Here is a 72,089-nt window from a genome sequence, read left to right as displayed (position 1 = left end):
TCTTTGTCCTTCCAGTAGTTTCTACAGGTAAAGTTTCACATACTCTGGCTATCGAGATAGGAATGCTCCAGTGCCACAAACAGTGCAAATTTCTGTATGATGAAGTTATCTATCATCTCTTTACCTGTCTACCATCTATCTATCTATCTATCTATCTATCTATCTATCTATCTATCTATCTATAGGTCTGTCTGTCTATCTGCCTACCTATCATCTATCCACCTATCATCTATCTATCTACCTACCCATCAGCTATCTACCTCACCGTCTGTCTACTTGAGACTTACATATGTCTGCCTTTTAAGTTGATTCAGCTAAACACGTCTTCACATTTTCTGAAACGCTTCGATATTTCATAGTCAAACAGCTTCCAATCAAGACAAGTATAATAAGTCAAAATAACTCTAAACAGGTGAAATCATCGATCCTCTATTGGTTCTCTAATTAACCCAGTGGATAAATCATCTAAGAAGCACATACCTTATCATCCTACCTTCTTCCTGTCAGGGATGTGTTGGGAACCCCCGTCCTTGGGACATGCCATTTTAAAGTCAGAGCAGCTGTGACTATCTGCAGGAGCCCCGCCCCCACCCAGGACTGTGTTCACTACATTTCCTTGTGGGAGACGTGGAGTGATTCCTCTTTGGTGGTGTGACAATGTGTGAGGTGCCCGTGCTCTTTCAGATAGCACCCCACCTGTGCTCCTGTAGGCAACCATGGTTAAACTCATTGGTTTACCACACCAGACTTGGATTAACTCAGACTCGGCTCAGTCACTGACACTCACTCTGGGGATGAGTAAATACCTTCCTGTGTCTTCTCTGAGGAAGTATACAACAGAAGGGGGGCTATATTTCATTTAAATTGTTTTTTAGTTATATAGAGTTATATTAAATATATATTCTAAACTTGGCCCTACGCCTTTCATTTAAAAGTTACCCCAGCATTGAGTTGAGGGTGTAGAAAGTTAAAAGCTCTTATTTTTGCTAAAGCACAGGAGGAGGACTTGCAAGCCCAGATTCTCTTCATCTCTACGCTATTAGGCCACATCTGCCTCTCTGCATTTCTTCTGGGGCAGACAGAAGCTCCCCACAATTTTGGTCACCAACTGTATATCCAGCTAAATAAAAATCCTATTTCCAGTCCCGGGCTGGAAATAGATTTCAACTTCAAAAGACAACCGTAAAGCTGTTTTTAGCATGTCTTGACGACAGACTCCGTAGATGGTAGGACAAGGTGGGCCTTGCCCCCCCCCCCACTTCACAGCTGAGTTATGCTGACACCATCAAGAGCTTGGTGGGATGGCATTCTGGAAGCTTGAAGATGAAAATGTATTTCTATCTTTGAATACTGTAATTTCTCCTTTTCTCCCATACCACACAGTATATTTAACTAGTCTGTCAGAATGTAGGAAGAAGGAACTATGTAAATATTATTCGAATATAGTTAAGCGGACCACAAGCCTACTCTCTGGACATATTTGTCTCTGTGGAATATGATAGCTTGGGTCTAGAATATGTGCATTCAAGGGACATGGAGATCAAAGTACCCTCTTCTCTCCTTTGGATTTCCAGGCAGAAGGTGAACGAATGGTCTTCCACCATGACCACTAGAATATGCAGTTTCGTGGCCACTCTGAAGGCAACCAGGGGAGCAGTCTCCCAATCTGTGAGCCAAGACCATCTCCAGGCCTTCAGCAGACTCTGACCGACACGTGGTGGTGACCAACGTCCATCTTCCCTTGATTCCTCCTAAGCAGCAGGATTTGAGCCTGTTTGAAGCAATGACCAACTCAATGGACTCTTAAGAGAAGGAAGTTCTAGGCGCTTTCCAGAGGAAAAGTTCCCAACCTGAGGTCGCAAGCCACTGCCCCGTCCCCACCCTCTAGGAAAGAGTGAAGTAAAATATAAACAATGTGCATTGCCCATAAGTACCGCGTCACTCAACTTTTCTTTCATATAGCATGCACGTTCATATCACACATGTGTGCACACATATGATATGTTGTGAATGTACTATGTAGTGTGTTACAGAATAATTTTACTATGTGGGACAGGGTAAAATATGGATCAGAAAAACGTGGATCTGGGTGACATTTTATTTTTAATATTCTGGGAGACCCACGTTAGAGGCCTGTCTCTGTGTGCTCTCTCTCGTGATAATCCGAGTTGAAAGCAAATAAATCCTGGCATAACTGGAGTGACAGTTGCCCCACACCCCCTGTCCACCTGCCTATGCAGCTTAGTTCATCTGAATCGTAACTTGAGAGGGGTCTGTCAGCTGATGAGCAGGTGCTGGCACGCTATGATGTCAGTAGGCTCAGCATCAAGTGACAATGGGCTTTTGATCTACTCCGTAGGCCACAAAACATGAAACCCCATCATGTCCTCTCACACCAGTTCTTTGTCACCACAACTCCTGCTGCCTAGACGTTTCATGTTTCCATGGCTCTAATAAGGCAGCGTCCAGTTTCATTTCATAGACAAAGGGGACTCCAAACGTGTATCAAAGAGGAGGATTTGGCCTTAAGGTATAATGTCCCTCATAGACACCGAACTCTTGCATATATGGGAAAGAACTCTCTAATAGTCTTAAAGCAAATAACCAAACTGGCCCTGGACTATTCAGCAGCAATTTGGCCCTAACAGATTATGCAAATACCAATCGGCCAACTGACTCTTCTACTCCACATGCAAAATCTACAAAGCACAGAATGAATGACGCTCTGAGAGCCTCAAAGGCAGAGGTAGGCAGGAATACAGGGTCTGTTGGGAGCATAAAGAGGCTAGGTATCTTGGTCATTTCACCGAGTCATGTCAGAACACACAAGTGCCTGGTCGAGTCCCAGACAGAGGCAGGTTAATGGCAAAGCAGCAAACAGAACTGAATTTTCTGACTGTTCTAAGGCAGCTGGTGACCTGTGGGCAGCACGCCTTTTTCTCAGTAGAACAGAGGCAATGAAACCTTAGCCTGTTTCTTAACTGAAGGCTGACTTTTGCCTACTGAGAGGCAAATAACATTTGCCTCAATTTTTTTTTAACTGTAAGACTGAGTTTTGCTACTGAGAGTACGTTTCATCTGTCAATATGCAAGTAGTACTCTTCAAGAAGAGTGAGCCTTCCTGTTTTTAAGATTGGTTATGACTCAGCACAGCTTCTCTGGCAACAGCCACCTCCAACAGAGAGCTAAACAAAGTACCTGGTATTGAGCGAGTCTTGTACATGAAGACTTCTGGTTGACTTTACAAGTAACTTGCCCACACCCTCCTCCAAGGTCTAGCCTTATAAATGAAGTCCTCATCAAGGAAACCTCTCTTTGCAACAGAAAAGAGACCACTACAAAAAAAAAAAAAAAAAAAAACACAACCAATCAAAATGCAGAGGCTTGGAGCCCCATTCCCGATGGATGCGTTTGCAATCCAGCACCTAATGCTAAGGGAGCATTTCTGAAGAGAGAGCAGCAAGATTATAAGAGACAGAGGGCCAGCGTGTTTGCTGTGAGATTGTATGTCCCAGTAATATCAGAAGATACAGCCATGAAGTCTCACTAGTATGACAGCCCAAACATGAGGTGAACAAGGACAGTATCAGTAGACATACAAAAGTGGAAGGGGAAAAGCCCATGAAGCTGCAACCCTACACAAAGAAACTATAGCACTTGAGGATATCTGGGAGTGAGAGAGATAGTCTTCCCAAGGAAGGGCACACCAAATGACAGTCTAGTGCCAAATGGGCAGCCCTGAAACATACACACAAGTAACATTACATGGGCTGAACAGATTTGTATATACATACATACATACACACACACACACACACACACACACACACACACACACACACACATACAAATTCACATGTGCATGCAACAATTAGCAAAAAAAAAAAAAAAAAAAAGAGGGAGGCCAGAATTTGAAGGAGCGTGGGGGAAGGGTATCCGTCTCAGGGAGGTTTTGGAGAGGGAATGTTGCAATTAAATTATAGTCACAAAAATAAATAAGTGAAAGCAAAACAGTATTTATATCTCAAACCATGAAACTCGCATATGGCTATGTACATCTGATATACAGAGCTATTAAATAATACCTTACAAAATTCACACAATATTTTATAGCCCACAACCTTTGTGAAACACCGTGCATTCTTGGGTCATCTTGTGTCCATTCTTTAAAAAGGACTAGGAAGTAATCTGCTCAGCCTGTCTTCTGGATTGTTCTTCCGAAACTAACTTTAGCAGTGTAGTGGTTTGAATATGTTTGGTCTGTGGGAATTGGAACTATTAGGAGGTGTGGCTTGGTTGGCATAGTTGCCACTTGTAGGCAGATGGAGAGGCCTGCAGGTACTCGAGCTCTTCTCAGTGTGAAAGAGTCCCATCCTGGCTGCCTGAAGATCAAGGCGTAGAACTCTAGGCTCCTCCAGCACCATGTCTGCCTGGACACTGCCATGCTTCCTACCATGATAATAAAGGACCGAAACTCTGAAACTGTATACTAGCCCCAGTTAGATCTTTTCCTTTATAAAATTTGCTTGGTCATGGTGTCTCTTCATAGCAATGAAACTCTAACTCAGACAAGCAGACATAGCACGATGGCTCGGTGTGTAAAGCACTTGGAATGCAAGTGTGAGCACTAGAATTTGCATCCCTAGAAACCACGTAGAGCCAGGTACAATAGCAGGCATGTAATCTCAATGTATCTATGATGAGACAGGCCAGAGACAGGAGAATCTGGGAGGCCAAGGTGTCTTAGGGTTTTACTGCTGTGAACAGATACTATGACCAATGCAACTCTTATAAGAACAACAATTAGCTGGGGCTGGCTTACAGATGCTTAAGTTCGGCCCATTATCACCAAGGCGGGAGCATGGCAGTATCCAGGCAGGCACGGTACAGCTGGAGCTGAGAGATCTACATCTTCATCTGAAGGCTGCTAACAGAATCCTGGCTTCCAGGCAGCTAGGATGAGGGTCTTAAAGCCCACACCCACAGTGATACACCTACTCCAACAAGGTCACACCTCCAAATAGTGCCTCTCCCTGGGCCAAGCATCTACAAACCATCACACAAGGGGATGCCAATTTGTCATATGCCATGCTGGACAACAGAAGACCCTGCTTCAAAGAGGCTAGAAGATGAAGAGCAAGAACCAAGGTGGCCCCTCTGACCTTAACACCTGCTCTAAGGCACATGTGGCTGACACGCATATATGGACATCACACAACAAAGAGCTATACATCCACATACTATAAAGACAAATGATTTTAGCAATGAGTATCTTCAGACAACTCTCACCCATACCATAACCACTGAAATTATAACCCCAATGTCTACCTTCTAAAGCCCGAGAATTTCTTTCTGAAAAAATATTATCAGTAGGTGTCATGGAAACTACTACCAAGAGTCAACATCAGCAGATTCTGTGTGAGTATTGTGTGTTTAGGAGAGGTAATAAACCCTTTCATCAACTTTGAGATTATGTGTTCTTGATCAGTAGGCTCACCATAGAAAACAGAACTGATGCGTGTTTGTAGAAATTGGAAATCAGAAAAGAATTTAGTTCCCTTTATACCTTGGATTTCCAAACACTTATGGCTGTGGGATCTAATTCCTATATTATGGAAGCCCTACCCATCCTGATGAAAAGAATCTGAGAAATCGTTTCAGAATCTTCTGCAGTGCTATACTTCCAAAAAAAAAAAAAATCAAGAGAACAGAATTGGAAAAAGCATTAAATGTTTCATTAGGCAAGATGACTGGATCTCCTGGGATTTATTTTTTAAAGCATTGGTCACTCAAAAAAGTACTTAAAGTAAAACCAAAATTAATAGGTCCCCCTTTCCCAGTTGACTAGAACCCTCAGTTTAATCAAGAAGATCTGACAGTACCCTGTTTTCAGAGAGAGGAAGTTGCTGGGACTTTGAAATCAACTTAAATATTTTATGAAACTGGGTTGGTCATTGTACACAGGCTGTCTCTGGATGCAGAGAAGCTGGAGAGCAGGTCTCAGGCCGATGGTGAATATGGTAGGTATAAATGACCCAGGGGACTGTGTTAGAGGACAGCTCATTTATTGAAATGACAGGGCCAGCTTCATATGGCTTGAGTCAGGGAGGAGGGGAAAAAAACGACAAAGGAGAAAATGCACCTAGTTTGCATATGAGGACCAGATGCAAACGTTAATGTCACACTGAACACCCAAGTGGCTGGAGGAGGGGCAGGGTGGGGCAGGGGAGGGGCAGGAGGAAGCACGGACTTTCAGAGCAAATCAGTTAGATTGGCACACAGCCAATCATAAGATCCCTGAGAAATCAGTTCTCTAGCAGGGGAAACAGAAGCCTAACTGGCTCTATCATGAATTGACTTTGTCTCTACAAGGTTGAGTAGGCCCAAACCTGATTTGGGTAGGGAGTGGCCCTACTCCCGTTGGGCTTTCAGGGAGCTTGTCTAGGGTATGGGCAGTGCTCTACCATCCTTCATCTGGCTTGGGAACCCACAGGAAACTAATCTCTAAGTGTGCTTTCTAGAAGTTGGTACAGATGTTTCATCACCTACTACTACACTCCAGTGGTTGGAAGTTTGGCGTGGTGAACTGCAAGTTGCTATAGTGATTGTGCGATGATTTGGTTGTCTTTTGTTGCAACAAAGTTTGTGTGCAGGAAACTTGGTCTCCAGTGTGGTGGTGTGGAGATCCGGGCAAGCCAGTGGGAGATGATGAGGTCACGTGGGCACAACTCTAAAGGATAATTAGTAACAATCTCTCATCACATTAAAGTAGGCTAAATAAGGATGCTGATGACTGAAACAGTTCTCTCCTGTCCAAACACTTGGGAAGCACTAGATGTGCATGGCCCCTGCATGGAGTAATTTTCCTTTCTAATTCTCTATCTCCCAGAGCCCTGGCCACATGCAGGCACTGTGTCTTTTGAACTTTACACCCATCAACATATGTAATTTCTTACCAATTTCCAGAGTATTTTATTCTTTGTGCCCTCCCCCTCTCCCTCTCTCCCTCCCCCTCTCCCTCCCTCTTCTCTTCCCTCTCTCCCTCTTCGTGTGTGTGTGTGTGTGTGTGTGTGTGTGTGTGTGTGTGTGTGTGTGCGCGCGCGCGCGCGCATGTGCTCATGTTTGGAAGTGTGTAAAGGTACCTTTTATATGTCTGATGTACTTGTCATCTCAGAGGCTCACTGCTAAATAAGCTCACCCTTTCTAGCTCTTTCTGAACTCTGGCTGGCTGGCTCAATTTAGCTGTTGTAGCTCAAACTCCTCTCCAAGCTGACTGACTCAACCTGGCTTCTTTTAGCTTCTCATTTAATTGCTCGGCTTGGCCTCAAATGAACTCTAACAATCTGTTCTAATCTTTCAGCTCCTTCTCATTCTCTGATTCATCTTTGTCTAGTCTGTCCTCTCTGCAACCTGTCTGTAAAACTTCCCCAGTTTTTAAAAAAAACAGACAGACAAACAAAAAACCTGCCTCCCCCCTCTCTGCCTGTTCCCATGTAGACTCTGTTTCCTGTCTGTCCTTGTGAGAGTTGGGCATATCTTGTCTCTGACTCATTCTGTCAAATCTGTCTCTGATTGGTTTCTTTGTGTTCCCCTCAATTAGAAGTCACTTTCCAATATGGCTGCTTCCTTCTACCAACTGACTTTATCTACATTGTCTCCCCAGGAGACCTGGGAGTTGTCATTTAAGCTAGAATTGCTGTCTCCACCTCTTAATCTGGGTGATTTCAAGTGTGTGCCACTGTGCCAGCTTTGTTAACGGGTGCTGAGGCTCAGCCTTTGGCCCTCATGCTCACGTGGTACTCGCTGTACTGACTGAGCCCTCTCCCCAGTCTAACGTTTGCTTTTTTGTTTGTTTGTTTTGTTTTTTAAAATAGCAACATAAAAGTGGCTAATACCAAATGGTGGCCCTGGGTCCATGCAAAGTCCCTTAGTAGGAAAACAATTAAGATGGTTTAGCGAACCGTGTTGTAATGTAGTCCACCACAGCATGCAAAGTCTTTTTTTAGCATAGGGAAGTGCTGGTTTAAACAGTTTTCAGATTAATCAAAATTTGCTTAGAAAAAAAATCAATCAAAGCTTCCCATTACTGAGGGTTTTCCATTAAAAGTTTTTTTTTTCTTCTTCTTCTCTCTTATGGAGCTACAGCAGGCAAAATAAATATTGTCACTCTTACCCATTAATTTTTCTATGAAATCCCAAATTATCTCATCCATGCCATCAGGGCTCGACTCTCAGCATGAGGCTGCCTTTATGTACCCGTCATTAAGTAACCTCAAACTGATGAATCAAAACAGTTCAGTGATGCCTTCTAGAACCAACACTAAGGGGCATGTGTGCATCACTGTTGTTTTTAAAACGAAACCCCAAACTACAGCTTTGCCAACAAAGACTCGGGAGCCAGAGGCTGGGGTGAAAGCCTGTTAGCTCAGAGAGGCAGAGGAAGGTGTCCAGCTGACCTCCCTCCTCCACTGGTGTCTCAAAAGGAGCAATCTCCTTCCCCACACCGTCTTAAATACCCTCAACTCGAAGACCCTCCTTCCTCTCTCCGGGCTTTTCTTCCATTCACTCCCTGTCAAATGGTTGCTTGCTCTGCCTCTTGACCTATCCTTGACTTTATTTAGCTCTTGTTTACAGAAAGCTCTTGGGTTAAAAGTGTGTGCTAGGACTGTGCCACACCACAGCAAGGTTTTTCCAGTTCACAATCTCGGGGTCCACAATCCGATCGAAGATCCTGCAAGAGGTCACCATTAAAAAGAAATACCTACAATGATGAAACAAACATAAACTCTAAATCTGCGTCCTAACTCCACCTTGAAGTGGAACTCAAGGTTTCTTTGGAAAGTCAGCGGCGTCAGACGGCATTTTGCTAAAGCAGGAATGTGGAGGAATGTTTCGCTGAAGCTCACACAGGCAAAAGGATGTTTTGCTAAAGCCAACTCCTGAAAGGACAGGCGAAGGAATGTAAATATGACCGCACAGACAGTGGGAACTCGAGCCTTGGTTTGCTTTGCCGGCATCACTATTCTTCGCTAACAACGCTGATGTCTTGGTTCGCTTTACATCGTGCTGAGCTCCGCTTGTGGTGCATTGATAGCTCTGCAAAGCTTCATTGGTCTCGAGTCTTCGTTGATCTTCACTTCACTGAGAGAGGCACAGCACAGAATTTCTCCAGGCGTCCCTGCTGGTTCTGGGGCCCTTCCTCCTGATTCATGCTGATTCAATTGAGGCCTGGCTGTTTCTACTGGGCTGTACCACCACTGCTGATCTGTGTTCGCTCTCCTGACAGTAACGAACTGTATTGCTGGTATATATCCTGACAAGGCAGATTGGATTTGCTCCAGAGAACTATTTCTAAACAGGTCCACTTCCCCTGTATCCGAATAAACTTTCTTTCCACTACCTCTGGGGGTGAGGGGGGTGGAAGGCTAGAAGGGAGTTTAAAGCATAAGAAACCTTCTTAAAAGTGGGTTTTGAAAAATCTAAACCTACATACTTGATCTCTGGTGGGAGCTATGTCAAACAACACTGTGGGCTAGCCCAGGCGCTCAGAGAGCAGGACTGGTGGGTATTGACTCTTTGTGCAGAATTTCAGGGCCATGGCAAGTTTCTGACAAATGTGTCTGCCCTGATACTTGTGATCCACAGAATGAGAAAAGCCAAACTCTGTCCCTGACCCGCTAGGAAGAGGCAAGAAGAGGGATGGCACTTGATGTCAATTCAGACCAATGTTTTCAGATATTATAATTACTCATACATCCAAATTAGTTCAAATAATTTAGCACATCTGCTCAATATAATAATTTATGTTAAAAAATTGCACATGTATTACACTGAGAAAGTAGTTTATATATATATGAAATAGAATTTTCAAGATGAAAAAACAAAATATCTTGCATTTTTTGCTGAACATTAGTGATTTAGGGATTAGCAGTCCCTGGAGTGTCTTGCCCCCCAGTTTAATTCACTGCTGCTCTAGGTTTGACAGGTACAGTCTGAGCTGGGTTTGTGTCTAAGTTCCCAGGTCCAATGACAGACGGCTGTTTTAGCGTTCCATTAATCTAATGAAACACATAACAGCATAGGCTGTTTATGAACTACGGGGATATTTGTTTAGCTTGTGGCTCTGGGGGTTCCATCCAAGACGGCAGCCTGGGATTCTAGTGTGGGCAGAATCTCATGGCACACGCACAGGCTGGAGCTGGTAGGCGTGTTTCACATCAGAACGACAAGAAAGACTAGGGGAGGGAGGGAGGGAGGGGGAGAAACGGAGAGGGGAGGGAGATAGGGGGAGAGAGAGAGGGAAAAATAAGGAGACAAGAAGAGAGGAAAGGGGGCTGGGGATTTAGCTCAGTGGTAGAGCGCTTACCTAGAAAGCGCAAGGCCCTGGGTTTGGTCCCCAGCTCCGAAAAAAAGAATCAAAAAAAAAAAAAGAAGAGAGGAAAGGAAAAGGGGAGAGAGATTAGAGGTCCTCAGTGTTCCTCAAAAACATATCACCCAAAGACTCATTCTAAAAGGTCCTAGCCCCACTAGGGCCCCTGACATTCAGGGGACCAGGGCCTTTCACAGCTCTCCATTGAGAACACTACTCATCCAAATCAGGCAGCAAGTATCTTGATGTATTTAGTTTTTAGAAACAAGAAACATTTGAGAAAAGATTGCTATGATATCCCAAATCTAGAGACATTGTATTCCGTTGTGAACAAGAATTCCCCAGGTATCCCTAAGCTCCTTGTCAAACTGTGAAATGAAATTAGACCCAGTTTGAAAGAAAGCAATAAAACAGATTTAGGTTCTGCAATATAAATTTGAATATACACTCAGCCAATAGAAAGGTTAAATTGTATTGGATAAAAATGAATCTGCTATGTAGAACTTCTTGATTATTTTAAACATTATCCTTGTTAACTACAAAGGGCAGTGAATAAAAACTGCACAGACTCTGGCCTCTACTCCACCACCACCACATCTTCATGATACATTCACCTTGCTGTTTCCTAAGGCGGAATCAGCAAAGACTCACTTCTGTTAAGCCCTAAAAACAGCAGTTGTGTTAACTGAGTGTTTAAAGCAAATGATACGGGGCAGATGATTCTAAAGTTTAAGTGTTTTATTTATAAATCATGTAGTAGTTCTTTTAAAGATTAATTAATATTTATCCAGAGAATAAATTTCAGTCAAAGCATCTTTCATCTCCCTTGGGGCCTCTCCTCAAGACGCTTTCTCTTTTGGGGGGGTGGGGGGAGATGGAAAGGTCTGAGTTTCTTCCGGTTTCTCCAGTCCCTACCTAAGCTCTGTTTTCACTCGCTCCACACACATTTGAAATCCTTCGTTCGCCTTCACTTCTTCCCCTTTTTTAAAATTTATTTTTACTTATATGAGTACACTGTTGCTGTCTTCAGACACACACATCAGATCCCATTACAGATGGCTGTGAGCCACCATGTAGTTGCTGGGAATTGAACTCAAGACCTCTGGAAGAGCAGTCAGTGCTCTTAACCACTGAGCCATCTCTCCAGCCTCAAAGTGTGTAGGCCAGGCTGGTCTCAAACTCGTGATCCTCCTGCCTCTACCTCCTTCAGCAAATCCTACTGGCGTGCATCACCACAACTGGCCCATTTCTTTATCAAGAGTATTTTTAGGTGCATCCTCAGACGCAGTCACTACCCTCTCACACTGTAGCATTTTATTATCACTCCAAATAATAATAATAATGATAAATAACACATAGCTATATAACATTGAAGTCCACACTCCTCTTCCTTCTCATGAATTATACTGAATAAAGTGGGGTCTCAGAAAACCTGATACAGGTCTTAGCATGACATCAATGAGAAATGGACAGTCTCAAATATTTGATAACGGGAGTTTACAAATACCTAACAGTCTGAATGAGTGTTAATATATACTATGATGACTTACTTCTATTGACTCTTACATTTCTTAAATAAAGTTTTTGTTTTGTTTTGAAACAGGGTTTCTCTGTGTAGCCCTGGCTATCCTGGAGCTCTCTATATAGATCAGGCTGGCATTGAATTCAGAGATCTACCTGAAACTGCCTTCCCAGTGCTGGGATTAAAGGCATTTTCAGATTGGAGTTTTTTAAGGAAATGACTTTGGGAAGTATTACAGGAAGAAGATGAATGAACTACAATATTCTATTCCACTGTAAAATATTAAAAAGCAAGAGTATAGCAGCAGTGGTGGCTCATGTCTTTAATCTCAGTGATCAGGATTCGAAGGCAGGAAGATATCTGTGAGTTCAAGGATAGCCTGGTCTACAGAGCAAGTTCCAGGACAGCCAGGGCCACACAAAGTGGTTTTTTTGTTTGTTTGTTTGTCTGTTTTGTTTTGTTTTGCTGCTTTGCTTTTTGGAAAAAAACAAACAAAGAAAATGAAGAAAAAGAGCTAGTAGAAATGAAGAAAAAGAGTTAGTAGACTAATAGATAAGTAGAAAAGGAAAAGCAATCTAATTACAAGAGGAATTGTGGTCATCTCATAAACTTTTATCAGTATTTGATTTTTTTTCCCAAATTCACAATAGACAGTCAGTGATGTACCCTAAAAATAGAAGGTAATTCCATAGAGGAAATTCAGGGCTTCCTCTCAAGAACTCTAAGGTATCAGAGCAGGCCACCAGAAAACCTGCTCGACCAACACCTCCCATGAAAAATATTTCCAATTTCCACCACGGACAGGGTGCATGCACAGAGCTGCTGGAGGCCACTGTGACCTTCACAGATGTTTGGAAAGTCAGGAATCTTCTCCACAAATGGGAGACAATCACACGGGTGGAAGAGACTGGCTTGGAGGCCAGTCAGGAAGGAGAGTGGCCCCTGAGACCAGAGGACTACTGTGAGCTCTGAGGGTACAAAGCCCCATCCAGGGCAACTCTGGAGAATGTTCTAAAGTCCCTGTAGGCGGCTTTCTGATGCAGAGATAGGAGGGAAACTCTGAACCTCAAAACAGTTGTTTAAAATCACTGCAAAATTTCCTAAGTAAAAATATCATTTTTCTTCTCGTTGGTTATGGTGTAGATTCTGTTTTCCTTCTTATATAGCACTGTTGGCAAGTAATAGGCTGCATGGGAAGTAAACCCAGCTTTTATGAAGCCCCTCAGACAGGAATACTTTTATATTTTTGGTTGTGAGCCTAGCCTTTAATGGCTGAGCCATCTCTCCAGCCCAGGAATACTTTTTTTTATTTTAAATTTTGGAGGTTTGTTTGTTTTAACTAAGGGTTTCTCTGTGTAGTCTTGGCCACTCACTGTAGAGACCAGGCTTGGCCTCGAACTCAGAGAGCTGCCTGACTCTGCCTCCCGAGAGCTGGGACTAAAGGTGTGTGTGTGTGTGCTACCACTGCACGGCAGCGCCCTCTGTGGCTGCTTCTGTGCTACAATGGCAGAGTTGAGTGATTACATTGTGGATCCAACCTTCCTAATGCTGTGACTCTTTCAAACGGTTGGTTCCTCATGTTGTGGTGATTCCCCAACCATAAAAAAAAAAAATGATTTCATTGCTACTTCATAACTGTAATTGTGGATCATTTTTCTTCTCATTGGTTATGGTGTAGATTATGGATCTACCATTATGGATCATAAATATCTGATGTGCAGCCTCTGTGGGGGCCGCGACCCACAGATTGAGAACCATCGAATGAAGACCGCACATCCTCAACCTAGAAAGTATTTACTCTATTTGCAAAAGGCATTGGCTCACATTACATCAGCAGCGACCCAGAAGAAAGCAAGAACAATAAAACCATGGATATGAGTCATTGGGGAATTGTCGATTGAGTTTATGTCCTATCTTGGGGAAAAAAGGGGGAAAAATGCACTAACTCTGGTAGCATAACTACTTTGAAGAGATCGGAAGGAGTAGAAGAGATGCCTGCCAGTGACGGTAAGAGTGAAGGGAGGCTTAGGAAAATGCACTCATCAAGAAAAAGAGTTCAGGAGTATGGACAAATGTCTCGGCACTTAAACAAGGGTCTTTTTCAAAGACCCTGAGTTTATAACCCCACACTTAGGTCCTGCATCACACAACGGCCTGTAAATCAGTTCCAGGACATCCGGCACCCCTTTCTGGCTTCAGCAGGCACGACACACACACTTGCACACACATATACTCACACCAACACATAAATCGATAAAAGATATAAAAACCTTCAAAACATTTTTTTTTAAAAAAATAACACTTTGACCTGTGAAGGAAGGAAGGAGTTGATGGTATAGAAGGAGCGAATGGCAGACCAGCATTGGCTACAGCAAAGTTGACTCACATTTCTTTCTAACTCAACTGGCTTCTGTAGCAAGTCACTTCTGTCTTTTCTCCGCAAGTTAATGGTCACCTCGAAAGCGGAAAATATCACGCACAGAGAAGAAATGGGAGATCGGGGACATAAAAATGGTAAAGTTCGTCTACTTCCGACTTATCCAAGGTCTGCGCAATCAGTATCTGAAATACCAAAAGGTGCCAGCAGTTTGATCTATCGATAGATATTGGTTATGACTAATTAGCCATTGACAATCTTTGGGAATTGGAGAGGGGCAAAAAGAGAGCTAGAAAAAAAGAACTCTTCCAATTAGGAAGAAAAGAAAGTTACCATACACTGTGGCTGAGAGCTCCATGTGAGGACATGCAAGTCTCTAGGGCAAGCCGCCGAGGCTTTAATAAGCACTCAGGAGGTGGATGCAATCAGAAGGAAACAGAATACGTTTGCTAAAAAACTTCCTTCCAGAGGTGCCTAATTTTAGATGGGAGTATAATATATCTTGATTTTAGAAAGTGCTCTGGTGCGTACCTCTTCTTTGTGGGAGATTTATAAGGAATGATGTTGCAGATGAGGGAGTGTCATTGAGTGCAATTATGTGGATTTGTAATTAGGGTGCTTGATTAATGACATTTCCCAACGTGTTGATTAATGAATTAACAACAAGGCGTAGTGAACTCTCCGGGATGTCACCGTCCTGTTCTGTTTCTTTAATAAGTGAGTTAAGGTGTGTGGCTGACTTGATGCTAAATCTGCACAAAACCTCAGTAGCTGCCAGGAGCTCTAGCACATTTTAAGTTACACTGGGTATTCACAAAGATCATCGGACATGAAATTCTGTGATTACACAAAATTCTGTGATTAGATTTGGAGAAGAAGTAAAATAGTCCAAAGCGAGCAAGAAAATGAACAAAAGGTAAGATTGCAATTTTTTTTTTTTTGCTCATTACAAACCCCTAGGGAGATTGCCCCCACCTCCAACCCACATATTAAGAGATCACACCCCGAGTTTTGTTCATGCCAGTCCAGCACACTCATCAACTGTGCTGTATGTCCAGCCTCAAGGTCTTAGAGGTTTTATTGGTCTTGGAAGCAACTTAAACACATAGTTTTAAATGGTTATTCTGGCTTAAACCTGAACTGGATTAGGAAGGTCCGTGTGTCCCAGGCTTGCCTGACACACGAAAGTGCTTAGGTCAATAGATCTCTGACTTCTTCAGTGGATTGGTCCATTCAGGGATTCCCATTTGAATGGGTTGCTTGGACGTGGTACACATGGTGCATATTGTGCCAGGTTGGAAGAAAGAAGACCCCAGGGAGATGTCCTCAAAGGGCCTCTTCTATCAGATGCATTTCTCTCTACTTCCTGCACCAAACAAGACCTCTCCAGTGATCCTGTCTTACCACAAATCCATCACTAAGGGGCTGTTGGACCACGACTGAACCCCCGAGAGCTGAGAACTAAAAGAACCCTTGCTCCCTGTAGCTGCTTCTTTCCAGATACCAGACACAGGGGCAAACAGTGGGTAACAAACATACAGCCGAACCATGAGCTTCCAAGGCCACTCAGAAACGCTTGCAGCCTACTTACTGACTCTAAACGCAGAGAGCGGGCTGAGAGGTGGGATGAGCAGAGCGCAGCCCAGGCATAGAAACATTTAGAGGAATCCGTAGATAGTGGCAATGAGAAATTTCTTTTTTTTTTCTTTTTTTTCTTTTTTTTTTTTTTTTTCCGGAGCTGGGGACTGAACCCAGGGCCTTGTGCTCGCTGAGAAATTTCAATTTCAGTTCGTGGCAAACAGACAGACAATTAGGAAATAAAAATGTTAGTCCCCTGAGTCTGGTGTTCGTTCTCATCAGTCAAAGCAAAAGGGATGTTTAGTGGATTGTCTTGTTGCAACATCAGGGTCATTCTGTGAAACAGATAACAGATGTTGTTGTTATAGTTGTTGTTGTTGTTGTTGTTGTTGTTGTTGTTGTTGTTATTATTATTATTGCCAAATTGTAGCAAAACACATTGAGGGTTGAGGGTAAGGAACTTGCCTAACTCACCTGACTCAGTGAAGTTTCTTAACTCCCACACGAACAGTGTAAGGGTAGGGAGGACAACGGAACTCAGATTTCACTTGGCAGCAGTTTTTCCGACCTGGGCCGGTTCACCCCTCCTTAGGCAACCTGGTGGTCCCCCGCTCCCGGGAGGTCACCATATTGATGCCGAACTTAGTGCGGACACCCGATCGGCATAGCACACTACAGCCCAGAACTCCTGGACTCAAGCAATCCTCCTGTCTCAGCCTCCCGAGTAGCTGGGACTACAGGCGTGCACCACCGTGCCCGGCTTGGCAGCAGTTTTTAAATCAAAAAGAAAATGGTGTCAAAATAATGTAGCTAAGGACCAAATCATTCTGGATTTGGTTCCCAGTGTCTACATCAGGCAGCTCTGGACCACCTGTAAATCTAGTTGGAGAAGATCAGATACCCTCTTCTGGCCTCTACAGGCACCTGCACCCATGTACACACACATACACACACACACACACAGAGTCACACACACACACAGACACACACACATACACACACAGACACACACACACAGACACACAGACACACACAAACACACACACACATACACACACATATACACATGGACACAAACACAAATGCACATAGCTAAAAATACAAATAAATCTTTGAAAATAATGTGGATATCCAAAAAATATAAATCTTAAATATTTCTTAATCTTTCCTATATTTTAAAAAATGGAATATTTGTAAATCTATGGGGGAAAGCCTGTGCTGGCAGAGAGACAGACTTATTCTTTCAAAAAAAATTAATTGAGGTTTCTAATAACAAAATGATTATAAAGTACTTCCCTGGTAAAAAATGTTTTATAATTTACCCTTTTAAGCCCCAAATAGTTTTACAAAATGAATACAACTAAAATCATTCTCACTTGGAGAGGACTTGAATGCTGATGTAATGTGATTCAGAGGAGAGATTTTGCAGGACCTGCACTATAGCATGCCATAGCAAACGTAAGGTGACTCTAAGAGCCATGCAGGAGTGGGTGAGAATATGGCGAGAACACAGACAACAAAACTTACTCTATGCTCAAGTACTTGATAATATATGTGTGGGGTGTGTGTGTGTGTGTGTGTGTGTGTAAAAACATTTAACTGGACAGCAGCAATGACTTGTTCACTTTAAAGATGTTTCCTCAGTATTGAGGCTCATACCCATGGCCTGTGTAGACTACTGGGGAAGCAGTCCACTGTCTTAGCTGCACCGCCAGATCTAGCAATGACCAAGTCATATGTCTTGGATCAAATACTCTCTTCTGAGAGAAAACCATACATAAAAGAAAATCAAAGACACTTTGACATTTTTACTCTAATTACGTTCTCAAGCAACGTGCTTTTAGTTTTATTATCTTGACTGCTTTATTGAAACACAACGTCCAATAAGCAATACAGTTTTAGTGTATATGAGTTGATGAGCTTTGACATCTGTGCACACATGTGCAATCACTACTGAACTGAAGTATAAACCCGTCTATCATCCCCAGCTATCCTGGAGCTTCCTAATGCTTAGGCTCTCTCTCCACCACAGCTCTTCAGCCACTTAGGTGTCCTGTGTCCCTGCAGATTAGGGTGTGGTATCTACAATTATCTACAATCATTGAGTAGATTCATAAATGATTGCTGTCTCAGTCAGGGTTCCTATTCCTGAACAAAACATCATGACCAAGAAGCAAATTGGGGAGGAAAGGGTTTATTCAGCTTACACTTCCACATTGCTGTTCATCACCAAAGGCATTCAGGACAGGAACTCACACAGGGTAGGAACTTGGAGGCAGGAGCTGATGCAGAGGCCATGGAGGGATGCTGCTTATTGGCTTGCTTCCCCTGGCTTGCTCAGCTTGCTTTCTTATAGAACCCAAAACTATCAACCCAGGGATGGCACCACCCACAATGGGCTGGGCCCTACCCCCTTGATCAATAATTGAGAAAATGCCTTCCAGCTGGATCTCATGGAGGCATTTCCTCAAAGGAGGCTCCTTTCTCTGTGATAACTCCAGTTTCTGTCAAGTTGACACACAGAACCAGCCAGTACAATTGCTTTCTGCCTTTCTCCTGATTTCTACTAATTATTTTGAGATTCACCCCTCTTCAGTAAAGTCTCCATTGCATGATTTTAATTTATTTATGTGTTACTCTCTTGGCAGACATTTTGGATTATTTCCAACATGAGACAATTGTTACTAGATGATTTATAAATGTCCATGTCCTATTTCTTGGTAGGAACCTTGCTTTCATTCCTCTTAGATCAGTATCCCTGGATGAAATGGGCGTGTGATAGTGTCTTAGTTAGGATCTTATTGCTATGAACAGACACCATGACCAAGGCAACTCTTACAAGGACAACATTTAATTGGGGCTGGCTTACAGGTTCAGAGGTTCAGTCCAGTATCATCAAGGCAGGAGCATGGCAGCATCCAGGCAGGCATGGTGCAGGAGGAGCTGAGTTCTACATCTTCACCCGAAGGAAGCCAGGGACAGATCGAGCATCCTCAGGCAGCTAGGAGGAGGGTCTCCAAGCCCACCCCCACAGTGACACACTTCCTCCAACAAGGCCACACCTTCTAATAGTGCTCCCTGGGCCAAGCATATGCAAACCATCACAGATAGGTTCATCTTTACCTTTTGAAGAGGCTACTAAACTATTGTCTACAGTGTATGTGAGCTCCAGCCATCCAATCATCTTTATCAACATTGGTATGCTCAACTTTTAAATTTAGCTATTCTAATAAGTATATATTAGCATCACAGAGGTGTTTATTCTGCCCCCTCCCGTAGCTTCTCTGTTGGTGCATCTAATCAAACTTATTTTCATATCTTAAAAAATAAGGATTTGTATATTATTATGTAGTTGTATACACTGATTGCATGCTATGAATTCTAGTCCCTTTTAAAATGTGCTTTGCAGGCATTTTTTTCCTTGTCTTAGAGCTGGATTAAAGTGATAAAAGAAATAGCCCAATCAGTATAAATTTTCTTCTGCGCTAATCCTAGATGGTGGCATGGCTTAATATCGAAACTAAGTAGATTACAGCAAACCAGTGATGCTTTTGGGAACTGACACATGTTTATGATTTTTTGCCCCCTGAAATACAATGAGCAGTTGCTCATATGGCGAAGGGAAGTACCTGTTTTCCAAACTGACATATATAAATATGTTGCTGGCTGGTTCTATAGGCCTGGAACAAGCTTATGGTATGCTTTCTTTTTTTTAAGATTTATTTATTTTATGTATGTGAATACACTGTAGCTGTCATCAGACACACCAGAAGAGGGCATCAGATCTCATTACAGATGGTTGTGAGCCACCGTGTGGTTGCTGGGATTTGAACTCAGGACCTCTGGGAGAGCAGTCAGTTCTCTTAACCGCTGAGCCATCTCTCCAGCCCTGTGATACACTTTCTTAATTAGTGATAAATATGGAGAGACGCAGCCCACTGTGGGAGTTACCACCCCTGGGCTGTGGTCCTGTGGGTGCATAAGGAAGCAAACTGAGAAATCCATAAGTAACAAGTCAGTAAGCAGAACCCTCCATGGCCTCCATGTCAGTTCCTACCCTGCTTGAGTTCTTGCCCTGACTGCCCTCCGTGATGGAAATTACGAGCAAGCTAGGTCTCTCTCTCTCTCTCTCTCTCTCTCTCTCTCTCTCTCTCTCTCTCTCTCTCTCTCTCCATTCTTTCATGAAATAAGGGTTTATTTTGTCTCACAGTTCAAAAATACAGTTCGTCCCAGTAGGAGAAGCCACACAAACAGGAGTGTGAGGCAGCTGGCCTCATTGTGTCTGCCGTCAGAAAGCAGAGAGAGAGGGACACTCAATTTCCTTATTATCCCTTTACATTTACTTTCATTAAATTACTATTTTCCTGCCTCACTTGGTTTACATTTAAAAATTCCCTATCTGCAGGTTCATGACTTCTCTTTAAGTACTCCTCCTTAACACTTTTTCTCAAAAATGTCAAAACTTTTATATAAGAAATATATATTATTTATGTTTAAAGATTTATGTATTGTGTTTGTGAGCACACTGTAACTGTCTTCACATATACCACAAGAAGGCATCGGATCCCATTACAGGTGGTTGTAACCACCACATTGTTGCTGGGAATTAAACTCAGGACCTCTGGAAGAAGAGTTAGTGCTCTTAACCACTGAGCCATCTCCCCACCCAGAAGGATATATTTTTAAACAACAGGATGAGGCATCAGCCACACAGTATCTATAGTTGAAGAAAACCCTTGCATTTGTTGGATTCTAGCAGTTTCTTCCCCATCCTTGTGCCCAAAGCAATGACAAGCTTGACAAGTGTACAATCATGATTGTATTAGCCCTAAACATCCTGGAGGATCTCTTAGTGATTCATAACAGGAATGTATGATATTCCCTTTATTGCTAACCCTGACATAAGTCACACACAAAGTTGGAATGATGGGTATTCCAAAGGAGCACTGACCTCAAGGACATAAATAACCTCAGTAATTTTCACTAATATGCTGCAAATGTATTTCTAAGTCCACGAGAATAATTCCTTCAGAGAATAGTAATTACAGTTGATTTAGAGAATCCCTAAAAATTAACCAAGAGCTTCGAGCAGTTGTTTGGTAGAGAATAGATCATAGGAAAAACTAGCTGTGGGTTGTTTCCCATCAGTTGGAAATAAATCTCAATGTTAGTCATAAATGCCTTTGCTTCTTTTGACATCTGGGTTGAACTCAGTATTGATAGATGATCCCTAACCAGGGGCATTGTGTCTATTTGAGTGGGAAGCTGTATGCACCCAAACACAAATCAAGATTGCCCTTTTCTTCCTCTCTTAACCCATATGCTTTGACAGAGAGATATCCTCTTATCTAGGAAATTAATAACTAAGAAACAGAGCTCTCTTTTCTAACTCAATTGCCAACAAATGTAGGAAATAATCAAGGCCAATTTTACTTTAAAATTAACTTTAAAAATTAACTTTAAAAACATATTTTGAATTAATTTTCTTCTAAGGATCTCCTATCCATCATAATTCGGCATTCAATGGCTTCAAAACTGAGTTACATGGTGTGTTCTCATTCCTTGAGATAGTAAATAGTTACAGGAAGGAATCCTAGTTCTTACTGAAGTGTAAGAGCTATTAAGAAACTTGGCCTGGTAGAAAGTAGGTAGGTTATGGCAGAAGGACCCTAGGGGCTTTTGCCGGCTTTACACCCACCGCCTCAGGTCAAGATTAGGCCAAGCACGAGTTTCCTGCCTCTGATGAAGGCTAGGCCAAGTTCCATTCTCCACCCACAGTTCTCAGGAGGAGCAGGGACATTCCTGAAAAACTGCAGAATGCACTGTTAGTCATCTGTCCCAGATAGAGTTTGAATGCATGTCATATGCTTGGTAGCCACTAGATTCAAAGATCAATATGCTTAGCCAATAAGTTCAAACTATAACCTTGCTGATGTAACCTGTACTTCTAAAAAGTATAAAAATTGCTTGTTACAGCCATTCGGGGTCACCTTCTAGAAACTTGCCATGAGAGGTTGATTGAAAGTTGACCCCAACACGCTGAGAAAAATAAACCTTTTGCATTTGCATCAAATTCCATTCTTGTGCCTCACTTGGGGGGTCTCCCAGTAGTTAAGACTCACTGTGAGCCTTACAACAGCTTTAAACTGTGCTCAAATGTGCCCAGCACCTGGCATCTGGGTGTTCCTTATTTCTCTTTGGGATTCAGGACACATGTTTGTTTATTAAATGGTCTGAAACGTTCCACAAATAAGAAAATGGTTCTCTAAGCTTTTTATTAAAAAAAAAAAAGATAATGTGGAGGAGGGACACTCACGAGGGTCACATATATACACATGAAGGTCAGAAGACAACTTGCAAAGTATACTCCTGCCTTCCACCTCATGTGTCATCTGGAGGGAACTCACAGCACAACTCCTTTACCCACTGAACCACCTTGTCAGCCCAATGTTTTCATTTTAACCACTGCTTTACCACTGCCAACAGTGTACACCGCAGATGTGTGTTTTATTTTGTTTTACGGGACTGGAGGCAGGGCAAGAGAACCTGTATTATTAATGTTTCATGAAATGTATTCACTGTAATTTACAGTTTGGGAAATGAAGCAGGCCTTCCATGCAGTTCAAGGGAAGAAGGGTGGCAAGCCCCCAAATGGACTCTTTTCATGGTCCCCTGACATATTAGGGTGGCTTTAGTGAAAAACTTTTAATTAGAATTCATTTTATCTTACCTGCCTAGTCTCTAGATGGGGTACTGGCAAACAGTCCAATAGCTAGGGGGAGGATAAGCATTTGGAATCATTTGGAAGTCACATCATGAGTAGATAAATTCAGTCCTACTACTTTTCTTTAAATCATTGGTATCAAATACCAACATTATTAAACATTCATAGTCCATACTTCCTTCACACAAGAGTAAAATGAGGGAATTTCAGTCGCCTTAAAAGTCCCAGGGTTGAAAATATTACATGTAATGTATCTTTATATATATATATATATATATATATATATATATATATATTATAATTTATATAACAAATTTATTTAGTTTTATTTATATAACAAATATTATTTATATAACAAATATTATTTATATAACAAATATTATTTATATAACAAATATTATTTATATAACAAATATATTATATATATATGTTTTTGGAGACAGATCTTCTCTGTGTAGCCCTAGCTGTCCTGGATTCTCTTTGTTGATCAGGCTGGCCTTGAAGTCAGAGATCTGCCTGCCTCTGCCTCCCAAGAACTTGGATTAAAGGCATGCACCACCATGCAGTGTATCTTTATATTTTTAAGACCATTCTAGTCAGGCAGTGCTCCCTCCCACCAGTGTCCTCTATCCTTGGGGCTTCCCTGGGGAGAGTGGATGCTCCAGGAAATGGAAGAACTGTTGATGGGTGGAAAGTGCTGGGTCTCTCTTTTCCTATTCACATATAAACAATGATGATGACAATAACAGACTACAGAGGAAAGAAAAAGCTCTCCATGAAAGGAAGGTTCCAGAGAGATTTCTGGTCAAACCAGAAGTCACTAAGGGTGAGGGAGGCAGGAGGAAGACATTGTAGTTGAAAATGGTGCTTGAAGAAACCAAATAACAAAGAGAGTTGTTGGTAAGCATGGCTGCTTCCTTATTCTTTGGTTGGCCACATCAGTGTACACTTAAGAAAAGCAGAAGAGAAATACACAGACATGGTGGGGTGGAGCAAGGCTGACTAGGCCGGGATTTGCATCCCCATCTATTATATGCAGTGAAGACTCATGGATTTCCAGTGGGAGGCATGGATGCATCCTCAAAAGTACATTGGTCTTCGATGATCTGAAGGTTCCCATCTAGGAGTGCTGTTGCCACCTGCAGGCCTATAGATGTTCTCAGGCCTAGTCCATCACAGGAAGTGTGCAGTAGGGTGGTCTCTGAGCCACTGTTAAACAACTCACAGCCCAGGGTTTCACAAGGGTAGTGTTGGGTGTTTATCAATGACAGCATGGACAGTGAGGACAGAGTTGTAACACTTGACCAAAGGCTCTTTCCTTCTTTCATCTTTCTTTTTGCAGTCTACTCTCAGTCCTACAGGATCTAGAGGCAGAAGGAAATAGCTGCATGACCAATGGACTAAATCAGAACCTTGGTTGGTTTGGGGGACCTATAACAGGATACTACAGACTGGGCAAGTTAAAAGCAACAGAAGTCTTGTGGTTCTGGAAGACAGGGATTCCTAAACTGTGGCCTCAGCCTGTGGGAGGGCTTTCTCTCATAAAATGGTAGAAAGGCCAGTGAGCAGATATGAGACAGAGAGGTGATCCCGGTGAACTCATCTCTTTAATCAGGATCTCATGCCCAGAATTACAGCACTAATTCATCCATGAGGGAAGAGGACGTGTGATCCAATCATCTCTTAGATATCTCATCCCTTGGTCTAGAGATATCACTCAGGGTTAAAGTGCGTGCTTAGCATGTGCAAAGCCATGGCACCACACACACATACACACACACACACACACACACACACACACACACGAGCACACACTCATCCATAAACACATTCACACACTCACACACACATTCACACACACTCATACACACACTCATTCACACACACACTCATACACACACACATACACACATATTCACATACATGCATACTCATACATACATGCACACAAATCTACTATAGTGACAATTAATTCTAACAGACTTAAACAGGATATTTAAACCACTGCAACTACTTGGATTTTAACAACTCCAAAGGTCTATAGTCTGCCCAAGAAGTCATTAAACATTATTAAAATATTTTACATGTGTGTTCATGGTAATTGAACAGCTCATGCTGATATACCAACTATTCAAATTATCAGTTATATATTTCCATTGTTGTCCCCCTTGTCATTCATCTTTTAAAGCCCAGCCAGTCCTATGATATTTAAAAATGTTAAAGACAGTGTTTAGTTATACTTTTCATTTCCAATATATACAAACTATTATCTCTATTCTCATGCTAAGATCTTTTCTCAAATGTCTGATATGTCAGAAATGTGTGTGTGCATATGTTTATGTGTGTTTGTGTTTGTCTTAACTCTTAATTTTTTAAAATGTGTTTATTTATGTATATGGGTGTTTTGTCTGTATGTACTTCTGCACATCGTAAGAGAGCATCAGAATTCATAGGACTATAGTTACAGAGAACTGTGAACTGCCATGTGGTTGCCTGGAATTTAACTCAGGACCTCTGAAAGGACAGCTGGTACAAATGGTCGAGCCATCTCTCAACCCATTGATTCTTAATTCTTAAGACAGAATCTCTCACTAACCTTGCACTGTGTGACAAAACTTGTGTTCTTGGCCAAGCCAGCTTGGTCAGTTCTGGAACAAACAAGACAATAAACACAAATAGTCAAGGAACAGGCTGGAGAGATGGCTCGATGGTTAAGAGCGCTGACTGCTCTTCCAGAGGTCCCAAGTTCAAATCCCAGCAACCACATGGTGGCTCACAACCATCTGTAATGAGATCTGATGCCCTCTTCTGGTGTGTCTGAAGATAGCTACAGTGTACTTATGTATAATAAGTAAATAAATTTTAAAAAATAGTCAAGGAACAAGCAAGGCAATAAACAAAGTCCATGATCACTGCTTCTAGTGGATTATCAAGATGAGCAAGATATCTGAGCCTACTTCCCCTTGTCCTAGCTCAAAGTCCTACTCTTGCCTGAAGCCTACTTCTTTGTTCTAGCCCCAAATCAGATTCCTGCCTGAAGCCTACTTCCTTATCCTGGTCTACCATCAAATTCCTTCCAAGTTTCTACTGAAGCAGCCCCAAAAGCTCTCCATTCCATGTGTTCTTTCCTCTCCTCTCTTCCCTCCTCCTCTCCCCCTCTCTTCCTCTTCCCTCCCCCCCCCCTCTCTCCTTACCCAAGATAGGGATCCCATGGCACAACAAAGTAAGTATACCACCAAAGTCCAACTTGGTGAACTAATGAGTGTTTTTGGGTTTACTTACAAGAGTAAAGGTGAGGGGTTACTTACAGTAGCAGAAATGACTCAAAGACAGCTGCATCGCCAAGGCCCACCCAGCATGGGTGACAGCTCATGAAAGCTGGGGAACCTAGGGCACACTGCATACCTACAGGCAGCTCGACAAATTGGAGAGTATCCTTTGCAATTGACTCTGGTCTAAGCTCTTCCTGGCACTCTGCTGGTTTCTTCTAGGTAGCTATCTGGTCTCAGAAAGTCTTTATGCAGCTCTTCACTTCTCAGCATCTTCTTTGCAGCTCATTGTAAAGGGTGACTTTCAGCTTTTGTTACTTACTCTGGTAGGGAAGGGGGTGTGCTAGTGAATCTGATCAGTTTCAGGGACTTCCTGAAAGTATATTGAGTTATTTTGTTCCTGCTTAAGAAGCTTCCTACTGGACTGAACGTTTTAATCTCAGAGGAAGACTTCTCACACAATTTGGAGTTCATTGATTCAGCTAGATTGGCCGCTAGTATATGCCAGCAATCCTCCTGTCTCTCTTTTCCATGGATTACAGGCCCATGGTGCCAAGACCAACCTAGGATATAAAGAATTTTACGTGAACTTTATTACAAGACCAAGATGAGTGTTCAAGTTTAACGAACAGGTCCTGTTCCTTGTGTTATCACCACTGTCTTCTGTGTCTTTGTCACAGTGTGGGCACTTCAGATTGTTAATGCTGGACAATGTCCCAACTGCTCGAACTACATTTTCCTCAAACTTCCCATTTGAGTCTTCAATTCTGATCTTTGTGTAGTAGTAAAACTCTGAGTTTAGCTTAATCTAGACTTACTTCCTATTGTAGCTGAGGCTAATTTGGCATAGGGACTAGACCTTTTTTTTTTTTTTTAACTGATCAGTAGAAGTGGAATTCCATATTTGTAACAGTTGTATTATCTGTCCATCTTAATGACAAAATGTCTGAGATAAAACAACTTAAAAGGAAAAATATTATTTGGCTCATGATTCCATGCGGAGGGAAAAGGTGAGTGCTGTCTTCATGGACATCTCCAGGGATATGACCTTGTATGCCCTACTGAGCTATGTTATCTCACCTTCCGAGAGTATTAGTCACCAACCTTCACTGACTCAGTCCAGATAGGCCTGGAACCTGTGATCCTCATGCCTAGGTCTCCCAAATGACTGAGATCATAGGCTGGTACTACCATGTCTAGCTCTAACTTAAAATTTTAACTCTGTGAAGGCAATACCTTAAAGGCCATCATTTTTTTTTTCTCATGAAGAAATTGAAGCTTGGAGAGGGTGGAATGCATTACCTAAGATCCATAATAAGTGGAATGAAACATGGCCCATGTCTCTGGTGTCTGGCTGCAATACTGCCAGCTGTCAGCTGTAAAATAGGTGCACTCTGAAAGACCGATCATGGTGTCTTCCTGGACACAGTAAAAGGAAGGATTACCGCCAACCAACTAAGGTTTCCAGTTTTAAGATGTACACAAGTGACCTGCTTGTGTATGTTGAGGGTTCATATTAAATATAGTGTAAAAGTTGTTTCCAGCTTATGGAAATTGGAGCTGAAATAATAAAGTGGGGGAGGCACCAGTGCATGCAAAATAAACAAATCATTAGCCAAGTGTGGTGGCACATCCCTTTAATTCCAGCATTCTGGAGGCAGAAGCAGGAGGATATGAGTTTGAGACTACCCTGACCTAGAGTTCCAAGACAGCCAGGGCTACCCAGAGAAACCCTGTCTTAAAAAACCAAACACAAATGTCTGGTCCTTCCAACTCTTCACTGGGCTCTTTGTGGGCTCATTTGTGAAATACTGAACAGTTAGGGAAACTTGGATACTAAAGGAACAGTTGTTCATTTCACCTCTGAGCTGTTAGTTTTGTTGGTGTATCTGAGGACACAGGAAGACTTACATTTCAAGACTAAATGCACAAAAGCACTGAGTGATGCAGGCCCGGAGCACAATCTGGAAGGATAGCTCCCCGTCCCCGATTTGAGACAGGTTTGCACTAGCCCTATCCTGCCTGGGACACAATTTGGAGACCAGGTTGGTTTTGTACTTGAGACCAATACGGCTCTCCTTACACTTGCCTCTACTGACCAGGGTTTAGAGGTGTGCACCATCCACGTTTGGCCTTGGCAGAGTATCCTTACGAGGACCTAACTGGAATCAAAAAGCTGGCTCCAGGATGAATGAAAGGACCACGTCCAAACACAAGTCCTGTGGCCCCGAGGCCTTTTAGCGGAGCAAAGATTAGTGCTAAGGATCGACTAGACCCCTACCAAACACTAAATTTTGCAAGTCGCTTGGCGGAAATAACAACACAACATGGGGATGGGGGTGCGGGCGATATTTTCAGGGAAATAGACTCTCAAGATAGAAACAGCGCACGCTAATGGAAAGGTTTTATTTGGCAAAACCACATCGCATGCCTGCAAATCCCAGCATTCCCTCCGACCATGGGAACCTTAGAGGAAGCTCCAGGTTCAATCAACCAATCACGTCCTTCGTGTAGCTCCAATTGAATTATGGGACTTGTGGTTCTCACGTGGCAACCATACAGCATGGTTGTTAGGGGACAGTTTCGGCCACGCGTACCGTTCGGAAGGAGAGCTCATTTTCCAGTGTTCGTCTTGGCCTCCAGGCCAGCTCTAATTATCTTCACCCACAAGCCCCACGCGCCTTTAAACGCATAAATCTTCCATCTTAATGTCGTACGGAGGAGCAAGGAGCTATTTCAGAATTCCGGCCTTGTACGCTCACCGCCCGTCCTTTAACCGTCGCTTTAAGGTCTCGCGAGAAAAGGCCCTTGAGGCGTTGTCATTCCTCCCGAAAGGCGGTCCGCGCAAAGACAGACATCCGACAGAACCAATGGGAGCGTCCCTGTGAACCGCGCCTGCGTAGAGCGCGCGGGGCAGCCCTGATGAACTCCGACCCCGCCTCCCCGCAGCGCCCTGCGTCGGCCGCCCCCGCCCTCCCAGCGAAGGAGGCGGGCTTTGGCCTCTTGCCCTAAGAAGCGAGTGCGGAGGGAGTGGGAGCGAGACTGCCCGAACGCAAGTGTCTGGCTTCCCGGCGAGGCCCAGGCGTCCGTCCCGCCGCCCATGAACTCGTTGCCCCGCGAGCAGCGCCGTCGTTAGGCCGTCCCCGTCACTCTCGCTCGCCCCCATCCCCGGGCAGCCATTCCCCCCTACCCACGTCTGGCCGGGGACTGGACGTCGTGTCGAAGCGCCTTCCCCAGTCCGCGTCGCGCTGCGACCCTGGAAGCGGGCGCCGCCGCCAACGAGAGGAGGAGCCCCGGCCGCGGGGCCCAGCAGCCACTGAGCCAGCAGGCGGGATCGAGGCCGGCAACATGGCGAGCGCTTCGTACCACATCTCCAACTTGCTGGAAAAAATGACATCCAGCGACAAGGACTTCAGGTGAGACTGAAATCCGACCCGAACCTTACCTCCGGGGAACCTGGGGGGCAGCCGCCACCGGGGCCTCGGACAGGCCCTGCCCCACCCCTCGGTCCAGCGGGTCTCTAGCCACCCCCTCCCCCCATCTCTCCACTAGGCCGTTGTCCGCTCTGGCCACCAGGTCTCCGCGTCCCGGCGTCCCTGTCGCATCCTTTGTCCACCCCCAGGGACACGTCCCAGGTAGCGCCCAGGGCCGAAGGCACTGGCTGCTCTAGGGAAGGAGTTTTTCCCGGCCGGGAGGCGGGCGTCGGGGCCTAGTCCCCGGCCCTCCCGAGGCGCCAGGCCATCCTGGCGCTGGGGACAAGCTGCTGCTCGCCAGCCACTCAGCCGCCGCCTGGCTTTCCCGCGGATGGGAACCGGTGCCACGATCAACTTTTCTGAGGCCTTCTCTGATTGGATTGTCTGTCTACTTTTTCTTTGGATCATTCTTGTTCGCGAAGGTGGCGAGAAGGGGGAGGGGAGCCCGGCTTAGGGGAAACTTGGCTCTGCAGGGTTTTCCCGCCAGCATCCCTGTCACTTTTCTCGGTCGAGTGAAACTCACGCAGGATCTTGGGGTTTCAGTCGCACATCCCTATACAAAATCATGGCCAGAGGGCTGGATTGCTGAGCCTTTTGCCAAGCAAATGAATCTTAAAAAGAGAGGCTGGTGAGCATGAAGATTAATCGTTAGAGTTGTGTTCTGCAAGACTATTGGTTCTTATTCCTGTGCGTATCGAAGGTGTTATATTTCCACACATTAGCCTTGTCTTTTTTCCCCATGCTACACTGATTGTTAACATCCTCCAAGACACCTATTCGTTCACAAATAAGCCCTCTGTCAAAAGAAAAAAGCTATTTCTTTGACACCTAAGTTTTGCTCTGTAATGCTTTGGACGATACAGTTTTGTGTGCATTTAAAAAGAACAATCAATCTTTGGTTAAAACTTGTCTAGGAGCTTGGTTTTTGCTGTGTGAGCTGTTTTAATACCTGAAGATTTGTCCAAATCCTATCTGAAGCAGTTTTCTGATTTGTTGTGAAAGGAGAACCCTGGGGAAAATAATGCCTTTGTTCCTAGGTAAAGTCATTAAAGTGCTCAGTAAAATACATACAGGGTCCTTTTTCTCTGACTCAAAAACTACCAAGAACTTTTTTTGGGGTACCTAGGGATCTTCTGAGTCTTACATTTCTATTTTTGAAAAAATTCCCCTGAAGATGATTGGGGAGGGGGTGGTGTTTGGGTGACGAGTTTGTGTGGAGCATTTTGAAGTTTTAGGTTGATTCTAGGTCCGAATGTGAAGATTGAAGGGATTTATTTATTTTTGGACTGTGGACGATTAGGATGAGTTCGACACCTCTGGATCTTTGCTTGCTCCCTCACAGTTGAAGTCTTGAATGAATGAATGAGACAGAGGTGTATTGTATGTGGGTGTTGTTCCCTGGGGGGAGGGGTTCCTGTAGAAGTGCTGAGTTTCACTCTGATTCCATCTAACTTGCTTGAAGGCAGCACCTCAGCTAGCATCATACAGTTTTGTTAATTACAGACTGATGGGCCGTTTTTGAAAACTGCAACCACTTCATGTACACTTCATGTATATGCAGCTATTGACTGAAGTAATGTCCTGTAAAGAAATGTGCACATCTGGGTCTTTCTTCTGTTTTGAAAACTCCTGTGAAAGAAATAGGATGCCTTGATGGGAACTGTAGGGGTTTCTACATGAGGTCAGTCACAGTGGGCCAAAGCACTGCCACACTAGGCCACTTCTAGAATGTAGTGTCACCTTTAGTAACAGTGACTCCCCTTAATGTAACATTATTACATTTCTTAAGGGGCTGGAGAGATGGTTCAGAAGTTAAGAGCACTGACTGTTCTTCCAAAGGTTCTGAGTTCAATTCCCAGCAAACACATGGCAGCTCATAACTGCCTTGTAACTCCAGTTCCAGGGGAATCCAACACCCTCACACAGACATACATGCAGACAAAATAAATTATATTTTAGCCATCTACTTAACTGTTTGGGACCGAAGTACTCTTTTACATTGAATATTAACATTTTTGAAGATTGATTAGAATAGCGCATTTGAGCTTGTGTTTCTTTTATTTTCATTATATAGTCACATTTTTTAAAAGTAATGCTTTGTTCTCATTAGAAGTTTAGTTGTTTGTGGTTAAATACTTTTACATAGTTAATTGACAGAAGAGTTGTGGGCAGGCTAAGTATAAGTAGCATGTGAAGTCTAACATGCATAAAATACTGTGGGCAGGCCCTGTGGCCCCAGAATGGCTGATACTGTGACTCAACACAAAGTTGTGAGGTTAGAATATTTTTTGATGTGTGTGGTTTTCTAGATAACTGTTGTGTAGTTTGCTAGGTTGAACTTTGTAAGTGACAGTGTCATGGCACAATGTCAAAAGCTTGGGCATGCTTGTAAGGAAAGACAGTGTTTCCAGAAGGAAGAAAGTACTATTCTCATGGTGAAATACAGAGGATTTGGCCTAGTTACAATCCTCTGCTGTAAACTGTGAGGTCCTGGGAAATTGATTTAACTTTAGATTTTTTTTTTCACTCATAAGAGGTTTGCGTTATGTATAGTTAAAAATCCTGAGCATAGGTCTTTTTTGGTAACAGTGCTGTTCAAAAGGCAGAAAAGGTAAACAACGTAAGCATAAATTTTAGGATTTTAAAAGATCTTTTTATGGAATTTAAATCATGGACTCACTTAATTGAAAAAAATCTATGTCTTTAATTGTAGTGTTCTGAAAGCTAGTGCTGATGATGTGAGTAAGTGGGGCATGGACCCAGTGAGGGAGGTGACATTTGCTTGTCCCAGTGTCTAGGGTGCATAGTGATTGGGGCATGGGACCCAGGGATGGAGGTGACATTTGTGTGTCCCAGTGTCTGGGGTGCATGGCCCTTGTACTAGCTTTGATTTGGGGAAAGAATAGTTTTAAGATAATGAATGCTAATTCAAGTAGCCCTCTAGGGGCAAATCATCATTGATGGTGTGTGTGCCTTAGAGCAGTTTTCTCATCGGTTCTTGCCCTCCCCTCCCCCCCAAAAAAAACGGTGCACTCAGACACCACTCCTCTCAGAAAACCTTTATATTCATATAAACTAGTTATTTAGGCTTGTAGACCTCTAGGAGTTTGTTCAAGAACTAAAGAATTCAAATGAACTGGTAGAGTGGCCATTTGATTCTGTAGATGATAGAGTGGGAGCTCTGGTTGTCAGTACTGATAGTAAATATTTGGTGGGTTGTGATGAATCGTTTCCATATACCTTACCGCAAGTGACTCAGACTATTGCAGAGAAGGAGGGGTTAAGAAAATGCTCTAATTTTATGCATAGTAGTATTTATGCTTCTCAGGAGCTTTAGCTGCTTGATTATTTATCCTTGTCTCTGGTACAGTGGATAATGGCCTGTGTTACATACAGTTCTGAAACTGAGATATTGGGTTAAGGATTTGCAGGAGGTCAGCTAGTAGTGCTGGGATTTATTTCTCTGTGCTTGAGTACCTGGTCTGTACTAGTTGTTCAGTTTTTGACTTAGGAACATTGAGTCAGCTCTTAAATTTCCAAAATTCATGTTGATGTGTTGTTTAATTCCTTTAGCAGTGCTCTGAGATTGGGCTCTATTGCTTATCCCCAGAAAATCTTGTTGAGTGGTTAAAAGCGTATTGAAGAGTTAAATCATCTTGGCAATAGGTAGGTGTCTGGCAATGACAGAACATTAAAGCAAGGAGATTCCATATGTGTTGGAGTGCTTTCAGTGAGGTCTTGCTAGTAAAGTTTTTGATAGAGAAAAATATGAAAACACACGAGACACACATGAGGGGGGAAGGGACGATTGTCCTATAGCTGGATAGTCATTGGTTCATGGGAGTCCTTAAGAATAGGGGCCTGACACTTTTTAAACATTTTTTTTATTATTTTGTGTGTATGAATGTTTTGCCTGCATATGTTTTTGCACCATATGTATGCCTGGTGCCCTCAGACGTCAAAAGAGAATGCGGAATCCTCTGGAACTAGAGTAAGATGTTTGAGTACAGATGTACTGTGTAGATGCTGGGGACTGTGCCCACATCCTCTCCAAGAGCAAACACGTGCTCTTTAACCTGAGCCATCGCAGCCCAGGGTAACCAGATCTTACCTGAACCCTCTTAGTTCATTTGACAGCTGGCTTCCTTGAAAGCCAGTAATGCTCGACTGGCACGTTAGCTCCAAGGTTACAGAGAAAAGGAAGGCATGTAACAATTCTGAGAAATCTCTTCAAGAAACCACTGTGAAAACAATTTCATGCTGCTTGATGGAATTTTAAAATGATTTATGCTGTTGCTAGTGATTTGTTTCAAAGTCTGTTTAGGTGTTTTGAATATTAGCAGATGTTTCTGTTTGGAAACTTTTAAGATCAGTAAAAATCTAGACCTATAAAGAAACCTTAGAGGCTGGAGAGATGACTCAGTGATTAAGAGCACTGACTGCTCACCCAGAGGTCCCGACTTTAATTCCCAGCTACCACATGGTGACTCACAACCATCTGTAATGGGATCTGATGCCCTCTTCTGGTGTGTCTGAAGACAGCTACAGTGTACTCATGTAAATACATAAATTTTAAAAAAGGAAAAATCTTAGGCTCTCAAGAGTGGAAAGGGAATTTGAGACTTTGTTGCAGAACTGAAAGTGTGAGTTTGCATGTTAAAGTAAAAAGAAATAAAAGAATCACCATATTGGTTGCCTTTTAAGTTTTTTAAGGCAGATGGTTACAGCTTACTTGATTTTCCTGTATTTCCTTGATTTGTACAGTGGGATCAGCTATGATTTGAGTTCAGTACTGGAAGGGAGAGAAAGGAGTGTCATACAGGCAATTTACAAATTTAGCGAAAATTAGTTTTCCTCATGTAGACAAATTATTCCAAGTTCGTTCATAGCTGTTTAGTAATGTATAAGAAAAGGAAGGTATATGCCTAAAATCTTTGAAAGATAATTGATTGCCGAATGATGTATTCCAGCCAAGTCACCTAGATTTCGGCTGTAGTTTAAGAGTAAAGTTGTGTTATGTACGGAGGGAGATGGGGAAGGTCACTCATTGAACAACACAACATTTCTTTCTAACATAGTTTCTGCTTCCCTATGCTGTTACCTGGAATGAGTACATTCTCTTCCAGAAGCTTTTAGGAATAAATGTAAGTTCACACACACTGCTCCCCAATACTTACTGACCACATGAGTAAAGTGTCTGCAGATTATGATCACTTGGTGATTACATAATAGACTGAAAGTTAACACTGAGTATGTTGTTCCCTGCCTCCCATCTTAATCCTCATTTTTGCTAAATTAATGTTTGGTGGAGATTGTGAGTAGAATAGCACCTGAACGCAGTTCTTCTTCCAGCCTTCCTGTGGTCCTGTGGGAAATACTTCTCAAATTAGTCTCCTGGTCTTAGTCTCCTCTAGAGCCTCACTCACTCTGCTCAGTAAAATTTCCCCTACAAATTATAGCTGCTTCTTTTCACTCTGATTAACTACCTGAAGAACTCCAAACTTCTGATCTGGTGTCCGAGCTCATTAAAGCCACTCCCAAAATCCCAGTAGTCCCCTCATGTAATGGTAGTATACATCTTCACTCTTCTGTTTTATGTTCAAGCACTGTTAGCACACTTTAATTTTTCTAATGGCATCCCTGGTGTCAGTTACTATCTCCAAAGCTGTGGGGTTTCTCAGTAAGAGTTGCTGGAAGGAACCGTTTAGTCTGGGACTGTTGGAAGGGCATGAGAGAGCAGTTTTAGATCGGTGTTGTCAGAGGGAGGACACCACAGTGACTGCAGCTCAGAAAGTCTGGGGGAAACCATTGCTAACCAGTGCAAAGCCGAACGGCTAAGCAGCATCCACTCTTTAGCAAGGGGATGTCATAGTTTTACTGTAACGCCTTACCTGCACTGGATGTTCTTTGAAATTAAGTCCAAGAAAACAAGGTGCTTCAGGTGTGGCGTCAGCTCAGTTTGTAGTGACATGGTATTTGTTCACTGTTGCTGAGGATGAGACACTCTCCAGTCAGTATAGTTAAAGCAGTTGCTCCTTCATGGGGGTGTAAGGTGGGTGCTTAAATCACCTGTTCTTAACAGTGACTGCAATGTGATATTAAGACTCAGCCTCTGACTGACATGGCCTTTAACTTTTGTTCTTACTTGCTGAAATAAATATAGACTTAGCCTGATATCAGGGATGCACACATAATCAGCTGCTCCCACATTCAAGTCTTAAGTCTCATTTCTCTCTTGTAGCATGTCCTTAATTCCTGTATGTAATCGATTCTGAAGAACCATTAATTTTACCTCAAGGAGTTGGCTCTGTGTGTATGACATATTTTGGAAGATTCCCTCCAGTCTGAATCAACAGATACTACCCCGAACCATTGCTTATGAGGACACTATGTAGTTTGGTTTCTGTGAGCCCCTGGTTCCTGCATTTTCATTAGTTACAGTGTTAATTATTTTATGTCTATATAAATTTAAGAACACTTCATTTTATAGTTGATTAAACATTAAGCTCACAGTCAATAGCACTTTCAAAATAAGCCTGAATGAAGCTTATTTAACACACTTTTCCAGAAGGGACATCACACGCACCCTTTTGTATATAGAAATGCTAGATAGTACTTCCAGTTAAGTATGGGGGCTATATTAAACAGCAAAACCATCAACAGAAAGTGCAAATGCGAACCACAAGACTCTAAGTAGTCTGGGAAGAGAGCTGGTTGCAGTATGAGAGTAGAGCAGAGTGCCTTGCAGTGGAGAGTGTGTGTTGAATGACTTCAGTCTGTCATCATTCTCCGGCTGTCTGCACGTGGTTGCAAAGTAGAGAGAGAATTAACAAGTGAGTTCAGAGGTCTAAGCCCTGAGGAATAAAGACTGACTGTTTACCCCTTCCCATTTCTGTTAGTCACTCAGTTAGTCTACATTGGCTTTTTAAGCATCAGTAGTTCTCATAACCTCTCTCTAGTCCAGCTAACCAATGACTGGCTCTTCCCAAAGTGTTGGTTGTAGTGATCCTTCTGGAAGGCACTTCTAGTCATTCCTCTCCCTGACTCTGTCCAATATGCCTTTTGGTAGCTTCCCATTGCACTTAGTCTAAAACCTGAAGTCCTACTGTGTAATATAGATCTTTTAAATACCTGTCTCTTGCTTACTGGCATCATTTTTTCCAGAATAGTTTTGTCTTCCCGTTATGTCTCAGTTTTCCTTGTTGTGGAGCCCTTATTCCTGTTAGCTGGGCATCTTATCTGAATGCGGTCCTTTCTTTTAAACTTTTAAGTGTGTATGTATTTCCCTTACTAGCTTGTCCTGTAAATTCTGAAACAACGGGGACTTGAATCTGACTTGGCTAGCTCATGTAACCTATAACAGTTTGTAGATGCCTGGTATGTTCATTTCTCAGTCCATGATTACTGAATACTTGACTGTTTCCAGCGTTAGCCTGCATTTCCATTATCTCTGAATTTTTCTCCACTTGTTTCTGTGCTCCTGATACATTGAACAGCCTAAACTGCTTTACTCTGAGAGGTGCTCTGCTGTCCCTCCACCACCTTCCCAACCCTAAAGACAAAATTCCTAGCACTTCTTCCCCATGTGCCCTGAGATCTCAGATCTGAACTAGCAGATGCCTTGTTTGATGTGATTGCTTGGTTTTTTTTTTTTTTGTTTGTTTTGTTTTGTTAAGACAGGATCTCAAGTAGCTTTGTCTAATCTCAAACTCATTTAGCTGAGTATGACCTTGACCTTGCTCCTTCAGAGCACACCTCCCAATTGATAGATTATGAGAACTACTGAAACATACAAAAGACAAAGACCGAGTGACTAACAGAAGTGGAAGGGGTAAAAACACAGTCCTTACTCCTCAGGGCTGACGCCGGTGAAATCACTTGTTAGATTAGTAATTGTTGTACATTGACATGCCGGGTGCTTTTTATTTTTAGTAAGATGAATATATTTGAAGCTTTAGATAAAACTAATAAACTCTGGAAAAAATTGTAAGGATGAGATTGTCTATGTTTGTCCCAGCAAATGAAAGAGAAGACTGTGTGTATGTCGTCTCTGCCTTTATGTAAAAGAATGTATCCATCCTTTTATCTAGTAGAACCATCAGAACAGGCAAACACCTTGTTATTTGAATTGTCTCCCTTTTTTACTTACATTGATGATTATTGTTACTGAACTGGACAGTTGGTATTATATAAACCATGAGGGGTTGTAAACTAGCATTAAACATTTACTGTATCTAAGGAAAGCAATTTAAAATGTTGTCAAGGCTTTGTGTGGTGGTTTGAATAAGGATGGCTCCCATAGGCTACTATTTGAATGCTCAGTCACCTCGATGTGGAACTGTTTGAAAGGACCCTAAGGATTAGGGGATATGGCCTTTAGAACAGGTGTATCACACTGGATAGCTTTGAGGTTTCAAAAGCCAGATCCAGTCTCTTTCTCTCTGCCTGTGGATCGGGTTATAAAACTTGCATGCATGCCACCATGTTCCCCTCTGTGATAATGGACTCACGCCCTGAAACTGTAAGCAAGCCCCTAGTTAGTGCTTTTTCTTAATAGAATTTCCTTGGACATGGTGTCTCTTCACAGCAATAGAACAGTGACTAAGACATTTTTATACCTACATTAAAACATTATGCAGTTTTTCCCCTTGAGAATATTAATCAAAACTTTGTTAATATTGTTTTGTTCTTTTATTTTATAATGAGAAGAGCTTTTAAAAGTACCTGTCTAACTTATCTCCTATTGTCTCAATGTGAACATAAGGGGTTTTTTTTAGCAGTTTTATGGAACTTAACAAAAATTGAATTATGTGCTTTCATGTAGTTTAGAACTAACATTGTTGTTAAATGAATACTGATTCCTAATTATTAAAATTATCCTTAAAATTACCTTATATTAACAACTTATCAAGCCCCTGCCACATAGCTTATTGACTACAATGCCCAGTTATCATCCTAGTTCTTTAAAGTTATAGTTGGGCTTCTCAGTTTAAAAGAGATTTTATCGTTGCTGTGTGAAAAAGTTTTTTTAAATGGGTCTTGTTCAAATGAAAGGATTAAATATTTTTATTTCAGTTAGACTCTTCTCATGGTTGAGAACTAGGAAGTAGGAACTGTTTATTTGGCTTTAAACAATTCTTAGTGCTTTATTTAGATGTGATTACACCATACCCAGGGACATTAATTTTAAATAAATTTAAAAATTTTCTTTAACCTAGATGGGGAGGGGGAAGGAAATCTAACACTTCACATTTTCCTTTACTGAATATTCAACTCTTTTATTAAATCTGAGATTAAATGATAGATCTCTTTTGTTTTGTTTTTTTTTCTCAGTCTGTTTGGTAACTTCCTTTGTCTATGGGTCTTTTGTAACGTTTTTTGTATTGAGTGTGTGTGTGTGTGTGTGTGTGTGTGTGTGTGTATGGTTGTTTGCCTACGTGTATGTTTATATACTACATACATGCCTGGTGCCCACAGAGGTAAAAAGGGTGTCAGATCCTGTGGGACTGGACTTACGGACAGTTGTGAGCTTCCATGTAGCTTCTGGAAACCAAACCCAGGTCCTCTGGAAAAGCAGCAAGTGCTCTTAACTGCTGAGCCATCTCTCTAGCCCCTGCCCTTGGTCTCGAGGGGCAGGAGGTGTACTTCAGGTGGAGCAACTTCCTAGAATCACTTCTTCACCATTTTGATAATACACTTTGATAACTAGTAATTTGTATATGTAATTCAGTTATTTGTAATGTGTAATCCCCCAGTTCAACATCATATCCAAAGAAAGAATTCTTTTCTTTTTTTTTTTTTTTTTGGTTCTTTTTTTCTGAGCTGGGGACCGAACCCAGGGCCTTGCGCTTCCTAGGCAAGCGCTCTACCACTGAGCTAAATCCCCAACCCCAAAGAAGGAATTCTAAGTATTTGTGGTTAAGGTCATTGTAAATAAAATCAAAATTCCATGCAAAGAATATGGAGCTCTCTCTCACACCTCACAAAAGTAGTACAGTTAATGAGAATGGAAGAACAATCAGTGAAGTCTTATTCGTAAATTTGAAATCAAGATAGAACTCTCAAGTGCCTATCTGAGGGGCTGAAGTAGAGGTGGGTTTATTAGAGATTGAGAATGTGTTGCTCTTACAAAGGAACAGCACCTACATGGTGGCTTACAACCATCTGTAACCCCAGTTCCAGGAGATCAACAGGCACACATGTAGTGCACATACATGCATACAGGCAAGCCATTCACACACATACATAAAAGTATAAATAAAAACAATTTTCAGTGCCTATCTGTTTTTTAAGTATATTCCATTACCCTTTTCTTTGTAGTGTTTAAATTTATGGTGACTTTAGTAGTTGAGTTTTTATTTATAATATACTATGTTCCTTTTGCAAAATGAAGCATCACTAAATATGAAAAATCTGTTTTAATGATTTAAATTCTTCTGATTAACAAATGTTGATTATTGATAGGTTTATGGCTACAAATGATCTGATGACAGAACTGCAGAAAGACTCCATCAAGCTGGATGATGACAGCGAAAGGAAAGTCGTAAAGATGATTCTGAAGTTGCTGGAGGATAAAAATGGCGAAGTGCAGAACTTAGCTGTGAAATGGTAAGCTGTGCTCGGACTGCTCAGGCCATACGAGCTGATGCTCTAAGGCCGATTCTATCTTCCCTTTCTAGAAAGGTTCTGTGTGGGATTTTTGAATTACTTCTAAATGTTGACTGATTCCATATGATTAATACAGGATATTTCCATTGCGGAATCTAAATGTTAGGGTAGCCTTTCATGAGATTATTTAACTGTTCCTCTAACAAGGCCAGGAGGGAAATCAAGAAACAGTGCATTATTTTTGGTCTGTGTTTGAAAGCCCTAGTCTAGTTAAACCAGTTTAAAAATCAGAGATTCAGTGAAAAACAACACTTAAATCCTAAAAATGACAGCAATGTGCATTCCTGAAGTCATGGGAGGCAGGAGGATCACAGGTTCCAAACTAGCAAGAGGTTACTTAGTTAGGGAGCTCCTTTCTCAAGCGTGTGCAGGGTGAGAAACACAGGAGGGAGGGAGGAGAGTAAATGGCAGAGCACAGTTAAAATCCGCGGGAACGTGATAGGACGCTGTGATTGGACAGACCCTGCTTGGAATTGCAGCGATTGCAGTTGTCTCTTGGTGTTCACCTAATGAGCACTTCTTACGAGTTAGGAGCGTGGCTGTTGTATTTATTATTCTTAGAATTTGAGTTCTCAGCAAATTCTTTTTGAACCAATTTTAGCTGTGCATGTAATTCCAGGTACTCAGGAGGCCAAAGCAAGAGGATGGCCAGACTCATGGCCTACCTGGACAGTTTAGTCAGACCATGGGTCAGATTGCTAGCTGCTAGAAGAATGGCCCAGACGGTGAGGGCTTGCCTAACATGTGTGACATCTAGCTCCTTCCTAGTATTTTGTAAACAAAGTAGTAAGTCATTTTAATTTGTGGGTGCTAAGTTTTAGAAACTGTTGCTTCCTTTGTGGAATTCTGTTACTGTATACATCATTCAGTATTGATTTAAAGCATTGTCCCATTACTACCTTGTTGGATTTGTATACAATTTTTAAATTAGTTTTCATCTAGCTGTTTACATTTCTGTCTATAAGAAAGGCCTGGGGATGGAGAGATGGCTCAGCGGTTAAGAGCGCTAACTGCTCTTCCAGAGGTCCTGAGTTCAAATCCCAGCAACCACAAGGTGGCTCACAACCATCTGTAATGAGATCTGATGCCCTCTTCTGGTCTGTCTGAAGACAGCTACAGTGTACTCATGTAAATAAGTTTTTTTAAAAAAAAATTTTTGAAAAGAAAGGTTTGTAAAAGGTGAGAGATCATTGGCTGACATAGGAGCTTCTAGATTTGTGGTGCAGGTTTATTTAACCCTGAGACCTTTGTGAGTGTAAACAGGTCTGTAACAGGTGCTGTGTGCTGAGTGAGATGGCTCAGCAGATAAAAGTGCTTGCTACCAAGCTTGAAGATTTGAATGAAATCACCAGATCCCACATAGTGGAAGAAGAGAGTCAACTCCCACAGTTTGTCTTCTGACTTACACACACACACACGCGTGTGTGTGTGTGTGTGTGTGTGTGTGTGTGTGTGTGTGTGTGTGTGTACTATAAAAACATTTAAAGTAATATAGGATGTACAAATGTTTGGCGTAGGAACCTGAAACGTTTAAAGGTTTTTGAGACAGGGCTTCTCTGGGTATCCCTGGCTGTCCTAGAACTTGCTTTGTAGACCAAGCTGGCCTTGAACTTGATCCACCTGCTTCTGCCTCTTGAATGCTGGGGTTAAAAATGTGCACCACTGGGCCTGATCGTTTTATCTTTTGATGATCTCTGTGTTTGTATTTATAGTTAAAGAGCTTGGGGAGTGGGGAATGCTGCTTGGTGGTAGAGTTCTTGCCTAGTGTGTGGGTCACTAACTAGTCATCCCTAACACTGTAAAACTGGGGAAGAAACTTACTCCATGTCCATAAAGGACTTAGTATACAAGCAGATAGGACTGACTGTTCAGTTAGTTTTTCTATTGAAGTAATAAATCACCAGTCAAAGGCAACTCGGAAGGTTTCTATTTCATCGTAGGTTACAGTCCATCATGGAGCAAAGCTAAGACAGGACTCAAGGCCAGAGCTTAAAGCAGAGACTTGAGATGGCAGCTACTGGCTTCCTCTTGGGGTAACATTCAGCCCAGGCCAGCCTGCTTAGGAACGATCTACTTAGCATTAATGTTGCCCACCATGGGCCAACCCTTGACATCAGTTAGCAATCGAGAAGCTGCCCATAGCGCTGCCTGCTCACGGCCCAGTTCTAGTACAGGCAGTTCTTCAGTTGAGATTCCTTCTGAACACTGTGAAGAAAGGCTCAGAGGACTCAACTGCCACCAAAAGAAAAGTTGAAAAGTGTTCCACAAATCCCCTTTGACTTAGGGTTTTACTGCTGTGAAGAGGCACCATGACCAAGGCAAGTCTTAAAAGAACAATATTTGACTGGGGCTGTCTCACAGGCTCAGAGGTTTAGTCTATCATCATCAAGGCAGGAGCATGGCAGCATCCAGGCAGGCATGGTGCAGGGGAAGCTGAGTTCTACATCTTGTTCCAAAGGCAAACAGGAGAAGACTGGCAAACAGCCTGGTATAAATTCATTTGTGTGGTTACTGAAGTTCACTCTTATGAAGAACATTTTAATGAGAGAAGCAGGCTGAAAAAGGAAAAATATAAAATGTATGGTTCAAGTAATAAAGGGGCACAGGGACGTAAAATGGAGTTGAATCCTATGTTCAAGGAGATAAACAGACTAAGGAAGTGGTGACTTTGGAGCAAGATCCCACCCAGCCAAGCTTAGGTACAAGCATGGTGATACATACCTTTACTCCCAGGAGACAGAGGCATGCAGTTCAAGGCCAGCCTGAGACAGAGCAAGTTCCAAGTAGAGAAGTTTAAATCTAGGCATTGTGGTTCACACCTTTGATCCCAGCATTCAAGAGACAAAGAGCCATGTAGATCTCTTAAGTTCAAGGTCAAACAAATCAGGACAGCCAAACTCAGGCAGTAAAGGAGTTGGAAAACAGAAAGCTGATGATAATATAATGAAATATTATAGAACCTATGGATATGAAAGGCCATGTTCCAGTTCCAGCAAGCAGCAAAATTTGGCAGCTTTGAGTCAAGAACAGAGGGGGCTAGTGAGACAGTTGATGCTGGTTAGCTGCAGCTAAGGAATTAGTGGTGACCAAGAAGAGACAATCACGGGGGGTTGAGGATTTAGCTCAGTGGTAGAGCACTTGCCTAGCAAGCGCAAGGCCCTGGGTTCGGTCCCCAGCTCCAAAAAAAAAAAAAAAAAAGAAGAGACAATCACTGAGGTGAATCTTGGAAGTATTTTCTGAGAGCACAGAGAAATTGTGTTCTAGACATAACCAAAGGTTGTACCTCATGTTCAGCTGGACTTGATAATGTGTAAGAGTCTCCCAGGTGGTGTTGGTTTTGATGTCAGGAAGGGGTCATGGAGAGCAGCTGAGACACTGTGAGAGATTAGGAAAGGTCATTAGTGAAGGTGCAGTTGACGGCCCAGTACTGAAGGGGTCATGCAAAGAAGTTGAGGCTTGGCACCATGAAAAGAGCCTATGAGAGGCTATGGTGAAACCTGAAGACCCCAGTGTATTGGAAATGCCAGAACCATGGGGTGATCACCAAGAACAGCAGCAGCAGGGTGTGGAATGGACTCACCCAGAGGCTAGAGCGCTACAGAAGACAGAGCTGGAGATAGGACCCAAGCCCTTTAGAGGAGCTCAGATGTTGGAACAAGAAGCTGTAATGTTGAAGCTGCCTGAGACCTTAAGATGTTTGTGATGTCAGAGCTGTGGCATATCTACTGAGGAAAGCTGTAACAGGGACTGGCACTAGCCAAGGAGAATCGCGCTGCAGTCAACAAAGTTGAAAGGAGTTGGAGATCTGAAGACCGCTTTCACATCAGACATGGAGATACAGAGTTTGGAGTTTGCCCAGATGGTTTTTTTGTTTTGTTTGTTCAAATATTCATTCACTATGGCATTCTGGAATTGCAAAAAGAAGCCATGTCCTTCACCAAAATATCACAAAATTTCTAGGCCACATACTAGTAGTCTTCATTGAAACCTCTTGGACCAGCAGGCTTACACAGTTCAAATCACCCTCAGCACCACCATCTTCCATATTCCTACTAGGATGACCGATTAAGCTCCCTGCTTAAAGCATTCCATGACTTTTCAAATCGAAAGTCCTCAAATTCCCATTCACACAAACAAAACCTTGGTCAGGCCTATCACAGCAATACCCAAATCCTTGGTACCAGCTTTTGTCTTATTTATAGGGTTTACTGCTGTGAAACACCATGAGCAAGGCAGCTCTTAAAGGGAAAACATTTAACTGGGGCAGGCTTTCAGTTTGAAGTTCAGTCTGTTATCAAGGCAGGAGCATGGCGGCATCTAGGCAGGCATGGTGCAGGAGGAGCTGAGAGTTCTGTAGGCTGCTAGGAGACTGACTCCCACGTGGCTCTCATTGCCCATCCCCACAGTGATACTTCCTCTAACAAGGCCACCTCTCCAAATAGTGCCATTCCCTGAGTCAAGCATATTCAAACCATCATACCTGTGAAACCTGCAAGATTCTAGAATACTGACTAAATCTGAAAATGTGCCAGACTTAATGCAGTTATCCTAATGACTGATAGTGCATTTTAACTAAAGGTAAAGCTAAAAAGAGAAACCCGAGACCAGACTGACTTAAATACTCAACTACAACACATTGAGACTGGGGTACCACATATTAGGTATTTCCCCAAAAAGGATGAGTAATGCTGTTAGTGCTTGTGTAGCTATTCTGCCCAGTTAATTGGTCAGAGGAACAGACAATCTTGTTAACTGTGAAGGCATTCTTAAGATCCCACATTGAGACTGGGCAATGGTATTGACATCTTTTTACTCCCCTACTCAAGGCAAGGTGTTCTCTGTTTGGACCAGTTTTAGGTCAGCCTGGTACACAGAGAAAAAACTGTCTCAAACTTTTTCCCCACTTGTTTATGGTTAAAAATGAAAATATTTTAGGCTACTTGGTAGAATTACCAAATGAAAACACTTCAAAGGAACGAGTGTCATGCTTACAGTCAGTGAAGTGAAGAGATCAAAGATGTCTCATTTCCTCATGACAGAATTTGCCATCTATTTCAGCACAGCTAAGAGTAGGAATTGGTAGGTCCTTGTTTGGAGGTTGTTCTAGCAAGGGAGCACTGAAGACCCAGCATTCATCTATTCAGGGAAGGTTGTCTTCAACTGAGGGGGCAGCAGCTTCCATGGAACAGGGAGGGAGGGAGGCGACAGACACCCCTGCATGCAGCTAAGTGGGGTGACTGATATCACAACCAGATGACCTTCAGATCCGTAGGGTTTCTTTAATGTTAAAAGTTAAACCTGTTAATATGGTGCAACTGAATTCACACTAGAAATGAAGTTAGCCTAGGTTCATTATGAGGGAATGAAGCACTGTAAAACAGTTGTTTCTGTTGGAAGAATCTAAAGTAGGTGTTCATTTCTTCATATAAAACCCAGTTTTTTATATAAGTATTTGTAGTTTGAGGAGAAGATACATGCTTACTACACTGTTTGAAGAACAAAATTCTTAGGAGGAAACTATCAAGAGCTGTAACAGTGGAGACCTTGAGCAGAGTGCTGTTGGACATAGATAGGTTACAATTGTTACTGTTTTAACTAAGAGATGGTGTTGGTGCATGTGCCAGATCCTGTCAGCCAGATTGGTGCTGGGGGTTGGGGAACAAGTGGGTTCCCCTCTGTGTTGATACTTAGGATCTGTTTCTTTTTCTATAAAAAATGAGTTTGTTTCTTACTTTTGTCTCAAGGCAGAATATTTATAAGACTGCATAGTAAGTATTAGAAGGAGCCAGAAAGAGTAAGGATCATTAAGAACACTGACCCCAGGTTTCAGAGGACCCAAGTCTGATTCTTAGCATCCACATGGTGGTATACAACCTTTCTAACTCCAGTTGCAGGGGATCTGGTACCCAATCCTAACATGCAGGAAAAAATACCCATCAATCTTTAAAAAAAAAGTATTAGAATCAGACCACAATGGATTCAAAGCCTGGCTTCCTTCCTAAGTGAGTAACTGTGCTGAAGTTTAAGCTTTGCCAATCTGTCCTCTCTGAGGGTTGGGAGTTCTCTTTGTGGAGTCTGTTGGAAATATAGTGAGACTGCATATGAAGGGGAATCTGTACTGGGAAATAGGAAGTCATTGGTTTCATTTTGATATACTTATGAAAGAAATGTTAACTGGTAATAAGAAAAGATATTACCTGTGTGCTTAGAAGATGTCTGAGTAGAGAGCCATTCTTTGCAAGGTAAAGCTGTGGGGTGTTCTAGACTGCGAGAAAAAAATGCAAAACCGAAGGCTCAGAATGGAGCCTTACTTAGTCCTTAGGAAACAAGGGGGCAAAAGAGAAGCAAACAGCACAAGACACTTGGGTCATTTATGATGTTCGCTAAGCATATGTGCGTGTGTGAATGCCTACCCGATGAGGATGAGGCCGAGTATTAGCCTCTAACCGTGCACCTCTAGCAGTTGGGCTTGGTGGGCATTTCCTCATTATCACTTTTAGTGATTTATTTCAGCTGGGTGTAGCCCCACTCTCACAGAGATAAAGGGGTTTTCCTTCCATGTTGGCACTGCTATATTTTTAGTATTAATTTTTAACAAAATAAAGTTAATAAGAGAAATGGAAACCATCATATCAAAGTTAGACAAGACAAGCCAACAGAAAAATAAGTAAGAGTCCCAAGAACAGGCTCAAGACCTGGGACCTACTCATTTATACATGCAGGAGTCCCATGAAAGTACTATGCTGTAAACTATAATAAATACCCACAGGACCTAGTACAGAGCTGTGTTGGCCCTGTGGTTGTTATGGACGTCCCACTTTTAGAATTGGACTCATCTTTAGTATTGTGTTGTAGGATTTTTAAAACATTTTTATAGCAGTCCATTAACGTTTATTTTGTAAATATCTTCTGATTTGATGAACTTTGGTTGTTAATTTTGATCATTTTTGTTTGATTTAACTTATGAAGTGTGTATTTTCTGGTTATTGTTTTGTGTCCTAAGAAACACTTGGTTTGGTTTACAAAGATTTCTCCCAGTCATTACAGTTTTTGTTTTTATATTAGTTCTGAGAGTTGTGTGGAACTAATTTTGTGGAAAGTATAAAGTCAGAGCTGTTCACTTCTTCCTATGTGGATAGGCAGCTGTTGCCTCACCGAGTGTAGGAAATACTGTCCTTTCCCCACTGAGTTGAATTCAGAATTTACTTGGCATCTTTGAAAAAAAAATCAATCAAGTATAAAAGTGTGTGTTTTAGACTTTGGTGCTTTATCGACCCATCTGTCTGTTCTTACAATAGTACTGTGCTGTTATGTTGTCATCGTTGAAGGCTTTTCCGCCCTGGTTCTGCTCACTTTTTAAACCAGAGCACTCTGGATGGGGCTGGGATGGGGGTGGGCATTATGTGCATCCCTGGCCATTTTCATTGTTTGCCAGTACAATGTCTGCTATCCCAGATAATGGTTACTTCAGTGCTAAATCTCTCTTTACATCCTGATTGCTGCTGTTTGCTGGGGGTAGGAGTTGGGGGAAGCCCAGGTATGTGTCTTTGTCAGGGGTATCATCATCTATCTTCTTGATCATCCTCCACTGAAGCAGATTCTCTTAGCTGAACCTGGAGCAGCAGTCTCGCTGGCTGTTTACCCTTGCAGCAGCAAGGCAGCCCTGTCCACTGCTGATTTGCGTAGGTGTCAGAGATCCCATGCTTGTACCACTGCACCGACTGCTCCATCTCCTCTCCCTCAATTTTATAATTAGGTTTGAGTTCTTTTTTATCGGAGAGCTGACTTTAGGTTTTGCTGATTTTTTTTTTCCTATTGTTTGTTAGGGCTTCATTGGAATTTTCCATTTCCCTTTTAACTTTCTAACATAAGCATATATAGTTATAAATTTCACTTTAAGCACACCTTTTGGTACTTTCTCCACATTTTTTTTCTTTTGTGTGCCACGCAAGTGATCTACCACCAAACTGTTATCTCCAACCTTTCTTTACAGTGTTTTTAAAGTGTGTGTGTGTGTGTGTGTGTGTGTGTGTGTGTGTGTGTGTGTGGTGTAGACATGTAATACGGATGTGATTGGAGGCCAGAATCGGGTGTAGGTTACCTTCTTTAGTCACACTCTACCTTTTTTTTGAGACTGTCTTACTAGCTATCTGTACTACAGCTCACTATATAGACAAGACTGGCCTTGAACTCAAGAGATCCATCTGCTTCTGACTCCCAATGCTGGCATTAAAGGCCTGTGCCACTGCATCCAGGTTGTTCTGGTTTTTTTTTTTTTTTTTGAGACAGTCTTTCTATGTAATCCTGGCACTGGCTTGGAGCTCAGAGAGATCTACCTGCCTCACCAAATCCACCTTTCCCCTAATGTTTTAAGACAAAATGATTTCTATCTGTGCTGGCCGGCCAGTAAGCTCCAGAGTTCCCAGACATTGACAGCCACACCCAGCGTGAACAGTAGTGCCAGTTGTAATGACATAGTCAGTTCCCTAGCCTGCCTCCTCTTCTTTTCCCCATCTGTTAACTATTTAGAAGAAATTTAGAATCATCCTGGGGGTGGAGGGTGCCTGTTGATAGTTTTTAGTTTGCTTCCACTGGAGTCAGAAACTATACTCTTAAGATTTTCAGGGCACTGACCTTTAAAACATGTTAATCTACCATATGGTGGGTCTTCATTGATCCATATGTACTTGACAATAAAGTTGATGTCATTGGTTAAGTGGAAATCAGCATAGTTGGTGGTATTATTCAGATTTGTGTCCTCTCTGGTGTTTTGGCTTGAGTTATCTATTGGCTGAGAGGGATCTTAAGATTTCCAACTGTGCTGGTTTTGCATTTCTCTTTAGTAATACCAATTTTCTTTGCATGAATTTTAAAAGTATATGCTGTTAAGATGAAATTACTGATTTTTGTTTAAACAATGAGGAAGCCTTTATTCAAACTCAGCAGTCAATTGTGATGAGTGTCAAGATTATTACGGTAGGAGAGAGAGCTTGGGCTCACGTATGAGTGAAAGTCTAAGTGGGGATTATAGCTAACATGAGGAGGAGGAGGAAGTTAGGAGATGGAGAATAACAACACAGGAGGAGACATGAGTGAGGGAAAATTATTAACCTATTGCTTGGCTGCCATGCCCAGCCGAGATGGAAGTGGGGGGTTTGGGGGGTTATTGTAAAGAGGACTCTGGGGTTCCTGGATAAAGTTGGACCACCTTAGTTGGTGATTAGTCATACACATTTTGAGTTATTACAACTTTTTGACATTTGAATATTTAAGAGTGCAGAAGTCTTTATCAATGTATATATTATAAATATTGGTATAGTTGGATCTGGGTAGGTTGTTCAGTTGTCTTCTGTGTGATTCCCGCCCATACCACTCCTTTTGCTTACGTTAGCAGCAATACTTGAAGTGGCCCAGGGACCTTCTGAGGCAGCCTATTAAAGGTTCAGACAGTCACTAAGGATACTGTGGACTTGCCTTCTAATTTCTTAAATCTCAAACAGAGGAAGTTTTTAAAAATACAAAGAAGTAGTCTCTACCGGTTTTAAGGATATAATTTGTTACTGTTATTTTCTATGTGTATGCACGCGTGAGTACACAGGCATGCACATGCATATAGCAAGCATTTTATTAGCTGAGCCATCTCTCTGTCCTCTTGGACTTCTTTTAGTATACATTTCATTTGCTTTAGTTTCTGATCTCTCCATTAGAAGTGGTTGTCTTAAGCATGTACATAATACATTTCAGACACATTTATGCCTGCACTGTGCTCTCCCCATCACCACACCAGGTCCTGTTCCCACCAAGCTTCATGACTTTTGCTGGCCCTTTTATTTGATTGGGGTTGCTTGCTGAGAGCTGTTAAAATAGTTTTCTTTCCTAATTATCCCTTCAAAGCCTGCTACCAAAGAAAATTGACCAATGAAAGATAATACTGAATGTGGAAGTTTTTAGGAAATTGTAAAATAGCACCTTTATAGTTCCTAGTTAATGAGTTTTTACCTCCCCAGCTTGATAGTAAATATTCCGTTCTAGTGTTTTTACCTTCATCATGAATCTTGAGTGACAGTGGTTTCTTGGTGAATGTTCAATCCACCAAGCATGCCCACTGTGTGCTAGCGTCTCGGCAGGACTGGAGGAAGGGCTTCTATCCAGGTGGAGGGGTTTGAATAGCAGGAGTAATAGAAACATTACCAGTATAAAACAGAAGCTGTGCAGAGTGTTTTTTGAGCACATAATAGGTCTAGAAGTTTTCATTATGTTTTTAAATTTTAGATGGGGAATTAAAAGGAACTACAACAATAACAAGAAAGGTCAAAGTTGGCAAGGTAACAATGATTGGACCTTTCCTTCTAGGTAAATCCTGTTGGGAGCAGACCTTGATGATTAGAGCTGTATGTGTGTTTGAAGGGTTAGTGTGCAGAATGGAAACCATCTTCAGTGTCTTGTTACTCTGCTGGAAATCAATGGGGAAAAATTGGAAACCAACCACAAGGAAACTGCATCAGTCACTTCCTCTTCGTGCTTATTTATGTGTCGTTTATGATAGACGTGTCCATAGTTATATTGACAGTTACAGGACAAGATTAATATTTCTATTTTTTGTTTTGTGTTTATCTAGATGTTAAGAGAATATGCTTCTTTCTGTTGCAGTCTTGGTCCTTTAGTGAGTAAAGTGAAAGAGTACCAAGTTGAGACGATTGTAGACACCCTCTGTACAAACATGCTTTCTGACAAGGAGCAGCTTCGAGATATTTCCAGTATTGGCCTTAAAACAGTAATTGGAGAACTCCCTCCAGCTTCCAGTGGTAAGCAAGAATGGTTCTTCTTGTTTCCTTTCCATATGGAGATGCATCCCCCCATATTCCAAGGCGCAGAGAGGTGATTCAAAGCCTAATTTTTCTTCAACGTTAAATGTAACTTTGGACCCTGTGTCAGTTCTGAAGGGTATTGATGTTGGTGCAGGGTATTCATCATGTTGCAGTCTACAGCTGCAGCTGAGAGTTACTCTGTGTAGCCTCTACGGTGGGGGAGAAGATAAGCAGATGCCAGATTCTGATTAGTTTTTAATTCCGGGTTTGATTTAATTTTTTATCAAAGCTCATTGTGTAAAATTCTAAAGCTAAGACATAGCTAATGAAACAGTTCATTTTACTAGTAGCTTTAATTAAGTTTGAGCCCTTTTCAGTTACTTGATAATTTAATAATTAATGAATTTGATAATTAGCTTTTGACCTCTGCTAGAATTATCTAGGTAATGTGAATCTGAGATTGGACTTGACTGCTGTGCTGGTATCTAAATTGGAAGTCTGAAAATTATTGTCCTAACTGCAAATGGAGGAAATTTTCATATCCCTACTTTGTGGGAAGATTTTAAATTGGTAATATCATGTGAGCATTGTTTTCACTCATTAATAAAAACTAATAAGTCACTATCTTATTATTACGATCAGGTCTGTGTCTGTTGCTTCTTAGTCCTCACACCACACAGTTGAAATGTAAAATATACAGAGATTGAATCACCACCCAGAGTTTTGACTTCCTAGTTTGTTAAAGATTCAAACAGTGTGGAGGGTGCTCTGAATGAACGTGACTCAGTGATTAATAAAGCATGCCTGCCATGTATGAGGCCCTGGGTTTCATCCCTAGCGCCACAAGAAGAAAAACAGTTTTCCCATCTGACACTGGCGCTGGTTGTGCCTGAGCACACCCGAGCACACCCGAGCACACCCGAGCACACCTGAGCACACCCGAGCACACCCGAGCACACCCGAACACACCCGAGCATGCCTGAGCATGCCTGAGCATGCCTGTGCTGCTTGACTCTCCCTGTCTTCGTTTTCCCTCATGCAAGATGCTCTCATTTGACATTAACAATGTCTTTTTAACTGTGGAGATTCTAACTTTCACAGTGAGTTACGTCTTCTCCTTTTCCTGGCATTTGTAAAACATGACCTACTTTAAATGGAGGGGGTGCAGCGTGTATACACACAGCATCTCCCCCTGTGGTCAAGTGACTGATTAAACACCTGCTGTTTTTCTTGTAAAGCAACTGTTGAAGTATTGGGGTGCAAACTCAACAGAACTTAGAGGCTGTTGCTAGAGAGGACTGAGGAACAGAGAAATTGTGATGCTTTCCATCTAGAGATTTGTTTGCCATAAACTACAGGCTCCATGGCCAGCCTTCATTTAGAAGTTAGTTGCCTAGCAAGATCTGAAAAGTGGTATTTTTCACATTCCTGTAACCCTTTTGCAGCTATTAACTTCTGATTCTTGGTCAGGTCTAATAAGGTATTTTTAACTTTTTCTTAGCAAATATCTCTTAAGTACTTTTGAATTTTAGTCTGTTGACTATTGGTAGCTAGTGCAGATATGGACTTAACACACCTGCAATTTTTATTTACTTTTGCAGGCTCTGCATTAGCTGCTAATGTATGTAAAAAGATTACTGGACGCCTTACCAGTGCAATAGCAAAGCAGGAAGATGTTTCTGTTCAGCTAGAAGCTTTAGATATTATGGCTGATATGTTGAGCAGGTAAGTGTGTCCACTGTACATTTGTCATAATGTATTACGAATATGCTTGTCACTGAAATCTTTCTCTAGTTAGTATAGTAGAGCGTGGCCTAGGTTTCCGAGGTTGGGTAAAGGAAACGTAAGATACACTTAGACATCACGGGTGTGCTGTGATTGGGTGGTTTTTAGCGGTTCCTGTTTATTATTGTTGTTCTGTCCATTCATCTGCTTGTGTGAGGAAATGCTTTACCAGAAGTCACAAGTGTGCAGCTAACAATCTCCAGCCTTTAGCAGCCATGTTTCTACTGCATGTCTGAGGGTGGGGAGCTTGGGTTTTATTCACTGACTGCTTTCCTACTTTCTTTGGCGGTGGCAGCTGGCTGAGAAATAGATTTGCGCTACTCCTGAGGAAGTGAATCTTTCAGGGTGCTCCAGTTTCAGTGTATTCTTGTTTCTAGTAATGATTAAAGCTCCCTTACTTGTGGGTATTATTTGTAGTTAGTTTTGTTTAGTTTAGAAATACTTGGGTGTTTGACACAGAAAAATGTGTGTACATTAACTATCTGCAGTGAGGGGTTCGCATTACCCTGACACACAGGACAGGGCACAGTTCTTAGACTTTTACTCTAGGAGATGAGAATGGAAACAGCTGAAAAGCCAAGCCCTGCCAAGAGTGGGACTGTCAGCGAAGCTTTTGTGGCAGTAGTGGAGTTTAAAGACAAGGCGGCACTCGGTTAGCTGCATGTGCTGAGACATGGAGTGCACGCGTGCGAGAGGACTGAAGCAGAGGCTCTGTGAGCTCATTGGCCACGACATGAGTGAACACAAAGAAGTCCTTTGAACTGGGGTCTGCTGGGGTGAGCTTCAGGTGTGTGAAGGTGTGTTTAACTGATGAGCAGTGACACCCACATGTGATTCTCTTACCGCACAGTTGGCATAAGATGCTATGAAATCTGTTGCCTGATTTAGCTGTGCGTGTTGAGGTGATTGGGAAAGGCAATTTTGGGAACAAGTGAACAATAAAATTGGGTATGAGATGGACAGAGAAAGAACAAGAGAGAAGGAGGTGAAGAGATGCCAGGCTTTTGGTGGTGTAGGCGCTCAGAAACAAGACTCTAGGTAGAAGACATTGAAGTCTTAGAAAGAGGAAAACAAGATCATTGCGCGTTTTGTTTTATTTGGTGTTTTGCCAGACATTTGGTTAATGAGCCTGAAATAGGTGATAGGGCTTCACTTCTAGGAGTTATTTGGGGAAACACATCTCAGATCTAGATACATTTAGCTTAGGATTTTAAGTTGCATTGGAAGGAATAGTGGGAGTTCAGCTTTCATTGTGAGTTCCCATTTGTCTCCCCGGTTTGTTCAGAGTTTAGACATACTTATTACTAGTGCTCTGTCATGTTGAATTTATGTTTTTGTTTCTTTGTTTCCCTTTTTCTTAAGGCAAGGAGGACTGCTTGTTAATTTCCATCCTTCAATTCTGACCTGTCTACTTCCCCAGCTGACTAGCCCTAGACTTGCAGTCAGGAAAAGAACAATTATTGCTCTTGGCCACCTAGTTATGAGCTGCGGAAACATAGTTTTTGTAGACCTTATTGAACATCTGTTGTCAGAGTTGTCCAAAAATGACTCCATGTCAACAACAAGGACCTACATACAGTGTATTGCTGCTATTAGTAGGCAAGCTGGCCATAGAATAGGTAAGACATTTCAGAGTTATCTCTCTATTTCAACTCTGTGTGAATTTGTGGATGTGCGTGTGTGCCCATGTGTGCGCGCGCGCATGTGCGTGTAACCCATCATGTATGTGGAGATAAGAGGGGAACTCTGGAGGCATATTTATTTCTTCACCTGTACAGGGGTTTCAGTATTCAGGCCTCCAGGCTTCTGCAGGCTCCTGTGCCCTCTGAGCCCATCACTGGCTGGCCCCCTAAAATTGTTTACACAATTTTTTTTTAAAGTGTATAGATTTAAGAGGCAATATGTTTTCCCTAGGTGAATACCTTGAAAAGATAATTCCTTTGGTGGTAAAATTTTGTAATGTAGATGATGATGAATTAAGAGAATACTGCATTCAAGCTTTTGAATCATTTGTGAGAAGGTAAGTTTTTAAGATCTATTTATTTAATTTCCCCCTGAAGAGCAGCATAGTCACTAAGATGAAGTAAAGAGAGAGCAGAGGGCTTCACATACTTGTTTTTCCATTGAATAGTGATTGGTTGCTGAGAGGATGTTAAGGAAACACCACCTTACTGTTATAAACTCTGGTAGACTCATCTACTTTGAAAACATTTAGTATTGTTAGAACTTAAAACAGTCATACTTTTTTTTGTTTACTTTTGTCTCTAAGAAGAAAGAAATGCCAGAGTAATTTGCCTATATAGTGATTCCTAATTTGGAAGCTTGACTCTGATTTTCTTTACATCTTAATAAAAATTGTGTGAAACCAGTATCAACTAAATATTTGTCTGTGACTAATGTCATTTGTTTGGATGGTACCTTGATCCTAACTAATTTTAGCCTGGTCTTTGCCCTTTTACATCATGGTTTAGAGGAGCATCTTTATATCCAAACTATTTTAAAATATTTTTAAATATTTTTGCTATGTGTATGTCTCCATCATGGGTACTCATAGAAGTCAGCAGAAAGCATCCAATCCCCTGGAACTGGAATTGAAGGCAGCTGTGAACCTCCATGTGGATGCTGGGGCATTAAGCCCAGGTCCCCTGCAAGGACAGCCAGTGCTTCTAACCACTAAGGTGTCCCCCAGCCTCCATGCCACATTTTGAAAATTGGAAATGTTGAAATTCATTTCTGTCAAGTTTACGAAGAACTAAAAAATTGTCCCTTTAATTTTGACTCTGTTGGCATAGCTGCATTTTTATTGATTCTTAGCATACAGAGAGAAGAGCATGCTAAATGAATGTTCACTAATAATTTTACTACTCCCGTTTGAACAATATAGTTAAAATGTGTATATGGTACATGTGTGGGGGTGTATATCCTAAAATTAAATATATTTTGAAAGATAAATCTTTTCAAATATGAAGCTCATGGGACAAAAATTTAAGTGGTCAGACCTCACTTTGCTGTTATTGCTAACACCTGAGGCAGGGAGGAGAGGACTGTTTTCCTTCCAGTGTGCTTTTAAAGCAGTTTTTATCTTTATATTTAGATGCCCTAAGGAAGTTTATCCTCATGTTTCTACCATTATAAACATTTGTCTAAAATACCTTACCTATGATCCAAATTACAACTATGATGATGAAGATGAAGATGAGAATGCTATGGATGCTGATGGCGGAGATGACGATGACCAAGGTATCCAGTGGTGCACACGGAAGCTGGCTGCTGGGGTGCTCAAGCTTAGAGTCTTAGGCATGGTGGTGGACAACCATTCCACTCTACATTTTTTATAAAATGTTTTGTTTTTTTTTTTAATTAATCTAAATATACATATTCAGAGTAGTTTGGTTGGTATTAAAAAATCCTCCATATTATTTGGGTCACTGTTAAATGTTGATGAACACTGAGCGTGTCCGTGGCTTTATGTGGTACAGTCAGGCTGACTGTGGGCATAGACAGCTACTGCTGTTTGGTTTGGAGAATAGTGATATATGGAAATGGGTAGATACCAAGTGTATGGGGTTGATGGGTCCTGTTATTCTTATGAAACTTTTTAATTTGATTGTGTAAATATATGCAATAACTTTAAAATAACTTACAGAATCTATAATTAAACTCATCTTAAAAAAGCACACAGACACACCCACCTCAATCTATTCCTCCAGCAAGTACTTCCCATCCCCTCTACAATAGACCTCCACACACACTTGCTCGCCATTAAGTTCATTCCTTACCCTCTGTCTTGAGTGCAGTCCAGTCATGGACAGGGCTGCAAAGGCTGCAGTTGTTAAGCTTTCACTGCCTTATCACCACCTCTGCCGTCTGTCTGCTTTCTATTCTAGTTCTTAGTAACCTCTAACCCCTAAACAGATGTGCCTGAGTCCTTGTGCTTACCCATAGTGCTTCATTTTCTTTGGACATCATCTCACTATGTAAGCTGAATTGTTCAATTAGTTTGGTATTCTGTTGTTAAATGGTGAGCATTTTCTAATGAAGGACAGATGTCCGGATTGATAAAAGTTGAAAAAATGTTTTTGTTCCAGTAGCACAAAAGGTTCAATGAAAAGCTATGTATGAAGCCAGTGACAAGATTCTTTCTTCTCACAGAAAACTAATCATAACTATTCTTTTTACTAGACCTATAACCAACCATATTGGTTTTGTAGCTTTCTTATAAATGCTCATTGGTTTTTCTCCTGCTGAGTCTTGACTTTGGTTCAAAGCCTGAGGAATTTGAGTTTAAACAGATTCAATGAGACATTTGTAAGCAAGCCACAGTTCATTAACTGTGTAACAAGACAGAGCTTAGCTAATTAAAACAGTCATGGCTGTAGCAAGTTCTGTGTCTTTTTACATTCTCCTCTTTAAAACACCTATTGCCATAGATGCTAAGCTGTTTTAAGTAAGTGTCTTAGTTAAGAACACTAGCTCACTGTGTGTGCTGAATTATGTACTCTGTATACCATTAATAGCCTGTTCCACATTGAAACTTCCCTTTAGGGAGTGACGATGAATACAGTGATGACGATGACATGAGTTGGAAAGTGAGGCGTGCGGCTGCCAAGTGCCTGGATGCCGTAGTTAGCACACGGCATGAGATGCTCCCGGAATTCTACAAGACCGTCTCTCCTGCACTGATATCCAGATTTAAAGAGCGCGAAGAGAATGTAAAGGCAGATGTTTTTCATGCATACCTTTCTCTTTTGAAGCAAACTCGTCCAGTACAAAGTTGGCTGTGCGACCCTGATGCAATGGAGCAAGGAGAAACACCCTTAACAATGCTTCAGAGTCAGGTCAGTGTATGCATGTGCTCGAAAGCCACCAACAGTAGTGTTGTATGAGTTGTTCTTAAGGAAAGAAAACATGAGTGCCGGGTCATTTAGGGAAACTCCCCAAGTTAATGGGTTCTCGTATTACTTGTTAACCATTGATTGTTGTGAACCACCATTACTTATAACCAAAGGATGGTATAAAAGTGGATGGATGGATGGATGGATGGATGGATGGATGGATGGACAGATGGATGAACATAGAAGCACTGAAAATTCTGAGAATTCTTGTCTATTTCTTAGATCATTTTTATTTGTGAGATTTATCCTGTGTTAGAGAAAAAGTGTTTCATTTCATTCTACATTTTCATTGCTTGATTAGCATTTGGGGGGGGGTCTCTGTTTATAGCCTTGTATCTATGACTTGTTAGTAAAGATTACAGTTTTGCTAAAGATTAGAACGTTTAGATTAGATATCTGAATTTTATCCCCACTGCTTATACCTTTGAGTAATGGTGTCATCTATTGCAATAGCAAACTAAAAAAAGGAAAAAAAAATGCCCAGTTTGCTGGGTTCCCCCCCACACACACAATTTTCTCTCTACTGTTTTTTTCTATTTATAAATTATTTGCTTAAAGTTTTAGTTGGAAATTATTTTATTTAGTGGAAACTTGTGCTTGTCAGGAAGCTTTCTACAGTTTCTCAAAGCTGTCGAGCAAATAGAGCTAGAAATGAGTATGTACAGTGTGTGCAGTAGACTTAAACTTGCTTCCTACACTGGTGCCTGTCTGAGCTGAGTTGGAAGTGAGACAGAAAGAAGATTGTTGCGCTCCTTTCCTGTGGGTTGTTACAGTGTGTGAAGGACGGACCTTTGGGTCAGCTAGCTAATGACTATTATAATTGCAGGTTCCCAACATTGTTAAAGCCCTACATAAACAGATGAAAGAAAAAAGTGTAAAGACCCGACAGTGTTGTTTTAACATGTTAACTGAACTGGTAAATGTGTTGCCTGGGGCACTAACCCAACACATTCCTGTACTTGTACCAGGTACGTCTTTGGGTACTTACTAAGCACTTCTTGTTTTTAGCATTTAAGTAAACTTGAATAAATGTTTCACTTACAAGAGAAGTTTGATAATTTGTACCTACAAATTTTTAATCTGACCATTTTGAACACATGAAGTTAGATCCTTATAAGAAATGGGACTTAATATTTTCTATAGGTTTTTATGCTTCTCCCATGTTAGAAATTATATAATGCAGATGGAGATTCTAACAGTCTCGGAAGGGTGGCCTTTGAGTTTTTTGGAAAATTGCGTAGAAATGATGGGATGTTTTGTTGGCTTTCAGGAATCATTTTCTCACTCAATGATAAGTCCAGCTCATCGAATCTGAAGATTGATGCATTGTCCTGTCTGTATGTGATCCTCTGTAACCACTCTCCGCAAGTTTTCCACCCGCATGTTCAGGCTTTGGTCCCTCCAGTGGTGGCTTGTGTTGGTGACCCATTTTACAAGATCACATCAGAAGCCCTTCTTGTCACTCAGCAGCTTGTCAAAGTGATCCGTCCTCTGGACCAACCCTCCTCCTTCGATGCAACGCCTTACATCAAAGATCTCTTCACTTGTACAATTAAGCGCTTAAAAGCAGCTGACATTGATCAGGAAGTCAAGGAGAGGGCTATTTCCTGTATGGGACAGATTATTTGCAATCTTGGAGACAATTTGGGCCCTGACTTATCAAATACACTTCAGATTTTCTTGGAGAGACTCAAGAATGAAATCACCCGGCTAACGACAGTGAAAGCACTGACCCTGATTGCTGGGTCACCTTTGAAGATAGATCTGAGGCCTGTGCTGGGAGAGGGAGTCCCTATCCTTGCTTCATTTCTCAGGAAAAATCAGAGAGCTTTGAAACTGGGGACCCTCTCTGCCCTAGATATTCTCATTAAAAACTATAGTGACAGTTTGACGGCCGCCATGATTGATGCAGTTCTGGATGAGCTCCCTCCTCTTATCAGCGAAAGTGATATGCACGTGTCCCAGATGGCTATCAGCTTCCTTACTACCCTGGCAAAAGTATATCCCTCCTCCCTTTCAAAGATAAGCGGATCTATTCTCAATGAACTGATTGGACTTGTAAGGTCACCTCTGCTGCAGGGAGGAGCTCTTAGTGCCATGCTAGACTTCTTCCAAGCTTTGGTTGTCACTGGAACAAACAATCTAGGATACATGGATTTGCTGCGCATGCTAACGGGTCCAGTTTACTCTCAGAGCACAGCTCTTACTCATAAGCAGTCTTACTATTCCATTGCCAAATGTGTAGCTGCCCTTACTCGAGCATGCCCTAAAGAGGGACCGGCTGTAGTAGGTCAGTTTATTCAAGATGTCAAGAACTCCAGGTCTACAGATTCCATTCGTCTCTTAGCGCTCCTTTCTCTAGGAGAAGTTGGACACCATATTGACTTAAGTGGGCAGTTGGAGCTAAAATCTGTAATATTAGAGGCTTTCTCCTCTCCTAGTGAAGAAGTTAAATCAGCTGCATCCTATGCGTTAGGCAGCATCAGTGTAGGCAACCTCCCTGAGTATCTGCCATTTGTACTACAAGAAATAACCAGTCAGCCCAAAAGGCAGTACCTGCTGCTGCATTCCCTGAAGGAAATCATTAGCTCTGCGTCAGTGGTCGGCCTTAAGCCGTATGTCGAGAACATCTGGGCCTTGCTGCTAAAGCACTGTGAGTGCGCGGAGGAGGGCACCAGAAACGTCGTCGCCGAGTGTCTAGGGAAGCTCACTCTTATTGATCCTGAAACTCTCCTCCCGAGGCTTAAAGGGTATTTGATATCAGGTGAGTATCAAGAGTTTCTCATAAGTTTGACAGTTCGTTGCCTAGAAAGATGATGCCTAATGAGGAACTACTGTCTGCTTTAAAAAAAAAAAAAAAAAAAAGCCATGTTTAAAGCCCTGTATGTGATGAGAAAGCCCTGACTGGCGAGCGTTATGATATGAGTCTTAGTCAGAGGTGCTTTGTTCCTCAGAAGGATGACGTCTAATTGGGTAATGTTTAAATACGTGTGATCTAGTTCTCCATACTGACTGCATTTTAATGTTTGAATTAAAATGTAGAAAAAACAACTCTTGAATTTAGTATGAAAACCTCGGAATACTTTTTGTATTAAATTTGCAGAAATTACTGAGCTTAAAGGCAAATAAATGAGAAAAGATTTTTGGTTTGTCAGTGTTTGCCCAGTTAGAATAGGTAATAATTCATAAAAGGGTTAGTAGTGTTTAATTAAAATTTTTCTTGATCATTATACACTTAACCAGCTCTGTTTGTGAGGGTTAGGTCCTCTATTGCCACTTCCCTGGGTCACCTCCTTTGTAGAGGACAGTTTTTTTTAAAAAAAAAGTCTAGTAAGCTTTTTTTTGTTTTGGTTTTTTGTTTGTTTGTTTTGGGTTTTTTTGTTTGTTTTTTAAGTATCCTGAGAGTTAGAAGACAGCTTTTGGGGACAGTGATATGATAGTTTTACAGTGTTGAAGACAGTGGTGGTTCTGTGACAGTTTTAGAATGTCATTCATGGACATTGAGTGAGCGCATACCGATGGACTTTCCATTGTTGTGTTTCTATTAGGGTCATCCTATGCCAGAAGCTCAGTGGTTACAGCTGTGAAGTTCACTATTTCTGACCACCCTCAGCCCATTGATCCACTGCTCAAGAACTGCATAGGTGAGTGGCCGCTTACAGACGCTTACTGCCTAGCTACTCTGGAAACGTGCAGAGCTTTATCACGTGACAACTAAGGCTGTCACTGAACATTTTTGTAACTGGGGAAGTAACACATACACGAGATAATTCTTTCATTATAAAGGTATGTATAATGTATGGTTTTCTAAGTTGAGCAAATTATATTTATATAGGCTCTCTTTATCAGCAAGTACTACCAGATTTTGTTCATCACTGAAGTATGTAAATATGTCAGCATATCCCAACAGTCAGTGTAGTTGATAATCATATTTGGTCATTTTTTTTAATCACTTTATATCCCACTCAATGTCCCACCCCCCTTCCTGGTCACCTACATTTGGTAATGTCTTAATGAATCAAGCAAATGGATGTTAAACTCTGACTAGTCAGAACCTTTCTCCCAGTATAAATGAGTTTTACTTGAATCTCAGTTTTTAATGCTTGTCTTGTTGGGTTGTGGTTTCCTCGTCACACTCCCATGCGCTTACAGAGCGTTGTCAGGTCCTGCCCTGTCTGTTCTCTGCCTTATTGCTGCTTAGAGTGACTACCAGTGAAGAGTGCACACGTTCAACACCAGTAGTTAATTTCCATGCTGTTGAAATAGTTTTTGGCTCATTTAATCTTGTGTCTGGCTTTTCTTTGACCTCCATTTTTATTTTCTTGGAATAGCAGCGATACCCACAATAATTCAGTTTAGAGAAAACACTTGGTGAATTGCACTTTAAGCATGGCATGAGTGTGTTGTTTCTCTTACAATTTTTCAGGTGATTTTCTAAAAACGTTGGAAGACCCAGATTTGAATGTAAGAAGAGTGGCCTTGGTCACATTCAATTCTGCAGCCCATAACAAGCCGTCACTGATACGGGACCTTCTGGATTCTGTTCTTCCACATCTTTACAATGAGACAAAAGTTAGGAAGGAACTTATAAGAGAGGTGAGTGCACTAGATCGCATCAATCCCCTGCACCTACCTTTGCATCGCCACACGCTTGCATGTCCTTTCTTGTTTACAGGTAGAGATGGGCCCGTTTAAGCACACGGTTGATGACGGCCTGGACATTAGAAAGGCAGCTTTTGAGTGTATGTACACACTTCTAGACAGCTGTCTTGACAGACTGGATATCTTTGAATTTCTAAATCATGTGGAAGATGGTTTGAAGGACCATTATGATATTAAGGTAGGATGTTTGTGAATGTCTCTGTACAATGACTTAGTAGACTTTGATGAAACAACTTTTATGCTTGCTTGCAATTTACTTAGCTATGTAAGTAAGAAATTAATACATTTACCAATATCTTACAAACTCTATGTGCAGAGGCAGTAGAAGACAATTTAATAAGAGAAAGTCAAACCCTGTTTTTACCTAAGAAGGAAGGGAAGTGGACCCCGAATGTTTAAGAAATTCATTTCCAGTCTTCTTAATAATGTCTACCCATAGTTTTTGGCTCAGAATCAGACATATTCTAATGCTGAAAGTGCAGATCTCTGACCTTACAGAGCTGTCCTGATGAGTAGCCACCAGTCTTCTTACTTTCCCTTCAGTGTCCTGAGGTCTTGGGTTGTATCTCAGCCTAGGCTGAGTGTTAACCTTTGTTACCTTTTTACTTCAGTACAAGACAAGCTGTGGTAATAGCAGGAGTTATGTTGGAGGCTGACCTGGCGCCCTCCCCCTCAGATAACCTGCACGCTGCAGAGGCCTTGGAACAGAGAGTCATGTTGCCTCTTAGGTTTAGAGCGTGTGGTTGGCTTCTGTGCCTTGTTTTTCCTGTTTGTTCTGTTGAACCGTTTCTGTTGTTGCAAATATGTCAGTAAGTGAGAGACTTGAGAAGTAAATGAGCTCCATCCTTTCATGCTACTCTTTAATGGGGCCTGGGGCCTGGCGGTGCAGCTCTACACAGTTAGAGGCCAAGGGGAGAGAATGTCTTAAAACAGGTTTTGGGTTTTGTATGAATTTGAATAATGATAATCATATGCCCTCCCAAAGCCTGGGAAGAAAGAAATCTCTGTAAAGTTTTCCTTCTGGTTCACATTTCTAATTTTGTTAAGTTTTAGTGAGATTTGCTCATTAGCTTTTTCAGAAATTGTGAGTTTCCTGCCTTCTCCCCAAGGGTAAAATGACATTCTCTAATGAATGGGACCACGGAATGGGTTATTTTAAATGCTTCCCACTCGGGTGTTTGTGATGTGCAGTCAGACCTGAGGAAGAAACAGTTCCTAGTTATGTATGGTAGGCCCCATATGGAAGCTGAAGTTTCCTTAGCATTCACCTCAGGTTTGCAGTGGCAGATTAAATGAAAGTGGTGCTCTTTTTTTTTTTCGGAGCTGGGGACCGAACCCAGGGCCTTGCGCTTCCTAGGCAAGCGCTCTACCACTGAGCTAAATCCCCAACCCTGAAGGTGGTGCTCTTAACAGGCATACTGATCGTTTTAGCATTCAAGAGAAGCGTGTCAGAATGCGAGGTTTCTTTGTCATTAGAAAACAGTGTGTGTTTTTCTATTCCTAATAGATGCTAACATTTTTAATGTTGGTGAGACTATCTACCCTTTGTCCAAGTGCAGTACTACAGAGGTTGGACCGGCTTGTTGAGCCACTACGAGCTACGTGTACAACTAAGGTAATTATTTGTTGCTAGACATCAATTTAGTCTACATTTGGCATAAGAATTACAGGGTGTGAAAATGGACTCTTGTTATTTTAGATAAAATGTTAATATATCTATGACTGAATTTTTAAAAATTTTAATTAATATGCACATTTTATAGGGGTGTGGTGATGGCAGAATCTTGCTCTTTAAATAGGCTGACTTTGAATTCTCCCCTTGCTTGTCTCAGCCTCCCAAATGCTGAGATTAGGGACATGCCACCGTGTCTACCAAATGGGATGTGTTTTGTTTCATTAAATTAATTTAAATATAAATAAGGAAAAGGGGGAACAGTAGTGGCACTCACCCTTAATCCCAGGCTCTTGAGGCAGAGGCAAGTAATCTCTGAGTTCACAGTCCTGCTCTGCAGAGAGAGAGACAGGTTTCTCTGTCCTGGAAAAAAAACACAACAAAACCAAAAAACCAACTAAACAAACAAGCAACAGACAAGAAAAGATGAAAACTTCCTTCGTCTGGTACTTTATGAACTCCACTAGCTTATTCTTTTCTCTGACATTTCAGACTTAATTATATTAGTATCTTCCCTTTCCGGTGCTTTGAGAGACATTGGGGTTTATCCAAAGGTCTGGTACCATTCAGAAGTGCATCTTAAAGTCTTGGGTTGTCTTTGTTGGGAAATTCTTACTGCTTCAATCCCATCCTGTTTTAGTTTACTTTCTATAGCTGTGCTAAAGAGCATGACCAAAAGCAACTGGGGAGTGGGGGGTGGGGGGTAGTGGGGGGAGGGTTTATTTCATGTTATTGCTTACAGACCATTGTGAAGGGAATTTAGGACAGGACCTCTCAAGGCGGGAGCTGATGGAAAGGCCATGGAAGAATGCCGCTTACTGACTTTCTTAGATACTCTAGTACGCCTGCCCAGGGATAGCACCACCTATAGTGGGCTGGGCCCTTCTACACTATTCATCAGTTAGGAAAGTACGCCCACACCCACACCCACGGGCTCACCTGCAGTGCTCAGTTGAGGTCCTTACAGGGCTCCAGCTTGTAGCAGGCTGACCAAAAAACTAACCACCATGATTCTTTACATTCTTAGTTCAGTTTTACAGATCAGATATATGTAGAATTTATTTAGTTCTTATAATTGTCTATTTGTTTTGAGTATATATTTATAGTATTGCTTAATGGCCTTTTTGGATTTTATTGCTATCATAATATTCATTCCATCTCAAATCTGATTAACTTTTCTCCTCCCTTTCTCTTGGAAAGAAAGTGGTTTGTCGTTAGTCTTACTACCTTTCAGCAGACCAAACCTTTCATTGTCTGGTGTCATTTTGATTTCTGTTTCACTGATTTCAGCTCTGACCTTTATTATTTTTACTTTCTGCCTTTTCGGTTTTGCTTGTTACTGTTTTTCTAAAATTTTTGGATATTTGGGGTAGGCTCTCACCTCTGGTATATACATGAGTTAGTGAAGCAGACAGTTTTTAAGGGAAGTTGTACAGATGACAATAAGTAATAAAGAGTATCATCAGGAAACCACAGCTGCCTTAAGATTGTCATCCCCCAGTCTCAGAACACAAAACAAACAAGAATGTGCTAGTAAAATGCCAGGAAAGGGAAATGTGACACTATTGATAGGGATGTAAATAAGTCCAACCACTTTGGAAGTTGATCTGGCTGATTTTCAGAAACAAAGTATCATGAACTGTCATGACTCCACACTCTGCTTCTACAGTGGAAATCCATGTGACCATGTTTACTGCACACCTATATGCATAGACACATAAGCGTGCATACAGATGAGATTAAGCTATTAAAACAAGTGCCAAGAGTAGACCTGGATGATTGTGGTGAGCAAAATAAGCCACACGCAGATAAACACGTATTTTCCTCCCAAGTATGAATTGAGGCCAAACAAACAAATCTCCAGAATAAAAAAACAGAAGACATGAAAATAAAAAGTAACTGACGTCTGTCATAATGTGGGTAAGATGAAGCCTTCATTCTTTCTGGGAGGATTCTGCTGACTCAATGAGGGAAATGGTTGAAATGAATTTTGGGAGATGGAAAATAACTTGAAAATAAAACAAGTTTAGATGTGCTTTAATCTATGTAATTATATAAATAAGGTGAGCATGGGAATAGCATTCGGTGTTCAGAGAAGGTAGAGTTGAGTACTTGGTTTCTTGGTAGGGCCAACTTGTTTCAACTAAGTAGGCCTGGATTGTCAGTCTTTATAACAGGCCTTGTGTGAAATAGTTTTTTCTCAGCTAGTGTCTTGAGGTTTGCTATATGGCCTGTACTTGAAGTGTAGTGTCCTTCAGGATCTGGGGGCCATGCCTTTACACTACTTACTAGGGATTTCTTTCTATCTGTATGCACTTTGCTCTGTTACTGCATGTGATCTGAGTCTGCTCTGTCTTGCAGGTGAAGGCGAACTCTGTAAAGCAGGAGTTTGAAAAGCAGGACGAGTTAAAGCGCTCGGCCATGAGGGCAGTAGCTGCACTGCTCACCATTCCAGAGGCAGAGAAGAGCCCTCTCATGAGTGAGTTCCAGTCACAGATCAGCTCCAACCCGGAGCTGGCAGCCATCTTTGAAAGTATCCAGAAAGATTCTTCGTCCACTAACTTGGAATCAATGGACACTAGTTAGACGTGTGTTCCACATGAGGACCATTACATTTGACCGCACAGTGCACTGAACCGACAAGTTGACCATAGACACGGGAGAGAAGTGTCTAGAGCTTCAGGATGTTCCACTTTTATTTTCATTCATGGGAAGTTTGTTCAGCTTTCTTCCATTGTTGTTTTTGTAGCTTTTACTTCAGAAATCTGTATTTCCATAATCCAGAGGTTGTAAGACCACTGATGGTTTTAGTGGTTAGGGCAACGTTTGAAATGGGAACTAAAGTTTGGATTTATGGAATGTGGAAATAGGGTCCAGTATCTGTTTGCCCTGTAATGTGTAGGATTAAAATGTTAAAACTTTATGACCATGGATTTCTTGGTTTTGTAAATTCTCTCATTTAAAATCAATTCTGCAACACAAGGACCATGTTTCTTTCCTTGTATAACCTCTTCTTTCAGTGACATAAAATGATTTTAACTGGCAGATAAAGAATATCCATTTAAGATATGCTATATTTCGGAGAGATTGGCATCGTCACAAAGATAATAAAGTACCACTTTATAAGGCTTAACAATATCCCCTTGTACACACTGATTTTGCATGACCAGGTTTACAAATATGTATTGTCTGTAATAGCATGTACAGATTCTGCACAATACACCATAAAATAAGCAGTAGTGCGATGTTTCAGATACTTCTGCGCACAAACGGTTACCTGCTGAGAGAGGAGTTAATGTGGGAACTGGTCTTCTAACTGCCAGTGTGGATTTACAGATGTTTTCGGCAAATCAAGTCACAGCAATTTGCAACTTTTTACTATTATAAATTATCTTACACATTTAAGTATTTGGTTTTCCTTGGTTCCACATTTTGAGTTCGTGTTTCCATCTAGCAGGTTTCAAAGCCCCAGACTGTTTTATTCCTGTTGGGAATCTGTCTGCATTTGTTACTGAAGGACAAAACCTCACCTGCACTTTCAGGTTCTGTTTTTAGGGAATTTCTGAAGTTGTCCATCATTCGTTTTTGTTAGCTAAAGCTTTCTTTGAGTTACACCCCCACCTCCCCAGCCCATCTCTTGGCGAGCTAACTTCCCTGTTGTCTTTGGTAAGTGTTGAGTGTTTGCTGGGTTAGCAAAGCTTTTGCAGGTGTTTCCATTATAGTCGAAGTTCCATCCAACATTCTGTGAGCTCGCTTCACACTAGGCCCCTTCATGTCTGTGGTGTTTTGCCAACAGGAAGAGCTATTCTGAAGTCAGAGCACATAGTTCTGTGTACATGTGGTGTACATGTATGGAGGGAGACAGGTATTAATGAGTGATCAGTTTCAAGTGCTCGGCTTAACCTGCACCGTTAGATGTAAAACTGCATTTAAACACTTGTCCGGCTCACAGACTTGGGTGTGGTAAGGTGGAATGCACAACTGTTCAGGTCAGAACAGACTGGCTCTTAGATGAACAGCTTGACGGTGAGTGTCCAGTGGTGCCAAGGACATTGATTGGTGCTGGTAAGGACTTTGATTATACGTTGGCTTATTATATGAAGTTGGTGCCATGGCAAAATATGTATGGCAGGTGATAATTTTATACCATAGTTTGCATAAAACTAATAGGAATTTATTTTAGTACATTGTGCACTTTGCGTTACTATGGTGTAGGTGTTGTGGATAAAGCTCAATCCGGGGTTGTGATGTGGTCTCACAGTGGGGTACAGTACAAGCTCTGGGCCTGAAAGGATTTTGATAATGTGTTTCGTGACTGTCTTAGTTAATTACCTAGAGTTAAACCCATAAACTTTCATCAGTTCCCCCCTACACCCATGGTTTGTTTTGAATTCAAGACAGGTTATGTTTTGTTTTTCTGAGTCTCGCAAGTCCACTCATTTTCCTATATCACTAAATTCTTGAATGGAGAAAATAGTGCTTTAATGGTAAAGTATCACATTACCTATACATACAGAGCCAAGGAATTAGACACCTCTATATACAGGCCATCTATACACAAGGAATTAGACACCTCTATACACAGGCCATCGGGGGGAAGAGCGCTCAAGGCCTCAGTGCTGAGTCACACTGATGCTGTGCTGATGTGGTCCAGATCTGGACTAGGAGCAGCAGACCACCACACACACTAGAAAGGTAGAGCTTCTGCCTGGCAGTTCTCCACCCAGGAGCGTCTTAAAGTCAGTGGTGTGAGGGAGTGAGCTGATTGATGGTGGCGGTTCTTGGGAATACATTGAGGTTACTTTAGAACTATATGGAGTTTTTAAAAAGCTTAATATGTGTTGAGTTTTGGGTTTAGACTGTCTTATAAACTTAGGCAGGAAGAAGTCTGACCTAAGAAGTTATTTATAAAGTTAGTAGGATTGAATGCGACTATTTTAAATTGTATATTTTATTAGTGATATCTAAAAGCTGCTCAACTGCTAGCAGTTAGAATTCGTAAAAGATTGGAATATGATGGCTTTGTTAAATGTTTGTATATTTACATAATTTAATCATAATTAAACAACCAAATGAGTCCTTTTTAGTCTTCACATTCCTTGGGTAAACAGTAACATAGGGAAATAAACAATTCTATGGGATGTTTTGATATTTTTGTATCTAGCTCAGCCTCAAATGTGAAGCCATGATTGAAGTTCAGAATGTTGAAGTATAGAGAATCCTCAGCTGCTGAAGAATTTAATTTCATTGTTCCTATGCCTTCAGAGCCACACTAGGCACATGACGAAGTGAAGTGTATAGTAATGCTTTCTAATTGGAGCAATACTTTCTGCCCACAGTAAGGTCCAGTGCTACTGCCCAAGAAACTGAGGCAGGAGATCATGAGTTCAAGGCCAGCTTGAACTGCATAACAAGACCCTTTCCCAAATGGTGTGTTTGTGTGCATGTGTCGTCAAAGTTAAGTTTTTGATATTTGGATGTGAAAGTTAAAAGTCTCAACAAGTAGCATTCAATTGTAGCTTCTACTTGAAATTTCATTTTCACTTTTAAGCTATTGTCTTTAATCTCTGTCGAGTGGAAAACTGACACTTGATTATAAAACGGAACACAGTGGACATGTGCCAGCAGCTGTCCAAAGCTCACCAGTTATCACCAGGAGCACAAACCAAGAGTAGCTTGGTTTCCTGGTAGTAGCAGTAAATGTTTTGTGAGGACCTGCACCATGTTTTTAGTAACATGGTTTTGTTCTTTATATGTTGGAAAGCTTGCTTAGAACATCTCCCAAAAATGATTTGGTTTTCTTAGGGCATTTTTAAAACCAACTTTGAAAGTATCAAAGAGGTACTATGTGATTGTACTGTCGGACTTAACAGCATCAGTGAGTCAGATTCGGAGAGATTTTATCTAGTAGGTTAAGGTTCTGGGTTGAAGCCATCGGGCCTTTAAATTCTAGTATCATATCTTGGGGTGGTTTAGAATGTTGGTTTTGCTCAGGTCTTCAGAAGAGAGAGACGAGGAGAAAACTTACTTGAAACAAAATTCTTTACCCTTACCGCCGAGGGTTGCGGGGAGATTGGGACTAGCCTTTTTAGTCACTTGTCCGTGCTTGGTGCTCATTGAGTGATTTGGAAATGCTCACACGGGGATGAAAAGCTATAGAGTTGTACTCTGTATGATACAGTAGCGGCCCATGTGTTACTATTCTGTGATAAGCTATACTCTGGAAAGTTGCTTTGCTCGTTTCATAGATATTCACATTTAAACAAACTGCAACTGCTTGTTAGACGAGGGCAGCTCAATGTGTGTGTACTGTACTCTGGTGTTAAGACGTGTATCTGCTTGCAATCATTGCCATGTGTAACCAAGCGAGGCTTTCCTAAGAGACGTGGAAATAAACTCCTGGTTCCTTATTCTAGAAATAAAATCCATGTTTTCCTTCAGAGTTTATACCGCAGTAAGCAAACATGTTCCTTTAGATGAGGGCTTTGGATGTTGACTGTTAGAGTTTGTAATTGAGTGAGTGTATTGTAAGATGACGGCATCTTCCTGGGGCCTCCGTCAGTGCCCCAGGTGAGGGGAGACTGCCCTGCTTCCACTGAGATTCACTCTTTGAAAGAGAATTTTCTCACGGCTAGCCACTATATCCAGCCGCAGCTAAATAGCGATTTCTGTGAGGATGGTAAACAGATTTCATGTTTATTAGCTAAGAGTTTTTCTAGTGTGTCAGTTTTCATCTTAATATATAACTGCTGTTTATAATCAACTAATTGTGCTGATTAATTAGCGTGACTTAGTGAGAAGCCTTTATATGCATTATGGCCTCCAATGTTTTAAATTGGTCTTCGGTGCTATAATCTCCCTATAATCCTTCTTCTGACTATAAAGCAGTATATCTTGTAGAAATGTGATTACAAAGGCCACTAGTATGTGGGGTCTGAAGCAGTTGAAAGCAGTCTGCAGCATATAAGTTCAGAAGCAGTGACCAAAAAAAGATTTATTTATTATAAGTACACTGTAACTGTCTTCTGACACCAGAAGAGGGCATCAGATCTTACTACAGATGGTTGCGAGCCACCATGTGGTTGCTGGGATTTGAACTCAGTGCTCTTAACCACTGAGCCATCTCTCCAGCCCAAGATAGATTTTCAAAACACACATATTAAGTCCATTAACTTGCTTTCTTGAAGTAATGACTTGTTTCCCAGCAGTATGGGGAACTTTATGCCAAATGGTGACCTTTTTCATGCTCCCAAAACATACTTGACAACACCTAATCAGGTCAGGTTGACTATAGCACGTTTTTTGCTATTTTTCTAAAATTAGCTCAGGATCAGAGAAAATGGTTTAAGGTAAATCTTGACCCCCTGTTGGAATTTTGAAGTCTGATGGTGGTGGCCAAATGTCAGAACTGACAGACTGTCTTTGAAACAAGACTGTTGAGGAAATACTTTTTGAAACTCTGTGTGCTTAGAAGAAATACCATAAGCAGCTATGATAACTGCTGTTTGCACATTAGTGGGGTATTGAAGTTAATTTGCCAGGATTTCGACTACAGAACGGTGAACTAGCCTTGGTAACTTTGAACACTTTCTTGCATAGTGGTTTTCTGCTCTTAAAACTCTCCATTTAAGCTTCCAGATAGCACGTGAGATAAAGGTACTTGCTCCTGTGCCTCCCAGGACTGCTTGGACCGGAGTTTGGTCCTTGGGATCTGCAAGTTTCTTCTGATCACACGAATACCATCATGGCTTGTGTGCATGGACACTCTTCTCCCATAAAATTAATTTAAAAAATAAAATCTACACTTATGCCAACATCAGATCTCTAAAAAATAAAAACCAAGAATCTCAGATAAGCACCACTCCTAAGGTGGGTGTTGCCATGACTCTTGCACAGCCTACATGTCAAAAGGGAACTGGAGAGTTCCAGCATGTGGTGCACATGTACATATGTATGTACATGCACACATGCATTCATACATACAGTCAACACATAAGATGACAACATTAAAGAAAACTTCCAAAAGAAAATCCTACTACTATTGCTGTTAGGGACCACCAGGCGAACCGCTCAGCCACATATAGATATTAGTAGGTAGGGAAGTGGGGAAAGTTTGGTTGAGGGCATAGAGGCTATAGTCTAAGGATCAGGGCAAACATGAGAGAAATACATGCTACTGGCAAAAGCATGAAGGCACATGTGCATGGCAAGCTCAGGAGCCTGTGTTGCTAAATGGAATGGTGATTCTGGGGTGTCTGGGTGATGGAGACCTTGAATTTGACTGCAG

At 41.7% G+C, this 72,089-nt stretch overlaps 1 protein-coding gene across 1 annotated transcript; it reads left to right on the top strand.

Moving 5' to 3' along the window:
- The first annotated feature begins 28,835 nt into the window (after nucleotides 1-28,835).
- Cand1 (cullin-associated and neddylation-dissociated 1) lies at nucleotides 28,836-66,724 on the top strand. The gene is given in 15 exon segments (NM_054004.2): nucleotides 28,836-29,255; nucleotides 39,777-39,920; nucleotides 50,631-50,785; nucleotides 52,390-52,513; nucleotides 53,936-54,192; nucleotides 54,488-54,593; nucleotides 55,668-55,813; nucleotides 57,119-57,411; nucleotides 58,295-58,436; nucleotides 58,739-60,232; nucleotides 61,017-61,112; nucleotides 61,895-62,064; nucleotides 62,144-62,308; nucleotides 63,638-63,745; nucleotides 66,164-66,724. Coding segments are annotated over 15 exon segments (3,693 nt in total). The 5' UTR covers nucleotides 28,836-29,187; the 3' UTR covers nucleotides 66,389-66,724.
- Nucleotides 66,725-72,089: the final 5,365 nt, after the last annotated feature.

This window comes from Rattus norvegicus, chromosome 7 (genome assembly GCF_036323735.1).
Source record: "Rattus norvegicus strain BN/NHsdMcwi chromosome 7, GRCr8, whole genome shotgun sequence".
Taxonomy (NCBI): domain Eukaryota; kingdom Metazoa; phylum Chordata; class Mammalia; order Rodentia; family Muridae; genus Rattus; species Rattus norvegicus.
Note: the sequence above shows the minus strand (reverse complement) of the source record. Positions and strands in the feature narration are given on the sequence as shown.